This window comes from Lactuca serriola, chromosome 8, assembly GCF_051521515.1.
Source record: "Lactuca serriola cultivar US96UC23 chromosome 8, Lser_US96UC23_V15, whole genome shotgun sequence".
NCBI lineage: Eukaryota > Viridiplantae > Streptophyta > Magnoliopsida > Asterales > Asteraceae > Lactuca > Lactuca serriola.
This window is the reverse complement of record NC_136415.1, coordinates 20747956-20820044: the sequence shown is the minus strand read 5'-3', so window position 1 is coordinate 20820044 and position 72089 is coordinate 20747956.

Sequence of the window (72089 nt, the reverse complement as noted above, 5' to 3'; positions counted from 1 at the left end):
CAGAATGAGATTGGTAGCGAAGCTCGACTCATCATGGAACGAACCATATCCAACAAGGTTTGATTACGCCTCTTAGCTACACCATTCAAATGCGGTGTCTTGGGAGGTGTCAATTATGAGACAATCCCACATTCCCTAAGATAGTCTAGGAACTCTGAACTAATATACTCACCACCTCGATCGAATCGAAGCATCTTAATGTTCCTGCCCAACTGATTCTCGACTTCCTGTTTAAATTCCTTAAACATTTCGAAAGTCTCTGACTAATGCTATATTAAGTAGACATACCCATATCTACTATAATCATCAGTAAAAGTCAAATAATAACGATTAGCATCCCTTGTGGCATGTTTGAAGGGTCCACACACATCCGTGTGTACAAGATCCAAGAAACCTTAATCCCTCTCACAAGAACCTGTGAAGGGTGACTTTGTCATTTTTCCAAGTAAGCATGATTCTCAATTATCATCTGACCTTAGGTCAAATGACTCCAAGACTCCATTCTTTTGGAGTTGGCCTATGCGTTTCTTGCTTATATGTCCAAGACGACAATGCCATAATGATGCTTTATCCAAGTTATTATTATTAAGAGAATCAATACACAAAACATTATTTCCTAAGTTATCAACCACAGATACAGTTTCATACACACCATCACAAGGTAATGCTTTAAAATAAAGAATATTATTAATGAAAGCATTAATCGAACCAACTTCATTATCAAATGAAAAGGTAAAACCTTTTTTATACAGTGCATGAAAGGAAATAATATTTCTTGCCATTTCTGACGAATAACAACATTTATTCAAATCTAAACTAAACCCACTACTTAGCGATAAAGTATAAATTCCAATCTTGGTGACGGGTGAAGCTTTCCTGTTTCCCATGATCATGTTTATGCTTCCTTGCTCCACATTCTCAATTCTTCTTAGTCCCTGCACATCAAAACAGATATGAATACCAAAACCGGTATCAAGGACCCATTAGTTAGAATGGGGTGAGTTATTAGTTAAGATAGTGTAAATACCTACATGGTTGGGTTTGACTTTCCCATCCCTCACATCTTGCTGGTACTTTGGGCAGTTTCGCTTCCAATGTCCCTTTTCATGGCAATAGAAGCATTCAGCCTCTTTTGGGTCAGAAGAAGGAGTGATGAAACCTTTATTGGTTCCACTTGAAGAAGAGCCTTCAAGGGTCCTAGCCTTGGTCCCTTCGAAGAACTCTTTCTCTTCTTTCCTCGTCCTTTCCCGATTGCCAAGACAGGGGTGGAGTTGGTAGGAGTAGGAGTAGTAACAACCGCCTTACCCTTAAGACCACTTTCTGCGGTCTTTAAGAGTCCTTGAAGTTTGCTGAGAGTGACCTCTTCCTTGTTCATGTGGTATGTCATGCGGAATTGATCATAACATGAAGGTAAGGAGTGCAAAATGATATCTATTGCTAGCTCCTCGGGGAAGTTCACATTAAGCTTTAGCAAGCGGTCCACAAATCTTTGCATTTCTGCATGTGGCCCGTGATGGGTTCACCATCCTTCATTCGGGTTGTTATCATGGAGGAGATGATTTCATACCTCTCTTGTCTTGCACTTTGATGGGATATTTCCAACAAATCTTGGTGCATTTCAAATGGGTAGAAGCCCTCGTAGGAGTTTTGGAGGTCGACTGTCATAGTGGCCATCATGATGCATGCCACCTTGGTGGCATCCCTTTCATGTGCCCTAAAGTTGGCAATCTCTTGAGGAGTTGCAACTATCTCATCAATCTCCTTAAGCTCCTTGTCGAGGACATATTCTTTGTCCTCGTAATGGGTAATCATTCGGATGTTTCTGATCCATTCATTAAAGTTGGATCCATCAAAAGTGATTTTCTCACACAAGTTCATTAGAGAAAAGGAGCCATTAGGATTAGAGCCAGAAGCAGCAGTGTTTGCAGACATCTGAAGAAAAGAAAAGTTTAGTTTAGAAATAGAGATAGTCCTTAATAAAAACACCCAAATGTAGTATTAAGGCTAGGACCCAATCACAATATATTATACTTAGAAGAGGTATGTCGTAATCTAAGTAATAACATATTTAAAAGGTAGGTGAATGACGATTCACCAATTTCCACCAAAGAAGAAATATTAAAAATATTTAATTTGGTTCTTAGAAACTCCTAGATTCTTTTGAGATTCAATGAACTTTTCAAAGGCATGTTTCAATCTCGAGTGTGCCCTCCTAGTTTTGTGACTAGGATGCCGAGGATCACAAAATGAGGTGTGAAGTAACCATACAAATCACTTGGTACCCTTAATGTATTACCCCTCAATCGATGTGTCGATTAACCACAAACGCACCATCGATGCTATGATAAACATTAAGTCACCCTTTACCTACCTTGTTAAGTTCAAGTTAGTGTACCGGTTAACCACACATGCTCCACTAACGACTTAAACAAAGTGTAAAGTGTAATTTCATGGATTAGCACCTCATTCACATTTTTCCTAAAGTAACTAAGATTGGGAATTTAATAAAACATTTAGTTACTTTATAATTATCATTATACTTTTAACGAGAATTTATAAGTCATTGTCCTACCCGTTCGGCTAACGACCCTCCACCACTCAAGCAAGCGGTGGGTGAGAGTGGACACCCATTAAGTTGCCATTTTATAGGTAACAACCTTATACCCACCTTATAGACTGGCTTCGTGAATGAGGCGTACTAGCGGTAAGACAACTTTGATCTTATATATATATATATATATATATATATATATATATATATATATATATATATATATATATATATATATATATTAACTTATAATATTGTAAGTATAAGGGTTGAATTATAACTTTTAAAATTCTAAGGGTTGGAACTAAAGTTTTTAATATGACTTTACTTGTTCCAAAACTTGAGGGCAAGTTTTGTAGACTTTCAAAACTTTTCATTTCTTGTAATTATGAGTTAATTAGAGTATTAAAAATGAAGACTCTTCATTTTTATAACCCATGTGTTCTTTTAATGGTTTTAAAACAAAGTGACTTTTGGTTTTCCATAACTTGAGGACAAGTTATGGACTCCATTAAAACACATAATGATAATGAATTAATCTACCACATAGGTTACAACCAATTCCTATGATCATCTAAACATCATAAGATCAAGAACATGAATATGAACACTATCATGAATCAAGAATTACACTTAAAAACTTGTAATTTTGATGATTTGTCATTGTAAATGGATTAACATGAACATTACACCAACTAAAACAAGTTTTAAAACACCAAAACAGTTAAGGGTAATGTTCCTAGTCCATTTCTAGCAACAAAAATTGAAATTCTGAAAACTGCAGCCTCTACTCGTCGATTGCAACAACAGACCCGACGAGTAGCTTGCATTTGGTCCTGGACTCGTCGAGTCCCCCCATGGACTCGGCGAGTTCATATGGGCAGAAGGTAGAAAACTCAATTTTTTAAGAAGTTTGCACAAAAATCAAACAAGCAAGCCTAGGTTCTGATACCACTGATGGGTTTTGAGCATTCTAACACTCCCTAAGTGTAAATGCAACCCTAATAACCTTTGATCTATGTTTGTCTAATAATCATGCAAAGTTGGTTGTTTTCCAAGGTTATGAACCTATCTAGCATACATGGGGTACAATTTTCTTTGTATAAAAGATAGAACTACATACGTTGTTGTTGAAAGTGTTCCTTGAAACCTTGTGAGCCTAGCACCTCATGTGTGATGCCTCAAATGCTTCACACAACACCAAATGCAAATAATAAACTTGAGAGAACACTCTAACACATGCAAAATCGGCCAAGCCCTCTTGTTTCTTAGTGTAGTCGATTTTGGGGAGAGTTACATTGCTTATATAGTGTGTTGGATTAGGTAAACCGTAATGCTCCATGATTCTTTATTTCTTGATCCATGGGTTAACTCCATGGAGCATCCTATGGGTGGAACCCAACTTGATAATCCATGGAGCCTCTTAGCCCACTATATAAGATATGGAAGATTTACATAAGCTACCCATATATTTAATTAGTTATCATTTGATCACTTAATTAATTCTTGATCAAAACTAATTAAACAATATTATTAATATATTAGAACTTATAATATATTAATAAATCATATGTGTTATTTCTCTCATTTAGTTTATCCAATTGCATGGTACCATGCAACCCAAATGGACCATGCCGGGTCGGGTTAAGTACTTACCTAAATAGTTATGGACTTAGACACCTTATCCAACAGTTTTATCTTTAAAATTGATCATGTTTTCATGTGTGTTTTCTCATAGTATGTAACATCCCTCGCACACACCTATTTGAATTAGCCTTTAATAAAATATTTCAAAATAATGTCGAGTTTTATTTTTGAGGTAAAACGATTCCAAAGTTTGATTAAATAATTTGCAGAGTTCAAATGTGGATAACAGTCCCAATTAAAAATTTCCAAACATTTAGTGGTCTAATACAACAAATCATGAGAGAATGCTACAAAAAATATCAAAACAAAGGTTTAAGATAATACATACCAAAAGGTCTTATAAATATCCAAAGCTTATGAGTCTCCTAAACCTCTGAAAATATCTACTAACTTGCAACAATTTATCAACAAGTGGGTTAAGCTATGGGGAGCCAAGTGAGTACGACCCCAAAGTTAGACAACATGGACAGTGTATGAATGAAAATTACATTCATACACCAAGGTACAAACCGCAACAACTAAAGAACACAATCAACACCGAAAGTTAACTTAAGGGTAAAATATTTTATTTATCAAAGTACATTATCATTTATGACAAATCCCATATAAACTTCACAAGTGAATAAACAACATGGGGTAGATGTACCTCACGTAAAAGCTTCTCAATAATCAAACTCCAAACAAGATCGTATAGATCCAAATAATACTCCTACAAGTTGCAAAAACTTGGAAACGATCGTCCGTTCAACAAACAAGTACAAAACTTATCACTTTTCCACACACACACACACACACACACACACACACATATATATATATATATATATATATATATATATATATATATATATATATATATATAGGAAGAAACAATCTAAATGGATTATGTATGCACCTAACTATCCCAACCCATATCAATCTCAGGTCCAGCTCACAACAATCGTCAGATGCAAAGAACTCATGATAGATAACCAGTTTTTGTAGTCGCATCCGATAAAAAAATAATAATGGTCAAGTGTGAAGAACACATGAAAGTCAAAATTGTCGAGTCGCCCTTACACCCATTAACAAGGCACTATGGGTTATCCAACCTAGGCAACACGAAAGTAGTGAGCCTCGAGTTGTGCACATGAGGATTTCTATAAATCTACTCATAAAAAAACAATAAGCAACAACAACTTTCCATTTGGGTACCTGAGACTACAAAGTCACCCCATCCTAGCATAATATGCATGTATGCAACAAGTAGGATGCCAAAAATCATTTTCTAAAAATAAGCTTTTTAGCTTTATATCAATAAAAATAATTTCTAAAAAATATAATTTCATGAATTCACAAATAATCCTCATATGAGCAACTAGCAATCAAGTATATGCTAAATAGTTTCAAAACACAAAACCAATAAAATAGGATGTATGCTTCCGGTAACTTACAATATAACCAAAAGGGAAATTGTACCTATAATACTAAAGCTCAAAACATGTCCTTAATTCGAGAGGATGTACCCGAATAATAAACAATCATAATGAGAAAACATGTCCTTAATTCGAGAGGACATACCCGAATAATAAACAAACATAATGATAAACAAAATATATGTTTTCAAATAATATACATACCTATAACATAGCACAAAAAGGGAAAACACAAGTAGGATACTCATTTTGGGGACAAGTGTTCCAAGGTAAGTGTAGTCAACTTAAGTTCTAAGCTTGCAATACCACGCTCCTTGTTTACTTTAACTATGTCACTTCAAGCTCCAAACTTCCCAAATCAATCACCTAATATGATTACAAGGTGTCAAATGACTAAAATACCCTTCATTGGGTCAACTCCTCATTCTAAGCTCAAAATATCCCAAAAAAGTCCTAATGTACGTCACAGAAGCATAAGGGAACAAAATGAATGATTCATGCCCAAATCACAAGCATAAAACAAAACTGAAAACAAGGCAGGACAGTAACCGCTCTACGACAAGCTATGGTCCATATTGTGAAAACTGTAATATATGCAAAATTCTAATTTTTGTTTCTCATTTAGCCATCCTACTTTCAATAAAACTCCAAAACAATTCAAATGAATCAAGGACATCAAACATAGTTTATAACACTTCAAAAGAACATAAGAAGGATCTCCAATTGCTTCATATTCTTGAAATAACCATAAAATGTCTACATTTTAATAAAAATCATTTTAATCGTCAAAGAGGATAAAAAATCTAAAGTTAAAGGTGTTGCTTTAAAAAGGAAAATTCCTTTGACTTCATACTTACAGTAAACATACCAAAACTACTTCATAAGGGAAGAAGGATGTTACAAGAAAATAGAGCTTGGAATATAACTAAATTCCAAGTTCCACATCCTTAGAAATTTCACAAACCATTTAAACACTGATTAATGGCACTAGATGAACATGTTGCTTCCTGATTCCTCAAAGAATGCTTGAATACCCAAACTCGATAAGAGAGTATGTTCAAGGTGGGAATTCAAGCTTGGTATAAGGTTCCATAATCAACATAGTTGAAATCCCTAATTTAAAGCAAGGTTTTATTAAAAACTTCAAAATCTCACCATGAGACAAAGATTGTCAAATGGATCCTAGAGTAGAATATGATTACATAATTCAAGCATAACATCAAAATTGTATCATTGTTTGAAACCATAGATTTTGATCTAGAGGAGTTAGGGTTTGAAAATACCCAAAGCATCACATGGAAGCTAAACTTGAATCAAACATTAGAAATCTCACCATTAGTCTTGAATTAACAAATGGGTCATGTATTTAAAAGAACATAAACAATCTAATAAAAAATCAAAGCTCGATCATTGCTTGGAATCAAAAATCCGAATCAATGAACCCTAAAATTGAAAATACCCAAATTATCGTCATTAGAACTAGAACTTGATTCAAACATCATGGAATCTCACCATAAGCCAAAGGGTTGACAAATGGATCATTTATTGAAGGGAAATGTACTATCTAATCATAAGCTCAAGCTCATATCCTTGCTTGGTGCATCAAATTCAGATTTGAAGATCCATGGTTTTGGAAATCCATGAACTAGCATTAAATCTCACAAATCTCCCAACTATTTGTTAGTTGGAGTTTGTAGATGGATCAAGGAGTTAAACCACATCAATATTTTCACATTAATATCACAATTTAACCATAAAATTCGCATTTGAATTTCAGCAAGAACCCTAGAATGAATTAAAGGAAAAAGGGGAAAAATTACTTCTTTGATACAAAATGTTGAGAAGGATTTGAGCAAGGATTAATATAGCAACTTCAAACTTCAAAACTCCATGAGATTGGTGAAGAAATTATGATCAAAGAGGTAATGGAGAAAAAATCGTAAAGGGAAGGATTGGATGAAAATGGGAAGAAGGGTTGTTAAAAGCGAATGGCAGATCTAATCTACATGAAAAGCGTTGCGCAACGACCTAGGTTTGGCAAGGTGTACATATTTGGCCATTTATCTGAAATTCTTTTCAGAAATGGTCTCTAAGCTTACCTAAAATTTATACTAGCTCAAAATGGTCCTCCATATCTTAACTTGAAAAAAATAGATCCTATATGTTCATCTGGTCAAACCCTTAGGTCCAACACAAGTTTCCCCAACTTGTGACTTTTGGTCCCTAAACTTTAAAGTTTTCTTTTGATTCCCAAAATTTATCATAATTTATTTATGACTTAGCAATAATGTTTATTATAGTTATTAATCAAAATCATGTACCTTCATTTATTTATTTATTTCATTTCAAATTATGTTATTTTAAATTAAAGAAACTTTTTATTTTTTTATCAAAATGCCCAAAAGTTCTAGACTCAAAACAGGATATTACATGGGAAAACACATAGAATTGAGGAAAAATATTTCTGTTATTTTTTGATTGTGTGTTGTGTTTAATTTTTTTTTATCTTAATTGCATGATTAATAAAAATAAAATAGAAAACAAAAAATAAAATTGCTAAAAGTTAAAAAAGGATTTTTGCAAACAATAGTGGTATTTATAAAGTGTTTTATTGAATAAAATTTTAGAATGTAAAAGTTAAAATGTTTTAACTGAATAAAAACAAAAACCCATTTTTATAAAAATATACATCTCACGCTACCTATGAAAAATCACACATATAACTAATAGTCTTTTGGTGTGAGGAAGTGTCATAACCAAAGTGTCAGTTAGCCTTTAACCAAAATGATGTAATACGTGTACTAACTCGAGAACCTCGGGTTGGATATCATGTGGTTTTTGCATGGTTGATTAACCATCCAAACTTCTTATTTATGACATAATTGATATGTGCAAAGATGATCATGTAAAAGATTAAACATGCTATTGACCAGTAATCAATAAATCCCAACAAATATAAAAAATTTATAAATATTAAAATTTGCATGAGCATTGCCTACTTAAATAGCTTCTTGTAATTATGTCATATCTTTTCACAATTAGATGTGAAATATGGGACTTAACCTTAATTAAATATTTGAACTAGATAATTATTTTTTTAAGGATTATGAAAACTTACTAAACTCTAATTTGATAGATGTGTCCAAACACAAACTCAGCTACAAAATTCACCACTACAAATCCACTCAAATGATAAGTTGACCGAGCCGAACTATCTTTATTGGATTTGTGCGTTTAGAATGACTCTCAGGTGCAACAAAAGTGCCCTGATAAAGCCTTTCTTGAGGCTCCCCCGACTAATGTATCTTAGGCTACAAGAGAAGAATATGAAAACCGTCTAGATGAATCAAACGATGTATCATGTATAATGTTGGCGGCCATGGTCCCAAAACTCCAAAAGAACTTTAAGAACCTCTGTTGTTCAACATGGCTAATAAGCTCAAGTAGAGTTTGTAAATCAAGTTTATCATCTTTGGAAGAGTATTTTGGTACCCTTTAATGATTTTAAATAGGTGGTGATAGAAGTTCTTTGTTTCTGAAATATTAAGGTAGTTTAGCTTTTTGTTTGAGATTAATTTATTGAGAGTAGATGTTGTTATACCAGACTTTACCATTTAATGATATTAAATAGGCGGTGATTAGAAGTTCTTTGATTGTGAAATATTAAGAAAGTTTAGCTTTTTGTTTGAGATGAGTTTATGGAGAGTATATGTCCTTACTTTATATTTTGAATTTGATGTTCATATAGTATCCTTGATTGCAATGTTACACAATATGTATTTTTTGCGTTCACAAAAATCGTTCTTTTGAGTATCTATGATTTAGAAAAGCATATGCTTAATTTGAATTTGTTTTAAGCATCCAGTATGTTCATTTATGTATGATAGTTGACTTGAGTGACCACAGGAGTTGAGATCCTTATATTTGTAAAATATCCTATCCTAGGATTATGAGAGATATTCTAGATCACCCTCACATGCATGTATGTGCTAGCCATCCCTCATATGGATTAGTGCGATTGGTTACTAGTTCTAGATTGCAGAATGGACAAAAACGAGGGATATACTATTATGTGTTTAGTAGCCTTATTTTGTAGAATGAACAATATCTATTTTATTGATATAATTTTTCATAAACCTCAAAGTAACAAATAAATATGCCAGTTTTTTTAATATAAAAGATAATAAATTTATTATGTGCATTGTTACAAAATTAACATGCTATAAAACTATTATTTATTATCGGAGATGTAATAATAAAATAAATTATTTATTTAAATAGTAATAAATATTTAAAATTTAAATACAATCTAAAAAAAATTAACTATATGAAAAGTTAACCATTAAAAAAACATTAGGAATCTACCCTAATAAATGAAAATGATTTTGCCACATGTCATTCTCTTATAAAATTAGCCACATGTCATTTTGTCATAATTTGAGATATATTTATTTTCCACTTGTCATTACTTTAATTTTCATTTTCAATATATCATTAATTTGATTTCCATAAATTAAACCTACCATTAATTTCAAATTTTAAATTTTAAATTTCAAATGAATTTACGGTTTAAACCTTTATGTTTAACATTTTGTTATAATTAACCCGTGTACTACACAATAAATACGTAATTTTTATTTCTTTATTTTTTGCATGTTTTTTTCTCATAATTTTAACTTATTTCAATTTCAAATTCAAATAAAATTTCTATTTAATTGTTCGTACTTAACATTTTGTTTTAATCAACCCGTATAATATACGGGTCTCACAACTAGTAATAAATAAATAAATAAATCTACTCTAATAAATGAAAATGACTTTGTCACATGTCCTTCTCTCATAAGATTAGCCATATGTCATTTTGTCATAATTTGAAATATATTCATTTTCCACTTGTCATTATTTTAATTTTCATTTTCAATATATCATTAATTACTTTTCATAAATTAAACCTACCATAATGACTATCAAATTTTAAAATTTAAATTTCAAATTAAATTCCAAATAAATTTACAGTTAAAACCTTTATGTTTAATATTTTGTTATAATTAACACGTTTAGTACACCCTAAACACATAATTTTAATTAATTTATTCTTTGCATGTTTTTTTCTCATAATTTTCACTTATTTCAATTTCAAATTCAAATAAAATTTATATTTAATCGTTCGTACTTAACATTTTGTTTTAATCAACTCGTATATTATACGGGTCTCACAACTACTGATAAATAAAATGAGTGAAAAACTATTCTCTGCGGTAATACTTTAATAAAGAAATGTGGTATTTTTAATGTGTGTTATTTATTCTTAAAAATCTTCACAGATTTTATCATTTATTTAAAAATCAACTTCAAATGACAAGAATATTTACATTTACATAAATGAATAAATAAAGAAAGAAATAAAGGTGCCGTACGAGGTGGGGGGGAATCAAAATATCATATGAAACTGATGAAAGGTTTGTGGTTGGTGAGAATAAGTGAAAGAAAGATGTTGAGATAGTACCTTTTCGATGTTTTCCAATGTTCTTTGAAATTTTACTCTACATGCGAAAATAGTATATTTAAACTTATTAGACTGGATTTCTATTTTTATTTTTTAAAATTGAAATTAATTTATTTTTAAATTATATAACTAAAAAAATAAATAGAATTAATTAAAAAATGATTAATAAATACAAAAATAAATTAAAATACAAATATTTCGTTACTTAAAAAAAAATTACATAATAAAACCTAAAAAACATAATTAAAAATAATAAACCATTATTAAAAAGTACGACCTTCTGAATCGTCGTATTCGTTATCTGAATCACCGTTCGACTCTTCGACGAACAAATTCGAATCTTTATCTGATTCGTCAATCAAATCATCATGTCTATACCCGACCTTAAACTATATATGAGCTCTATAAATGTGTTCCATTAAATTCGCACGAAGCGAGTGTTGCATGTTGTGATCATGTACTTATCTTCAGTTTGTCATATACTATTGCGTATCAACAACTACTCGTTCGACGTTTGACCAAACTTCGTTTTTCGACGTAGCGGCATATTGCTCTTCCTTCATCTTCTAGAATCATATTATGCAATATGTTGCACACATACATTACCAGTTACAACCTTTTCACTTCATATGATTGTTCCCCGAGTTGTAGTACTTGTGAATGCCTATTGAGTACTCCAAATGTTCGCTCCACTTCCTTTCTAGCCGACTCTTGTCCCTACTTAAACTTTTTTTTATTCATCGTTCGAACTTGTGAATGATTTCATAAAACAAATTAGGTAGGATATATTTCATCAGTAAAATATTACCCGCTCTTATATGCTACCTCATTTGCTTCAAACAATACATCGTGTGACTTTCCAAGATAGATATCGTTAAATACCAACGAATGGTCGAGAACATTGATGTCGTTATTTGCACTAACTGGACCAAAGAACGTATGTCATATCCAAAAATAATGTGGTGCGATTGCTTCTAGAGCAATAGTCGTCTCTCTGTGATCGTCTCATATGTAGTGATCATGTCATGCGTTGGGGTACAATGCCCACTGCCAGTTGATGCAATTGATGCTACCTAGCTTATTTTAGAAGGTGTTGAGTCCATTTATGTTGCGTCTTGGGCCTTATGTTTTGGATTCGGATTGGGCCTGTCCATCCGTGATTGTCCAGATTAGCTAGTAGGGTTATTCTATATATATATATATGCATGCATGTATGCATTATTAAAAGTTGATTATCACGTTCATTATTTTGTAACCCTAGAACACCTCTACAGTTGAAGTTCTTAATCGAGCTCTTCTGAGGTGTTAAAGCATTAATCATACGACATATTCAAAGCCATACTTGTGTTCTTAATTACGTTCTTAATTATTAGCTTGATTAGAATCTATCGATCCTGATAGAACTTTGTTCTAACAATTGGTATCAGAGCAGGAGACTGTGTGATCAATACACATTCCTTCTGTATTCAGAATTCCTTAGGGTTTACGCTTTTATCGAATAAATAAGAAGTCATCTTCTTTGTTTCGACGGTAACTTAGTTTTAGATAAAACCCTAATCTCAAGTTTACAGGTTTGATTCTAGCAGATCACCATGTCTCACGATGAGTCGCAAACAAACCCAATCAACATCTCAAACAACATTGGATCTACAACTAGGATACCCATTCTCTACACTCAAGACTACGAAGTATGGGCACATCACTTCGAAGACTACATGGTTGGATCTGAAGATAATGACTATCTTATCTGGGAAGCTATCACACTTGGGCCGTTTGTTCACTCAGGAATGAACACTACTGTCAAATCCCAAAAGGAATATAACAAGCTGGTAGCAGATGCAGACAAGATGCCGCAGGACGAGAAAGACAAATTGCTATGTAATGTGAAGGCCATGAGGATGATCAAATTTGCCTTACAATCTGACACCTTTCGGTTGGTTGGTTCGTGCATGACGGCCAAAGAAATCTGGGATAGGTTGAAAGAACTCTATTCGACCAATGAAGATCTTGAACACTCCATTCAAACCTTGCTACTGTCAGAATTTGGAGTATTTGAACAGAAACCTGACAAAAAGCTCATACAAACTTTCGATCGGTTCAATCATCTCCTAAGTAAGATGATTAAGCATGGAATAGAGAGGAAATTGATTGAGCAAAAAGTAACTTTCATGAACGGGCTCAAACCAGAATGGATGGCGGTTGTTTCTACTGTAAAAGCGCATGAACAATTTAAGTCTTACTCGCTAGCGAAACTTGTGGGAATACTTAAGTCCCATGAAAGTGTAGTAACCAAAGAAGCGAAAGTGGTTTCTGGTGTGGGATCACTGGCTCTTGTCTCTAAAGGAAAAAGTATTGTGGAAGAAGAAGAAGAAGTTGATATGTCGGAGTGTGACCTTACAAGCGATGAGTATGCTATGATGGTCACCAATCCAAAGAAGTTTGCTAGGAGAAAATTTCCTGTCAATAAGAACCAAAACTGGTAGGGAAGTTACAGCTCTGAGAAGGTTAAGGATGAAGCGAAGATCACCTCTCAAAAGGATGAAGAAAAGAAGGAGAGCAAGCTTGCAGGAGACTTAGGATACGATTGCAATTACTGCCACTACAAGAACCACTTTGCCAAAGATTGCATGCTAAGGAAAATGGCTGAGAAAAGAAACAGAGAAGATGATGAGGCATACTATATGCGCAAGCTGGAAGAGTTCAAGAAAAAGAAATCAACTAACAGTTTTATGAATGCTTTGATTGTACAGGAGAATGCGGATGAAGACGAGTTCGGGGGCGTCAAAGTTTGGTGAACTGACTCTAAACACGAAGAGGTGAGAAAGCCCACTCATGGAAAGGCTTATATGGCAAAGGAAGTAGGTTCGGATGGAAAGTGCTTGATTGTCACAACTAGTTCATCAACTGAAAGTGCAAGAGAGGAACAAAACCTAACTGAAAATAAATGTTTTGCAGCAAAGCCAGTTAGTGAGCAGATCAACGACTGTGATCGTTTGATCAAAAAGGTACAATCTATCCTAGGATCTCGTAATGTTCCAATAACAGAATATGAAGAAGAATTAAATGAATTAAAACTTAAATGTTCTAATCTAAGCGATAATCTCGTGCAAACTCGGTTAACAAATTCTAACCTAACTGACCAAATCAGGAGGGTGACAAAGAAGAGTGAGGAGAGAAGAATGTGGATATAGCTAAAGGAACAGGAGTTAGTTAGGGCTAGGGATGAAAGTATTTAATTGCAAAGAGACAATCTAAAGTTTTTGAAACAAAGGAATGTTTTTTGTTTAATTGTTAAGCATTTATATACTAATATAGCTCAATTGCATTTAAGTTGTGAGATAGGAAAGAAAATTCATAAGATGATTTTGCCATTTCTTGAATTTAAGGAAGACGAGGTCATAGCAGAATGTGAATCATAAGTTTCATCAGAAGAAACATCCATGTCCTACAAAATTGGACTGGATAAAATTGAAACTTTCATTGATTCAAAGGAACACAAATGTATGCTAGAAGATATTTTAGATGAAAATGATAGGTTGAAAATTAAGTCAGACACTATTCACTCATTTGACCAATCCAATGCCAAATTAGCTTCTGATAATAAAATAGACTTAGAAAATACGTCTTAATTTGATGACGAAAGTGAGATGAGTGAGATATCTGTAGAAGACGTAGTTGATTGCTCTGAGTTTATGAAGAGCGAAACTAAGAAGGAGAAACCACTAATCTCAGAAAATTCAATTGAATTTGCTCGACTGGTAAAAGATAAGGAAAAGAAACTTAAAGAAAAGGCTATGGTTTATCAAAAAGTTTAGACTATGCCAAATCAGGTTTATGTAGTTACAGGGGTCACTCCTAAGCAGACGTTACAATTAAGAATCATGGTCGAAAATGATAATGTTGAAGGATGTGATGACTACTTCTGGTCAGCTCCTATTGATAATGCAGATGAAACTATAGGCTTGTCTGAGCAGACTTCTTGGAGGGTTAAAGGAAGATACGTTGCTGAACCCATAAATAAACCTTCGACTTTTGACAAACCAAGCACAAGTGGAACCAAAGAAATCCCTGAAGAACCAAAGGAAGAACAGAAAGTTCTGGTCAAAACAACCGAAACTCAAAAGGAGAAGCCAAAGGTCAGCCTCAACATCCACAAATCACAAAAGGAGCTAGCTGAACAGAAACGCCTAAGAAATCAAAGATATGCAAAGAATCTGAATAAGCGAAAAAGTTACTGGCAATCTCAAAATCCAAATCATGTCCCTTCTAAGAGAGCATCATCGGATAAAGGAAAGGAAAATTTCATTCCAAGTTCCTATTATTCCAAGTCTCAGAACCGAAAGTCAACTTTCGGTCCACAACCCAGTTTCGGTCCCAAACCCAGTTTCGGTCCCAAACCTAGTTTCGGTCCATCCAAGTCCCAAAGCAAGGCAAATTCTTTGAAGGACATCAAAGGAAAGGGAAAGCTAACTTCAGATTCTAAGTTCCACAATAAGAAACCATCAGCTAACCCTAGATCTCAAAAGAAAAACCAAATGCCAATACCATCTAACAAACCAACCAATGCACTTAAGTTTAAACAAGATAAAACTAAAATCAAAGTGTATACAATTAAAATAAAAGATCAAACTACTCTAGTAAAAAGAACATATTTGGTTGATATTTCCACTACAATTCTGTTTTCTGTGAAAAACTCACAAGGACCCAAGCGACTTTGGGTGCCTAAATCTGCTTCAATGTGCAGGTAATAAGTGACGAGTAGTTCGATGAGGAATAGTATATATATAGTGGCTGCTCGCGTCACATGACAGGAAGGAAGGAAGAGCTAAAGGAGTTTCGGTCCCTGAAAGATGGTGGGTGTGTGAAATATGGAAATAACTCCTATGGCACAATCAAGGGATACAGTATGATAACAAATGGAGATTTCTTGATTCGAAAAGTGGCATATGTGGAAGGATCGCAACATAACCTCATTAGTGTGTCACAATTAGTTGTGGGCATAGGTCTAAAAGTATCATTTGACGATGAGGGCTCTGAGATAATTGAGAAACAGTCTAAGAAGGTTCTGTTGAAATCTGAACGTAAGGGAGAGATTGTAACGCTTGTGTTTCTGAGCTTGCCATTAATGTTGATATAATAGTCTAGGTTAACCTTTGTAACCCGTTTTGAAATAATAAAAGTGTATTATTTGAGTATTATGTGATTTGTGCTTAATTGTGTGTCTTAATGTAACTGAGAATAAAAATAAGCGTCAAAATGAAATGTTAGATAAGCTCGATATCTATGGATAATGTTGTAGTAGTTGAAATGAGGTTTCCGAATATATAAAGAATGCCGAAATCCGAGTTATAACGAAGAAGTTATGACCTGTCGAAGTTTCGCGACAGAACCGGCAACGCTGAATGACGTAAAAAGTGAAATTTACGTTAGAGAGATATTTAGCCTTAGTGATCTACACAAAAGTCGTAGAGTTCGTTAAACCGAGAGCGTGCATAAAAAGAACGCCCAAATCTGACTTCGTATGAGGAAGTTATGATTTTTCTAAGTTTCGACTTAGCAGTATGCAGCCCGAATACTCGATTCGAGATCGAGTGATTGTTGGTTGAAACAATCTAAACGAGAATCGAAGATGTCGTTAATAATAGTAAAGCAATAAGAAGATAGACGAAAACGGACGTCGGATGAAGAAGTTATGAATTTATAACGGAGTTTTCTTGTCCCGACCTACTAAAAATAAATAATCAAAATAAAATTCAAAACTAGCCGACGGAGTCTAAACGAAAGTTGCAGAGCGTAGTCTCACCTACGCGTGCATATAAAGAACGTCGAAAACGGAGTTCGTATTAAGAAGATACGAATTTTCGAAGTTTATTAAATAATTAAAATTAAAATTTTATTATTAAATTCCGATATTATCCGAAGGAAGGGGGGAGTCATTGATCCGATCCGAACTACGCCCAGCGTAGTTTAGTACGCTCAGCGTACCCCGATGCATGCACCGCCTCGGACTCGAGTGATCTGATGACGCATGCAATGACGAACCGAGGCGTACGCCCCGCGTAAAGCTGTACGCCCAGCGTACTGCGAGGCCTCAACCTCTTATAAAAGGGTTGCGAGGGCAGCCGACTCCATTTGCCAAATTCTCTTCTTTTTTCCCGTTTTGCCTCGTTTTGCATGCTAGAAGTATCCCGAAGCCCCGGTATCAATCCCGAGCCCTGAAGCAAGTTCCGAAGCCCCGAAGATCCCGAGAAGTGCAATTCCCGAGCCGAAGCTCTGCTCGCGAGAAGCCCGGTTTTTGTGAAGATCTTCCAGATCTACTGAAGAATACTACTTCTGCAAGTCGTAGTGTTGTCCGATCATCTTCTGATCAAGTAAGTGTGTTGTTACCTTCTTCTAACACATAATTATGAAGTATTCTATACGAAATACGTGTTAGGTGTATATTTTGTTGTTATATGCGTGAATGTATATTCACTTTCTTCGATCTCATAGATCTGATTTATTCTCTATGAAATACGTGTTATATGGGTGTGCCTCATCTGTTTTGTGGAATATGTATTGATTGAACATGCTATATAGGTTTTAAACTATGTATAAAAATATATTTTTTTATCTACTAATATGTTGGGTAGAACATGGGTAGATAGTTGATGTGTGATAAACAGATGAGAGGCCTCGATGTTGTTGTTGTTGATCTAGTTATTCAGTGGAGTATTGGATAATGACCATGGACTCTTTCTAGACAGTCGTGTGGAACGCTAACAGGTTCATAACCTGTAGGTGTTGTGAACGATGTGTTCACCGGTGTACTCTATCCCCCTCATGGTTGCCTTTAGGATATCTATTGTTGAGGAAACCCTTAGCAGTAATGTTCATCCCGATGAAAATCCTAGATTAGGTCCCTTGAGATAGATGTTGTTTTAGGGACGTACAGTGAGGATAATGGGAATGGGTAATCGGGTTATTGTTGGTTGGTGAAATTAAATATAATTTATTTATTGTGGGTTGAAAACCCTATATGCTCACCAGGCTCCCAAGCCTGACCCACTCAGTTTTATTTATATTACAGGAAGTGGCGCAAGGGCATAAGATAGATGAATCATTGAGTTGTTTTGTTTACAAGTCTGTATATGTATATATTTGTTGAATGACTTGTAATGTTATCGTTTATGCTTTATGGTCTGTATCGGACCATGACATCCCGAGTTTTGATTATATAATGAAAATGCATCTCTTGATGAAATGCTTTGATGAATATTATTTTATCATAATTTGTTTTGGTAACAAATTCCGCAACTTTTTTAAATCAAAAGGATTTACTCTGAAATTATTTTAAAAAGCATAAATGAAATTGGTCTTTTCTGGCCGAGATTTTGGGGATGTCACAGTTGGTATCAGAGCATTAGTTTAAGCGAACTGGGAATTTGTAGGATTTCTAGACTTAAATTTAGAATGCTAAGTGAAGGTTGTTAGATGTGTGCCTGTTATATTTCAGACACGAGCACTAGTTTATTTTAGGAAAGTTCCCTAAATTGCTTTTATGTGATAAATGTTCTATGTTGCCATATATGATATTATTTGTTCGGATCTATGGTCTGTTGTCGACCGGATCTGGAAAACTTATGTGTGTTGGATTCTAAGCGTACGTCTACGGTATTAGAACTAACATGTAAACGTTTCGGAGTAATAAGGATGATTTGAATGTTTATCGTGATTGAGGATCTAATTTCACCTTATTTGGTGTGTAGATCAAAAATGGTGAGAACAAGGAGTGGCGTTGGAAACGCGGATGAAAACAGGAATCAACTGCCAGTGATTGAGCAAATACCTATTGTAGCAGCAACACCAGAACCAATAACAATGGCTGGGGTGCAAGCCATGATTCGGGCTATGTTAGCCGAACAAAGAGATGAAATGCGACAGATGTTGCATGATAATAGGGACGAACCTATCATACCTATTCAGGAACCCGAATTGATTCCCGAGCAATCGGAGGAAGGGAACAATAGTCGCATGGTGAGTCTAGTTATGACTCAAGGAGAACAAAGGAACGACCCGGAAAGGAGAAACAACAAGGACGGGCAAATGTACAAGAACTTCTTGGGCGCCAAGCCACCAAGTCTTTCTGAAGCCCAAAGCCTGTTGAGATTATGGACTGGATCTCCGAAATGGAGATGGTATTTGAAACCATATTTAATTAGTTCATTTTGATCACTTAATTAATTATAAATTAATTCTTGATCAATACTAATTAAATAATGTGATTATATTAATATATTAGAACTTATAATATATTAATATAAATCATAAATATACTATTCTCAAAATACTATCCATATAAATTGTGCCGGTGAAGTGCAACCCAAATGGACCATGCCGGGTCGGGTTAAGTACATACCAAATATAGTTATGGACTTAGACATTAATCCAACAGTAATATCCATCTCTTCCACATCTTTAGGGTGGATTTGGTCGAGATCAGCGAATGAGAGTTGTGGAGAGAGCTCTCCGGCAACAAAGGCATTGTAACAATTCACTAATCCAGTAGCTAGAGCCATATTTTCCTCCTTTTCACTTGTAGATGAACTTTGGGAACCAATTCTGTGAGATTGAACTGAAACACCTGTGGAAGAACCAACACTAGAACCGACTTGAGATATGTTTTGAGATTGAGGGACTTGAGTTTGTTGCATTTGAGGTAAGTTGTATGGTATGGCTTGATGGGTTGCATAAGGTTGAACTTGGGGAACATGAACTTGAGAATTTGGATGAGTGGTAAAGCTTGAGAAAGCAGTGTTGTTATTTTGAATTCCAAGATTAGCTGTAGAATACGAGTTGACATGGTTGATTTCTCTTTGTTTATCATCAAGATCGCAAGCTTTGATGATTTCCATTGTTTCGGCTAAGCTCAATCAGTTTAGGTCTTTTGTCTTTTTAATCACTGAGACATTCATGTCCCATGATTTTGGAAGAGAATTTAGTAGCTTTTTGTTGATTTCGGACCTAGTAACCATCACACCTGCGGAGCTCATTTCAGTGGTTAGTGTGATAAATCTTTGCAGTTGATTTTCCAATGTTTCTCCCAATAAGTAATTGAACATGTTGAATTTTTGTCGGAGCATGTCTTGTCGGCTTTGCTTCATGTCTTCATTTCCTTCGTAGACTTATATGAGCACTTCCCACAATGCTTTTGTTGAAGTGTATTCACAAAATCCTTGTGCAATATCAGGAGACAATTCCATGGTGAGAGTAGTGAGTGCCTTTTCTTGTTCTTCAACTCTTTCAAAGTCATCATCAGTGTAGTTTTCAATTTATTTATCAATTACAGTGCCATCTTCTAGAGTGAATGTAATCCAAATCAGTCCTCTTAAAATATGTCTCCATATTTTGAAATCTTTCATCTTGATATATTTTTCAATTAGATATTTCCATTCAGGAAATCCTTCGGCTGACATCAATCTGGGAATACGAGTAGTGGTTCCCATAATTGCATCCAAATCCTGATGAGCAATCATGCTTTGAGATTCCATTTTGACAAGCTTAGGTGACTGTTACTGCACACACAAGGTTTTACTTAGCCGCACACACAATCACAACTGCAACAGGACACTCAACTTCAACCACACACTCAACTTCAACCGTACACTCAACTTCAACCGCACATACAATAACAAAATAGTTGTAACCGCACACACTAACAGCAAACAAGGCTTAACCGCACACCCTTAACAACATACTCAGCCGCACACTTTCAATCATCAAACAATTTTTTAGAATGCAACAGTACGCTCCACCGCACACACTTGGCAGCAAACCTTCAAACTATGGACCGCACACCTTCAAACAGTTGACCGCACACTCCAAAACATTGAACAACTCACGATTTTCTCAGATTTTTGATGAAACTTGACTTCAAACAATTGAAAATTAAAAAAAAAAACAACAGTTCTTCGATCAATTTAAACAAATGTTCTTCAAAAGCTGTGGAATTTTGCAACCTCACACTCTAAAATACTTCAATTGATACCAAATTGGCTCTGATACCAATTGTTAGTCCGAATAATTATGGATCCAATTCAGTAATCAATGAAGTTAATTGCAATCAAAGTGAAATGTTGAAGGAGTAGAAGTAAGATCAAGCATGCACACATCTATTACTCATAAATGTCAAGTACACCTTGAGAAAGTACAATCACTGTAGTGTTCAGCCAAAAAAGTACAATCTGACACAAATTAGTTACTATATATAGTACCCCCACCAATACATGAGTGTGCAGCCATACACGTGTGTGCGGCCGCACACACTGTGTGAAACCGCACACACATGTATGGCTGCACACATACAAGTTCAAGACACTACACTGCTATACAACCACTGACACCCTGATTAGATCTATACAAAATTAATGCCTAGCTCAAACCACAAAGTTATGGACCTTCAATGGTTTATTAATATATTATAAGTTCTAATATATTAATTATATTATTTAATTAGTTTTGATCAAGAATTAATTTAGAATCAATTAAGTGATCAAAAGATAACTAATTAAATATATGGGTAGATTATGTAAATCTTCCATATCTTATATAGTGCGCTAAGAGGCTCCATGGATTATCAAGTTGGGTTCCACCCATAGGATGCTCCATGGAGTTAACCCATGGATCAAGAAATGAAGAGTCATGTTACATTAGGGTTTACCTAATGCAACAAACTATATAAGCAATGTGTTTCTCACAAAAATCGGCTAAACTAACAAAAAGAAGAGGGCTTGGCCGATTTTGCAAGTGTCAGAGTTTGTCTCTCAAGTTTTTTCATTGCACTTGGTGTTGTGTGAAGCATTTGAGGCATCACACTTGAGGTGCTAGGCTCACAAGGTTTTAAGGAACACTTTCAACAACAAGGTATGTAGTTCTATCTTTCGTTCAAAGAAAAAGTGTTCCCCATGTATGCTAGAAAGGAACATAACCTTGGAAATCAACTTTGCATGATAATTAGACAAACATAGATCCAAGGTTATTAGGGTTGCATGTACACTTAGGATGTGTTAGAACGGTCAAAACCCTTGGATAAGGTGTCTAAGTCCATAACTATTTCTGGTATGTACTTGAATCGACCCGGCATGGTCCATTTGGGTTGCATGGCATCATGCAATTGAATAAACTAAATGAGAGAAATAACACTTATGGTTTATTAATATATTATAAGTTATAATATATTAATAATATTATTTAATTAGTTTTGATGAAGAATTAATTTAGAATTAATTAAGTGATCAAAAGATAACTAATTAAATATATGGGTAGATTATGTAAATGTTCCATATCTTATATAGTGGGCTAAGAGGCTCCATGGATTATCAAGTTGGGTTCCACCCATAGGATGCTCCATGGAGTTAACCCATGGATCAAGAAATGAAGAGTCATGTTACATTAGGGTTTACCTAATGCAACACACTATATAAGCAATGTGTTTCTCCCTAAAATCGGCTACACTAACAAAAAGAAGAGGAATTGGCCGATTTTGCAAGTGTTAGAGTTTTCTCTCAAGTTTGTTCATTGCATTTGGTGTTGTGTGAAGCATTTGAGGCATCACACTTGAGGTGCTAGGCTCACAAGGTTTTAAGGAACACTTTCAACAACAAGGTATGTAGTTCTATCTTTCGTTTAAAGAAAAAGTGTTCCCCGTGTATGTTAGATAGGAACATAACCTTGCAAATAAACTTTGCATGATAATTAGACAAACATATATCCAAGGTTATTAGGGTTGCATGTACACTTAGGATGTGTTAGAATTCTCAAAACCCTTTAGTGGTATTAGAGCCTAGGCTTGTTTGTTGATTATTTGTGCAAACTGCTTGAAAAAATCGATTTTCTGCTTTCTGCTCGTATGAACTCACCGAGTCCATGGGGGGACTCGACGAATCCATGACCAAATGCAAGTTACTCGTCGAGTTTCTTCTTACACTTGACGAGTAGAGGCTGCAATTTTCAGAATTTCGACTTTAGTTGCTGGAAATGGACTAGAAACATTACCCTAAATTGTTTTGATACTTGAAAACATGTTTTAGATGGTGTAATGTTTATGCTAATCCAACAGTCTCCTTTATAGCTGGTACAACTCCAAGGTCTCCAATGAAGTTCTTCAGCCATATTGCCTCCTTTACTGCTTCGCTCGTTGCTATATACTCTGATTCACAAGTGGAATCAGCCACTGTCTCCTGCTTGGAACTCTTCCAAGTGATCGCTCCTCCGTTTAGGGTAAAGACCCAACCCGACTGAGAGCGGAAATTATCCCTATCAGGATGGAAGCCAACATCACTATACCCTACAACTCTCAAGTCATCACTCCCACCGAGGGTAAGAACCCAGTCCTTAGTCCTCCGTAGGTACTTGAGGATATTCTTTAGTACAGTCCAGTGTGCCTTGCGAGGGTTCCCCTGATACCTACTAACCATGCTCAAGGCAAAGGCTGCATCAGGTCGAGTACACGTCATAGCATACATGATCGATCCTACATCCGAAGCATAAGGCACTTGCCTCATTTCTGCTATCTCAGCCTCGGTACTAGGGCTTTGTGTCTTACTCAATCTGGCATTACTCTGGATCGGTAGATCTCCTTTCTTGGAGTTTTGCATGCTGAATCTCTTTAGCTTCTTGTCCAAATAGGTACTTTGACTAAGTCCAATTAGTCTTTTACTCCGGTTTCTCAAAATCCTTATCCCTAGAATATAGGCAGCTTCTCCTAGGTCCTTCATAGAGAAACACTTCCCAAGCCAGGACTTGACTTCCTGTAGAGTTGGGATGTCATTTCCTATGAGTAGTATGTCATCCACATAGAATACCAAAAAGCTAACTATACTCCCACTAGCCATGACATACACACAAGATTCATCTTCACTCCTAGAAAAGCCAAATTCCTTGACTTTCTCATCAAAGCAAAGATTCCATCTGCGAGGTGCTTGCTTTAATCCATAAATGGATTTCTCAAGGTTAGACGCTCTATTAGGGTACTCTGTGCTGACAAAAGCATTTGGCTGACTCATGTAAACATCTCCAGTCAACTTTCCATTAAGGAAAGAGGTTTTGACATCCATTTGCTATATTTCATAGTCATGAAATGCAGCTATGGCTAACATAACCCTAATAGACTTAATCTTGGCTACTGGAGAAAATGTCTCATCATAATCCAATTCTGGAGTTTGAGAGAAGCCCTTTGCATCCAGTCGTGACTTATAAGTGTGTACATTACCATCCATGTCGGTCTTCTTCTTTAAGATCCATTTGTACCCTACAGTCTTACGACCTGGTACATTCTCAACCAAGTTCCAAACTTGATTGTCATATATGGATTGTATCTCGCTATCCATTGCCTCTTTCCATTTAGCAGACTCGGGGCCTGCCATGGTTTCCGCATAACTGTTAGGTTCATCCAGGCCTACTAGTGTCTCATCACTAATAAGTGTATCACCTTCTACAGTAATATGGAACCCATAGTAATGCTCAGGTGCATTCCTAACTCTTGTGGATCGCCTCAGAGGTACAGACTCGTCGATTGGTTCAACAGAAGCTTCCTCCTCAAGTTGAGGGCTAGGGTTTAAAGTTCCTTCACCACTTGACTCTTGAATTTCTTCAAGGTCAATTTGCCTCCCACTGTCTCCTTGGCTTATAAATTCTCTCTCATGAAAGACTCCTCTTCTTGCTACAAAGACCACATTATCACTAGGTCTGTAGAAGAGGTAACCAAAGGATATCTGTGGGTAGCCGATGAAAATACACCTCTCGCTTCGGGGTTCAAGCTTATCATGAGTCTCACGTCTCACGAAAGCTTCACAACCCCAAATCTTGATGTGGTTTAGTTTGGGTACTTTACCAGTCCACATCTCGTGAGGAGTTTTGGCAACTTTCTTTGTAGGGACTAGATTAAGGATATGGGCGGCAGTCTCTAAGGAATACCCCCAGAATGAGATTGGTAGTGAAGCTCGACTCATCATGGAACGAACCATATCCAACAAGGTTCGATTATGCCTCTCAGCCACACCATTCAACTGCGGTGTCCTGGGAGGTGTCAATTGTAAGACAATCCCACATTCCCTAAGGTAGTCGAGGAACTCTAAACTAAGATACTCACCACCTCGATCGGATCAAAGCATCTTAATGTTCCTGCCCAATTGATTCTCGACTTCCTGTTTAAATTCCTTAAACCTTTCGAAAGTCTCTGACTTATGCTTGATTAAGTAGACATATCCATATCTACTGTAATCATCAGTAAAGGTCAAATAATAACGATTAGCATCCCTTGTGGCATGTTTTAAGGGGCCACACACATCCGTCTGTACAAGATCCAACAAACCTTCACCCCTCTCACAAGAACCTGTGAAGGGTGACTTTGTTATTTTTCCAAGTAAGCATGATTCGCAACTATCATCTGACTTTAGGTCAAATGACTCCAAGACTCCATCCTTTTGGAGTTGGCCTATGTGATTCTTGCTTATATGTCCAGGACGACAATGCCATAATGATGCTTTATCCAAGTTATTATTATTAACATAATCAATACACAATACATTATTTCCTAAGTTGTCAACCACAGATACAGTTTCATACACACCATCTCAAGGTAATCCTTTAAAATAATGAACATTATAAAAGAAAGCATTAATCGAACCAACTTCGTTATCAAATGAAAAGGTGAAACCTTGTTTATACAATGCATGAAGGGAAATAATATTTCTAGCCATTTCTAGCGAATAACAACATTTATTCAAATCTAAACTAAACCCACTACTTAGCGACAAAGTATAAACTCCAATCTTGGTGACAGGTGAAGCTTTCATGTTTCCCATGATCAAGTTTATTCTTCCTTGCTCCACATTCTCACTTCTTCTTAGTCCCTGCACATCAGAACATATATGAATACCACAACTAGTATCAAGGACCAATGAGTTAGAATGGGGTGAGTTATTAGATAAGATAGTGTAAATTCCTGCATGGTTGGGTTTGACTTTCCCACCCTTCACATCTTGCTGGTACTTTGGAGAGTTTTGCTTCCAATGTGCCTTTTCATGGAAATAGAAGCATTCAGCCTCTTTTGGGTCAGAAGAAGGAGTGATGAAACCTTTCTTGGTTCCACTTGAAGAAGAGCCATCAAGGGTCCTAGCCTTGGTATCCTTCAAAGAACTGTTTCTCTTCATCGCTCGTCCTTTCCCGATTTCCAAGACAGGGGCGGAGTTGGTAGGAGTAGGAGTAGTTACAACCGTCTTACCCTTAAGACTACTTTCGCGGTTTTTAAGAGTCCTTGAAGTTTGCTGAGGGTGACCTCTTCCTTGTTCATGTGATATGTCATACGGAATTGATCATAGCACGATGGTAAGGAGTGCAAAATGACCTCTATTGCAAGCTCCTTGGGGAAGTTCACATTGACCTTCAGCAAACGGTCCATAAATTGTTTTCTACATGTGGCCCGTGATGGTTCTCCATCCTTCATTCGAGTTGTTATCATGGAGGAGAAGATTTCATACCTCTCTTGTCTTGCAATTTGATGGTTTATTTCCATCAAATCTTGGTGCATTTCAAAAGGGTAGAAGTCCTCATAGGACTTTTGGAGGTCGGCTGTCATAGTAGCCATCATGATGCATGCCACCTTGGTGGCATCCCTTTCATGTGCCCTAAAGTCAGCGATCTCTTGAGGAGTAGCAACTGTCTCATTAATCTCCTTAAGCTCCTTATCGAGGACATATTCTTTGTCCTCGTAGCGGGTAATCATTCGGATGTTTCTGATCCATTCGTTAAAGTTGGACCCATCAAAAGTGACTTTCCCACACAAGTTCATTAGAGAAAAGGAGCCATTAGGATTAGAGCCAGCAGTGTTTGCAGACATCTGAAAGGAAGAAAAGTTTAGTTTAGATATAGAGACAATCCTTAATAATGTTGGATTAATGTCTAAGTCCATAATTATAATTGGTAAGATTTGACCTGACTCGACATGGTCCATTTGGGTTGCATGGCATCATGCATTTGGATAGACTATAATGAGAGAAATAACACTTAAGGTTGGTTAATATATTATAAGTTCTAATATATTAATAAGATTATTTAATTAGTATTGATCAAGAATTAATCTAGAATTAATTAAGTGATCAAAAGAAGACTAATTAAATATATGGGTTAATTATGTAAACCATCCATACTTGTATAGTGGGCTAATGCTCCATGGATTAACAAGTTGGGATAAAACCCATATGATGCTCCAAAGGATGCTCCATGGTGTATTTGAACCCATGGATCCAAGGAAATGGAAAGCCATGACAATTAGGGTTTACCCTAATTGTAACACTATATAAAGATCATACTCTTGGAAAAAAATTGGCCACTATGTAAGATAGAGAAGGGCTAGCCGATTTTAGAAGTGTTCAAGTTTCTCTCAAGTTATTCCAAGTGCATTTGGTGTTGTGTGAACCATTTGAGGTGTCACTGTAACATCCCGAAATATCAAGAGTAAGAGTTGAAGGGCTAAAGGAGTAAAATGGGAAAGAGTGACTCGGCGAGTCCATGGGTAGACTCGGCTAGTAGAGTCGCGACTTGGTCGCATGTTAAGTGGCCGACTCGGCGAGTCAGTAAGGTCGACTCGGCGAGTAGGCGCTGAGTGTAGAAAACCCTAATTCTCGGGGTTGAGCCCTATATAAAGAACATAACATTCATTCCCCCAGCCTCTTTACTCATCCTCAAGTCCAGAAACCCTAACCTTCGTGTGTGAGTGGGTCAAGTTGCATTTGGAAGCTTGGAGAAGCAATTGTTAAGGAAATCTTGAAGGGTAGGAGGCTTAGAGCAAGGGACTTTGCTTGGATTCGAGTTTCATTACTGTTGGGGCGTTCTTTTGAGGTATTATCTCGTTCTTGGGCTGTTACTCATATAGATTCATCATTTTGGGGTTTATGGGAGCTCATGTTGGTATGTTTTGGAGTTTGGAGGTTAGATCTGAGGTTGCTACCTCAGATCTGGAGTGGTGATGGTCCAAATATGCATAAAGTCCCTGTGTTTGAGTGTTTAGTGAAGCCATCATGTCCCAAACCCTAGCCCTAAAGTGTAAAAGGCCTAGATCTCTTTAGATTCACATAAATTTTGCCACTTTACGTGATGGATGGGTTGTAGGAGGCTAGATCTATGTTTTGGATCAATTGCATGGCCTGGAATGCTTCTGTATGGATTCAGACCGATGGTACTCGGCGAGTCACATGGGTAGACTCGACGAGTTGCTTCAAGATGAGCTGGAACTCGACGAGTTGGAAGAACAACTCGGCGAGTTGGATGAAGATGGCCTGGAACTCGACGAGTTGGAAGAACAACTCGGCGAGTAGGTTGAAGATAGCCTTAGACTCGACGAGTCTGTTCTTGGACTCGGCGAGTCTTGTCGAAGAGTCCCAATCTTTTCTAGTTGAGCCGTGAATCGATGAGTCAAGGGGATGACTCAGTGAGTTGTATGTGAGTGGACTCATAGTTGTTGAACTCGGCGAGTCTCGGGGTGACTCGGCGAGTTGAGTCGCGGATTGGGGAAGTTCGAAGCATGGGGACTCGGCGAGTCATTGGGTTGACTCGGCGAGTAGAGTCAGTCAGGGGTTGACTTTGACCTTGTATTTGACCAAGGGTTAACCAGTGTTTTCTAGGGGCGTTTTGGTAATTGATGGATATTGTTTTGAGTTCAGTGCCTTGGTGGTTGTCCAGTGGTGGAGATCGTATCAGTGATCGGAGCAGCTTGGGTTATCTGTTCAGTCAGCAGTTTCGAGGTGAGTTATCCTCACTATATCAACAGGGTCTAAGGCACCAAGGCCGGCCCTTATCGGATTGAGATCCGGGTAGTTGTTGTTATGTTATTGCTTTGATATGTTGCATCCTGGTAGCTAGGATGGTATATGTTAGAGACCTGATTGAGATCGGTATCTTGAGAGATAGGGTGATGCTATGCTAGTGACCTGTTAGGTCGGTATCCTGGTTAGGATGATGATATGTTATGTGATCTGTTTGATCTGCTTGTTGACTGTGAATTTCTATATGATTGTATGTATATGTGCACATGGTTGTATGGACTGGAGTTGGGTTGAGGCGGGTCCTGCTTTGTGCTGTAGGCCAAGATACCCAGGGCGGACCAGTTGTCCCGAAGGCCCAACAAGCGGTCCGGATAGGTTGTAGGCCCCAAGAGGGCGGATCAGACGTGCCGAGGCTCGGAGAGTGGACCAGGCCGACTAAAGGCCCGGTGCGGGCGGACCAGTCATATTGTAGACTCAGAGAGTGGACCAGGTGGATTGAAGGCCCAGTGCGGGCGGACCAATCACACTGCAGACTCGATGTATGTGGTTAGATTCGGAGAGTGGACCAGGTGGATTGAAGGCCCGGTGCGGGCGGACCAATCACACTGTAGACTCGGGGTATATAGCTAGACTCGGAGGGTGGACCAGGTGGACTGTTGGCCGGTGCGGCAGACTAGTCCCACAGTAGACCCGAAGTGCATGGCTGTTCTGTGATCGGATATGTTATGGCATGTTATGCGTGTATGGTATAAGTGGTTGGTATTTTGGGGATATCTCACTAAGCTTTCAGGCTTACAGTTGTGGTTTTATGTTTTCAGGTTCTTCAGGAGACCGTGGCAAGGCAAAGGCGTGATCGTACCGCTCCTCGTATTTATGTTGTGATGAGATTCTGGGAATACTTAAAATAAATTGTAATGAAAACCTTTTTGTAATGACTTTAATGGAATCGAGTTCTTTTCGAAAATTTTAAATTGGTTGAAATTTTTGGTCGTTACAGTCACACTTGGGGCACTAGGCACTCAAGCTTCATGAGGACATTCTACACCAAATAGGTGTGTATTCTATCTTGTTATATTCATTGTTTTATATTCTAGATTAGGATAATACCTTGGATGTTCATATTTGCATGTATAATAGAGAAAACATAGATCCAAGGTATTTAGGGTTGCATGTACACTTAGGAGTGTTAGAATGCTCAAAATCCAACAGTGGTATCAGAGCCTAGGCTTGTTTTCTTGTTATACTTGCAAAAGTAGCTGAAAAATCGAGTTTTAATGTTGTCTGCCCAGCAGACTCGCCGAGTCCATGAATGGACTCGTCGAGTCCAAGGCAAAATGCATCCAACTCGCTGAGTTGGAGCCCCAGACAGCATAAATTCGACTTTTTTGGTTGGAATTGGACTAGGAACATTACCCTAAGCTATTTTTGGACTTATAAACTTATTTTTAATGTGGTAATGTTCATACTAATCCAATTTCAAAGATAATTGTCAATAGATTCATGTTTTGTATTAGTTTAAGTGTTATGTTAGTTACATGAAAAAGTTTGATTCCAATTATCATGTTCATATGAGTTGTTTAGATTAATAGAAAAGTTGTGTGAAATAGTTGTTTTCAATCCATTTTAATCTAAGAGTTGATTCCAAAGTTTGTTTTTGTAACTTGTCCTCAAGTTATATGAAAAGTCACATTTAAGAATCATAAAACTCATAAAAGTTGGCAAAGATTACAAAATGAAGAGTCTAGTTCTAATTAAATGGTTTTATGACTCCATAACTTGTCCTCATGTTATGGAAAAGTTACATTCTTTTTAGTTTAAAGTCTTCCATAACTTGTCCTCATGTTATGGAACTTGAAGAGTCTTTTAATTAAAACTACTTTAAACTCATAAGTTATGGAATTAATTAGTTTTGACTAGTTTCAAAACTTGCCCTCAAGTTTTGGAATTTGAAAAGTTTTCTCTTATGAATACTTTAATTCCAAGTTAGCCCTTAGAATTTTAAATGTTAAAATTCAACCCTTATACTTTATAATATTATAAGTTAATAATATATATATATATATATATATATATATATATATATATATATATATATGTGTGTGTGTGTGTGTGTGTGTATAAGAGTAAAAGTCAGTCTTACCGTTAGTAGGCCTCATTCACGAAGCCGGTCTATAAGGGGGGTATAAGGTTACTGCCTATAAAATGGCAGTTTAATGGGTGTCCACTCTCACTCACCGCTTCCTTGATTAGTGGAGGGTCGTTAGCCGAACGGGTAGGACAAAGACTATAAGTTCTCCCTTCATTAAAAGTATTAATGATAAATACTAAGTAACTAAACACTTATAATTCCCAATCTTAGTTACTTAGGAAAATATGAATAGGTGCTAACCCATGAAATTACACTTTGCACTTTGCTTAAGTCGGTTGGTGGAGCGTGTGCGGTTTACCGGCACACTGGCTTGATTTAACAAGGTAGGCAAAGAGTTTCTTAAAGTTTAATCATGTCACACCCCAAAACCACGAACGGTAGAAACGTTCAGGGATGGAAGACGTCATGTACAATATCACAACAGTGTAAAATAGTAAACAAGCAACAACATCATCCATTGCATTATAAGTAAAGTTTTAATACATGTGTTCTTTCATTGTAATAAGACACCAAAAATATATAATGAAAATAAAAGACGAGACTTGTCTGCTCCGTCTTCTCAAAACCTGGCCACCGTACCTGTCTACTGATGACCTGAGAATACAAGTTATTTTGAAAGAGAGTATCAGCTTTAAAGCTGGTGAATTCATAAGTATTTAAGTGTCATTTTCTTGCTTTGAAAAGCTGTTTTAAAAGTCATGTAAACCTTTAAATGAAAATGTTGATATAAGTATGAAAAGCCCTAGAAAATCCCTTATTTTCTATCAGTATGTAAAGTAGTCTTCAACCAAGACCCGAATGTTTTTTAAGTAAAATGATAGTTTTTCCTTCTATTGACTAGTACTAAAGTACTTAGTCTAACTCATCGTTTATGTGAAAGTATCACAAAATAAAGAAAACAGGAAAATATACTCGTGTAAGTGTTGTCACTGGGTACTAGGACTAACACAACATCGCAATAAGCGAAATAGATAACCTAATGAACATCCGAAGATTGTCCAGAAAAAGTATTAATGTAAGTGTTATCACTGGGTACTGGGAGTAACACAACATCGCAATAAGCGAAAGGTATAACCTAATGAACATCCAAAGATTGTCCACTTGTCCTCTGTAGCAGCAGCAGGTGGGTGGAGGGGTTAGCCCCTGATATCGATCTACCTAATATAAATAGTAACCTTAGAACTCCGTAGATGGTCATCGACCACTGGTGCTAATCAGTGGGGTTCGGAATGGTTAGTCCCGCCGAGATATCCCATTGAACCGGGATAGGAAAGATAATTTACACAGAAAGTACTAATAAATCATCCTCGTAGTTCTAAGTACATGTATCCAGGTAAGTGAATACAGGATAATGCACCTATGTAACAGTGTTCATGTATGGTAAGTATATGTAAACATATTCATGTATTAGATAAGCATATGTATATGTACTCATGTATCAGGTAATGTACCGGTATAATGTTAGGTGCATTTTATGTACCCATTTTGTAGCTTTATTCCATAAAAGTGCATAGCATTTAGGTTTAAACTCATGCATTTTGCATATTTTTCGGGATTTTTCATGAGGCAATTTCATTCACATACTTTTGTGATATTTCAAGGACTTTTGGAGGTAGGATATTGTTGGAGGAGGTAAATAAGAGTTGTAGACAAAATTTCGGGACTTGCGGAGCATCGAGGAGCAAGATATCACAAAAAATGAAGATTTTGGCTTTACAGAGATTTACACGGCCGTGTAAATGCAAGCCTTGCGTTTACGCGGGCCGTGTAAACGTAGATTTCTGCGCAATATATTTTTGCATTTACACGGGCCGTGTAAATGACAGTGTTAATTTACGCGGGCCGTGTAAACGTAAACGTGGGTTTTAAAGCAGTTTTTCACCATTCTTTAAGGGGGGAACCGATTTTTTCTTGAGGGGGTCGACTTTTGGAGTGGAGAAGGCGAATTTCTTGAGGATTTTGAAGTTGATTAACACTTGGGAACATTTGATTTCATTTTGTAAGAACTTTAATTTCATTTTCTAGATTTGTGATCTTGTTCTAGTCATGAGTGGCTAGAACCCTAGATTCTCCAACTTTATGTCTTGACTTCTAGTTGTGATTTCAATCATATGACTTGATGTTTGCTTTCAATTTTCTATCTAGTGAATTTGATTTTGTCTCAATCGAATGTTTGATTCTAATTGTGATTCTTATTGGCCATTTGAATTAGGGTTAGATCATTCAAGTTATCTAATTGCAAAATTCGTAATTGTTTTGTAAATTAGACTAGGTAACAAGCACTAATCTGATTTCTATTGAATGAAATTAGTGTAAATCTTTTCACACATTCTTACGCTCCCGAGCTTGTTAGGAGTATTGAGTGTTGTTGGGAACATTCACATAAAGCTTAAAGCAACCTTTCAATCCAATTCTAAGAGCTTGTTTAGATTAGGTTAGTAAGGTTAGGATTAATCAAAGAGCTTGTTTTGGTTAATTATTGTGGTGAATGGGAAGTGTTAGAGCTTGTTAACACTTTCAAGTACCAACTTAGATAGAATTAAACAAATATCTTGTCATCCATGGAATCACATTGCTAATTTGTCTTGCATAGAGTTGGAGTTCTCACAAATCCTGAATTTGTTTCATTTAATTGATCATTTACTTATTGCTTTATTCTTTTGTTTAAATCATTGCATACCAACCCCCCCATTTATGTGACCCTTATTGTACCTTCCGCAAAAAGGTATAAACATTTGTTCCGTGTCTCTGTGGATCGACCCTACTTACGTTGCATTACATTTCTAGTACAAAGTAGTAGTGTTTAAGGAGTCATTAGTACCCTTTATTTGTTGGGTTTGACACGCCCAAACAAATTGGCGCCGTTGCCGGGGACACGGTGTTACTAATTGTTTATGCCTAGATTTTTGTGAGCAGGTGCTTTCAAAAAAAAAAAGTCAGGTAGAAGATAAGTTTTCAATTGAAGGAAGTGGTGAGAAGGTTAATGTGTTGTAAAGGCCCACCTACTTAAAACAAAGCACATTTAGGGGCCAAGTCGAGCCAACGACTTAAAACAAGGGCAGCTAACCGGGAGGCAACCCGGGGTTATTTTTGTCCTTCCTTTAAAACTTTTTAGTGTTTGGTAATTTTTTTTAATGTCCCAAATGGTTTTAACTTATTTTTTATGCCTAGAAAATGAATCTCCGGCTCCAAAAATACTTCACGGGTAGCTTGAGGAGGATGAAGAGGAGGTTCACACCACAATTGCGAGGCTCCATGAACGATTCGTTAAATTCTTTTCATATCTTTAATCGTTCATATTTTACTTAAAATTCAATTGGTGTGCATTTGTAACTGTTTTGAACTCATTCTCAACCCAACTACCATCCTCTACCATCCTACTCTCAATAGGCCGACTATACCTCTCTCCAAGCATCGAGGACGATGCTTATTTTAAGCTTGGGGAGGGGCATCCATCCATGCATAAATCCCGTTGCATGTAGTTTTGTACATATTGCATTAATTTTCATTTCATTTTCTTTTTCATTTTTTTTCTGCATGGAAAATTTTTCAAAAACCAAAAAGATTTTCTTTCTATTCTAATTTTTATTATTTTCTTTGCAATTTGTTTGCATCTAAATTTCTGCATTGCATTCATTGCATAAAAAAAGATCCAATCCTAAGCAACCGAATCTTTTCAAAACAGCTGAGCTGGTAAATGAGTCATGTGCCTTGAAATTGGCTTGCTCTTTTTATTGAAAAATCTAAAAGCAAGTTAATCACACACGAACATACCTCCCGAAGCTACTCGTGCAAAACAGAAAATGAGAAGATTGTCAACATTGGAGCATAACAACATGTATGAGTCGATTCTTTGGGACATATGATCGGTCTTATGAGTAGTAATGCTCAACTGAACTTAAAATGCCAAATTCATAAATTCATAAAAAGAATATAAAATCTCAATGTCCTGAGCTTTCCAACGCTCTAAAAAGTCCTTTCTACTCATTCCTTTTTATATACCCTGCTTGGGGACATAATTTCCAACTATACCTACGGGTCTTTGCATGCTAACTTTAGTCCCCCGAAAAATGTCTAGAAGCCCTTCACGGTAATAGACCGTGAGATGTCCCACAAAAGAAAAGTCAAGGACGATAATATAAAGAAATAGGCCAAACAAATAAATTAACTGGAGTGTTATGTATTATCTTAGTTAGTGAATATGTCTTAATAATAAAAATAATAAAATAAAATATAAAAAATACAAAAAAAAAAACAAAAAATGTTATTAAGTTAATCTGTGACCTTTGGAACTCGAATAAGTAAACTCCGAGGGGTGTTCTACACCTAATCGCCTAAAGCAAAATTGTTTGGGACTGATTGGGTTGAAATTTCGCTACACGGGTTCCATAGAAAGTCATGAACTTAATAACCAAATAAAGCTAATTTGTGGCCTTTGAGGTTCGGGCAAGTAAACCCGAGGGATCCTTTTAAATCTAGCACACTAAGGTCATTTGATCTGGATGTGTTGGTTGAAAGCCCATTACACAGATTTCAAAGAAAGCCATGAGCTTTATTTGTAGGAAAATGTAATTAGGAAGTTTGTGTATATTTGTGTTTATAGTTTTATTGAATAATATATTTAGGAAAAATGATTGGCTGCCAAAAGATTCCTTTGGACTTGGATTTGAACTTATGACATTGGGACTGAATGTTAATTACTATGACTGGAGTAAGTGGTTTGAAGTTTGTAACCAATCTGGGTAAATTTTAGGGAATTTTTAGAAGATATTTTTTAGAAAAAGACTGTTGTTAATCAACAAATATCTGGAGTCGGTCATTGTTATATTTTGTGAAACAAAGATGATTGAGCATGTTTTGTCACATAAAATTTCATGAGAGTAAGACCATAATTTGTTCCATGATTTAACTTCATGCTATTAAGAGGAAACAAGTGTTGTGATCTTTGATTCTGTTGAGTTGCATTAGGGAGTGGCCAAAAGTCTTGTTTTTGCTGTTATATAATATTTTGAGACTTATGCCAAGTTGACTCAAGGCACGACATGTACATTCTCAACTATGCTACAAAAATGAGGTTAATTGGGTTGGATCCTTTACATATTTGTTTTGGTTATTGCATTAAGTTTCAAAAGTTTTGAATTTCATTTTCTTTTCTTTTCTTTTATTTTATTTTCTCCGGTTTAAAGTTGTCTTGTTCTTTCTTGAGGACAAGAAAGGTTCAAGCTTGGGGAGATTTGTTAGGTGCATTTTATGTACCCATTTTGTAGCTTTATTCCATAAAAGTGCATAGCATTTAGGTTTAAACTCATGCATTTTGCATATATTTCGGGATTTTTCATGAGGCAATTTCATTCACATACTTTTGTGATATTTCAAGGACTTTTGGAGGTAGGATATTGTTGGAGGAGGTAAATAAGAGTTGTAGACAAAATTTCGGGACTTGCGGAGCACCGAGGAGCAAGATATAAAAAAAATGAAGATTTTGGCTTTACAGAGATTTACACGGCCGTATAAATGCAAGCCTTGTGTTTACGCGGGCCGTGTAAACGTAGATTTCTGCGCAATATATTTTTGCATTTACACGGGCCGTGTAAATGACAGTGTTAATTTACACGGGTCGTGTAAACGTAAACGTGGGTTTTAAAGCAGTTTTTCACCATTCTTAAAGGGGGGAACCGAGTTTTTCTTGAGGGGGTCGACTTTTGGAGTGGAGAAGGCGAATTTCTTGAGGATTTTGAAGTTGATTAACACTTGGGAACATTTGATTTCATTTTGTAAAACTTTAATTTCATTTTCTAGATTTGTGATCTTGTTCTAGTCATGAGTGGCTAGAACCCTAGATTCTCCAACTTTATGTCTTGACTTCTAGTTGTGATTTCAATCATATGACTTGATGTTTGCTTTCAATTTTCTATCTAGTAAATTTGATTTTGTCTCAATCGAATGTTTGATTCTAATTGTGATTCTTATTGTCCATTTGAATTAGGGTTAGATCATTCAAGTTATCTAATTGCAAAATCCGTAATTGTTTTGTAAATTAGACTAGGTAACAAGCACTAATCTGATTTCTATTGAATGAAATTAGTGTAAATATTTTCACACATTCTTACACTCCCGAGCTTGTGAGGAGTATTGAGTGTTGTTGGGAACATTCACATAAAGCTTAAAGCAACCTTTCAATCCAATTCTAAGAGCTTGTTTAGATTAGGTTAGTAAGGTTAGGATTAATCAAAGAGCTTGTTTTGGTTAATTATTGTGGTGAATGGGAAGTGTTAGAGCTTGTTAACACTTTCAAGTACCAACTTAGATAGAATTAAACAAATATCTTGTCATCTATGGAATCACATTGCCAATTTGTCTTGCATAGAGTTGGAGTTCTCACAAATCCTGAATTTGTTTCATTTAATTGATCATTTACTTATTGCTTTATTCTTTTGTTTAAATCATTGCATAGCAACCCCCCATTTATGTGACCATTATTGTACCTTCCACAAAAAGGTATAAACATTTGTCCCGTGTCTCTGTGGACCGACCATACTTACCTTGCATTACATTTCTAGTACAAAGTAGTAGTGTTTAAGGAGTCATTAGTACCCTTTATTTGTTGGGGTTGACACGCCCAAACATATAGACTCATGAATGAACTGACTCTTGTGTGATTCCTTGTAATAGGAATAATGTTTCATATCTTCAAATTATCCCTATGATAATTTACTGAAATGTAACTGGTTGATCAAGTAGATTTATACACTCTTACTACTCAAGGGTGTGGGAAACTAAATGAAAGATGTAAACTATAACATCAATACATATATAAGAATATAAGTGTATATGCATAGTTTAGTTCAAGAATGTAAAATGGTTTCGTAAGACATCCAAGGGTTTTGAACAAATATAAAAGTGACTTGATGTCATTTTGATAAACATTTCAAAAGTAATACATTTGATAACAAAGTATTTTAAAGATAGGAAAACCATTTCATGTATCACATTTTGTAGTATGTGAAATCTGTTAAATGAAACACAGTTATAAAATACATATAGGTGATTTAATAACATGTTGTTTACTACTTGTATTCCCCCCCCCCATTAAAGCATTTAAAATCATTTAAAACACTGATTAGGGGTATGAACTCACCTGTAGACGGTGGCTTGGATGAACTGAACGGTGTAGGATTTTTAGGAGTCAAGTGAGGACTTGTACACACACTACGATCCTAATGAACATATAATCACACATATATGCACTCAATTAGTCTGAAATTACTAATTGATAAAGTTAAAACATCCTAGAACGTAGTAAACACTTTATATAAGTGTTTTAAGCCCTAAGGATTGCATCTAAGCTATTGTGGGACAAGGCACTTGGGTTTAGGGTTCCAAAGGACCCTATACATGAGTTTACTCTCCATATATCCTCACACATGGAGTTTACGGTTGTAAACACTTGATTTTACGGCCGTAAACTCCCAAGCTTGGTGGTATTTTGTGTTTTGAAGTTGTAAATGATCCCTAGAATTATTCCAACTTGGTGGTTTAATTCTTGGAAGGGTTTAAGGCATAGAAACACTCCTTTGAGGAGTTTACGGCCCTAAGGCCATTCCCTTTAGAGTTTGCGGCCGTAAACTCTTAAGGATGGGTGTTTTTTATGCTTTCAAGTCTCATACACATGTAGTATAGGTCTTAAACTTTTATCCCAAGCATATGAAGGCATTAGGCACACTTTGGTGCCCTTCTTTGATGTTCACGGCCCAAGAACCTTATTAGGGCCGTGAACTCACTTTGAGGGGTGATTTTGATGTGTTTTGGTCCTTGATTTAAGTGGGAACAATTCCTAGTAATTGTCTAAGGCTTTAGGTGCCTTAAAAGCACCCTTTGATCCAAGTTATTGGAGTTCACGGTCCAAGATCATCTTGGGCCATGAACACCCATGTTTTTTTGCTTCTTGGTTGTTTTCTTGTCCCTAACACACATATATATGAGTCTAAGGTAGTAGCATAACACAAGGGAAAGTCTAGGAATTGTTTCGGGAGTTTACCGCCCAAGAACACCTTGGGGAGTAAACTCCTAAATCTAGTGATTTAGCCATCTAAATCATGTTATAAATACATAATAAGCTTTCTAACACTACTAGAAAGAGTTACTCACGTTTTGGTATAAAAACCCGAAGATCCGTGAGAGAGAAAATGGCTTTTCTCTAGTTGGAAATGCGAATAATGAACGAATTTGGTTCAGAATTCTATTTATAGTCCTGAGATATTTTTGGCAGAAAATATTTTTATTCCAGAAATGATTTCTAATATAATAGAGTGTTGGAATAACAGTGTTGCACTAAACCCTAGTGTATCCACTCTCCTGTTTTTTATGCTTTCAAGTCTCATACACATGCACTAAACCCTATTGTTTGTACAGAATGGAAATTTCGAGTTGTCACATCATCCCCCCGTTAGAAGGAATTTCGTCCTAAAATTACAATTTAAACAATTAAGAAGTTACACATAACTAAGCGAAAAGATGAGGGTATTTAAGTTTCATCTGATCCTCTCGTTCCCAAGTGAATTCAGGTCCACGCTTTGTGTTCCAGCACACCTTCACTATCGGGATACGGCTCTGCTTTGTTTGCTTGACCTCTCGGTCCATGATCTCTACTGGTTCCTCCACGAAGTTGAGGCTCTCGTTGATCTCGATCTCGTCGAGTGGAATAACAAGAGTCTCGTCGGACAAACACTTTTTCAAGTTCGAGACGTGGAAGGTAGGATGTACGTTACTGAGTTCTTACAGTAGATTGAGTTTGTAAGCTACAGGGCCGATTCTCGCAAGAATCTCGAAACGCCCTATGTATCTTGGATTGAGCTTCCCACGCTTTCCAAAGCGTATCAAGCCCTTCCAGGCTGAGACCTTTAGTAGGACTCGGTCGCCCACCTGGAATTCCAACGGTTTCCTTCGCTTGTCAGCGTAGCTTTTTTGTCGGTCTCTAGAGGCTTTTAATCGTTCACGAATTTGAACAATCTTCTCTGTCGTTCCCGAATGATCTCCGGACCCGTGATAGTGCTTTCTGGAATTTGTCCCTTAGCTAACTAGGTATCACCCACCTCAGCCCAGCACAGAGGGGATCTGCACTTTCGGCCATAGAGGGCCTCGAATGGAGCTGCCTTTATGCTCGTGTGATAACTGTTTTTGTAGGAAAATTCGACGAGGGGTAGATGGGTATCCCAAGCTTTTCCAAAGTCAATCACACAGGCACGCAACATATCTTCTAAGGTTTGGATAGTTCTCTCACTTTGCCCGTTGGTCTGTGGATGGTAGGCTGTACTCATGTCCAGCCTAGTTCCTAGAGAACTTTGTAATGACTGCTAGAACCTCAAAGTGAATCTACTATCTCTGTCCGAGATGATAGATAAAGGAACACCGTTCAGCCTTACAATTTCCCTAATGTAAGTTCTGGTAAGTTTCTCCATCTTGTCTGTTTCTTTGATCGGCAGGAAGTGTGCAGACTTGGTTAGTCTATCGACGATGACCCATATGGAATCAATTCCACCTGTCGTCTTGGGCAACTTGGTTATGAAGTCCATAGTGATCCGCTCCCACTTCCATTCTGGTATCTCCGGTTGCTGTAGGAGACCGGAGGGTTTCTGGTATTCAACCTTGACCTTTACGCAAGTAAGGCATTTACTCACGAAGGTAGCAATATCTGCTTTCATGTTAGGCCACCAGGATAACTTTTTAAGATCCAGATACATCTTATCTGAACCCGGGTGGACGGAATAACGAGTGTTGTGAGCTTCCGTCATGACCAAGTCTCTGAAGCCACCGTGTTTCGGTGTCCAGATCCGATCCATGAGGTACAAGGCTCCACCACCCTTGACTCCCAAGTTCTTATCCATTCCTCTAAGGGATTCACCAGCCACATTTTCAAGTTTCAAAGCGTCAAGCTGAGCCTCCTTTATTTGCATGGACAAGTGTGAATGCTTAGTTAGAGTCAAAGATTTGACCCTTCGACCAGAATATTCTTTCCGACTTAGGGCGTCGGCTACTACATTGGCTTTACCCGGATGATAACGAATATCGCACTCGTAATCACTGAGTAGCTCGACCCACCATCGTTGTCTCATGTTGAGCTCTTTTTGGTCGAAAATGTGTTGTAGACTCTTATGGTCTGTAAAGATCGTGCTTTTTGTACCATAAAGGTAATGTTGCCAGATCTTCAGAGCAAACACAACTGCTCCTAGCTCAAGATCGTGGGTGGTATAGTTAACCTCATGTGTCTTCAGCTGTCTCGAGGCATAGGCTATGACTTTACCTCGCTGCATTAGAACACATCCGAGCCCTTGATTTGATGCGTCGCAATACACCACGAAGTCTTCTATCCCTTTGGGGAGGGACAGTATTGGTGCGGTACATTAGGCTCGTTTGAGCGTTTGGAACGCTCTTTCTTGTTTCTCTTCCCAGTCAAAGCCTACGCCCTTCTAGTTCAGGGTTGTAAGAGGTTTTGCTATGCGGGAGAAGTTCTGAATGAACCTGCGATAGTAGCCAGCCATACCTAGAAATTGGCGAATTTCTGTAGGTGTCTTCGGTGCTGACCAGTTCTCGATGGCCTTAATTTTGGAAGGGTCCACGTGTATTCCCTCTTCACTAACAACATGGCCCAAAAATTCGACTCGCCGAATCCAAAATTCTCACTTGGAGAACTTCGCGTAGAGCTTCTCCGACCGCAATGTTTCTAAGATTTTACAGAGATGTTGACTATGCTCCTCCTTACTTCGACAGTAGATGAGTATGTCATCAATGAAGACGATGACGAACTGATCCAAGTAAGGACGACACACCCTATTCATCAGATCCATGAATATTGCGGGCGCGTTAGTTAATCCGAACGACATCACTACAAATTCGTAGTGCCCATAACGAGTTCGGAAGGCTATCTTGGGAACATCCTCCTCTAACACTCGTAGTTGGTGATATTCGGATCGTAGATCTATCTTCGAGAAGTAGTTGGCTCCTTGAAGTTGATCAAATAAATCGTCAATGCGGGGCAAAGGATAACGATTTTTGATGGTAAGTTTTTTGAGTTCTCTATAGTCGATGTACATGAGAAACAATCCATCCTTCTTCTTAACGAACAAGACCGATGCTCCCCATGGTGAGAAGCTTGGTCGAATGAATCCCTTCTTGAGAAGTTCGTTAAGTTGAATGGAAAGTTCTTGCATCTCGGCCGGTGCCAGACGATAAGGAGATTTGGCTACTAGGGTAGCTCCTGGCACTAAGTCGATTCTGAACTCGACTTGGCGTTGCGGTGGTAAACCGGGAAGTTCTTTTGGGAAGATGTTGGGAAAGTCGCGTACTTCTGGGATATCCTGAATGTTTTTCGTTTCTTGACTTGTATCAACGACGTGTGCGAGGAATGCATGGTGCTACTTTCACAAGCACTTCTGGGCTTGAATGCAGAAAATGATGCGAAGGCTCGTACTAGGTTTGTCGCCATAGATAACTAAGGTTTCGTTGTTAGGAAGGTTAAGACGAACTGCATTTTCAAAGCACAGGATGTCGGCACGAAGAAGACTCAACCAATCCATGCCGATGATAACGTCGAAACATTTAATTGGGACTGGCATGAGATCTATCTTGAAAGTATGTCCATCTAAAGTTAAGTTACAACCTACGTATATGCAGTTAGTACTCTCTGTTTTCCCGTTAGCCATTTCTACCGTGAATAAACTATCTAACGCACATGGTTTTTGTTTAAGCAGGTGTGCAAATTTGCGACTTATGAAACTTTTCTCTGCTCCACTGTCGAAAAGTATGCAAGTATATGAGTTATCGAGGAGAAACGTACCAGTAACTATCGTAGGATCAGCTACTGCTTCCTCGTGGCCTAGGGCCATAACTCTTCCTACTCCGTCGGCCATCCCCGCTTTAGGGAAGTTCCTCTTGTAGTGGCCCACCTCGCCACAACCGTAGCAAGTTTGGCCCATACCAGCGTTAGGAACCTGGGCGGCCTGAGTTGTTGGAGCCTGGTAGAAACGGGCTGTGTGCCTCTTCCCGTTGTAGTTAGAGCACTGCAACTCCTTGCAAGGTCCGCGGTGGTGGAAGCTGCATTTGTTGCACTTTGGGAGAGATTCAACATAAGTTTTTGCTGGTAAGGGGTTCGCAGGGAAAACGGGAGTAACTGTGGCAGCATTGATTGCCACAAGTTGTTGTCTCTTGGAGGATTCTTGCGAAGCCCCTCTTTTCGTCTTAGACCACCCTTTCTTGTTGTTGTTGTCCTTTGGTGGTACGGATGCAGGGATTGTTGGGTTCTGAGATTTCCGGTGATCGATGAGAGATTGTGCCAGTTCCTTGGCGCTATCGAAGGTAATAGGCCTGGAAGCCATCACACTTGACTGGATCTGGGGCGACAGTCCCCAGATGTATCTCTCTATATTTTTGCTCTCAAGAGCAACCATATCAGGACATAAGTTTGCCAGATCACAGAACCTGTTTGTGTAGGTTGTGATGTCGGATCCAACCATTTGTAGACCCCAGAATTCCTGTTCGAGTTTCTGTACTTCACCTCGAGGACAGTACTCTTTCATCAGCATGTCCTTTAACTTTTCCCAGCTGATGTGATACGCCACCACCAAAGTCAGATAGTTAACATGGGCGTTCCACCATGTTAGTTCTCTGTCAGAGAAGGTACAAGCTGCAAACTTGACCTTGTTTCCCTCTTGGCAAGCACATATTTCAAAGACGGATTCCATCTTTTCAATCCATTGTCTCAACACCATAACACCCCCAGTTCCATTGAAACTGCGGGGTTTGGCATTCGTGAAGTCCTTGTAGGTGCATCCCCGAGGGTGTCCATGGCTTTCGTCGTGGTTCGAGGGAGGTGCACCTGTTCCTGATCCACTAGGGGCAGGAGCGTTGATTGCTGACACAGCAGCTGCAACTGCTGCTGTGAAAGCTGCTTGGAACATATTGGAATCGAAAGGATTAGGGGATTGAAGAGGTTCAGGTGGTGGTATAGGTGTTTCGTTGTTTGGGTTACGCCTTGTATTTCTGCGTGGCGGCATCTTTAACTATACGTTTAAAAGATGACGACATGGATAAGAATAAATGAATGATGAATGTGTCTCATGGACTAACGCCCCATATTCCAACAACAGAATGAATAAAATGACTAAATGAAATTCACATCATATGGATAATAAATTCCATAAGATTATATATCTGCCAATAATACTGGAATTACAGATGTAACAAGTTCTGGAAAAATGGCCTAGAATTAGGCCTTACATCAACCAAGATGGAAAATTTTGACAGAATTAATACTAGATCAAGACCTAACAGGTCTAAGATTTATAAAGACAGGAAATTAGACCAAAGTTTTACATAAACTAGGTTATATCCCAAAAGATGAGTTGACGAGATTCTATCGGCGACGAGAACTGCTAGCATGAGTTCTGGATCCCGATAGTAGACGTTCCATGTCCCTCATACGCCTGTCAGCTCTCACTTGCTGAGCTCGAAGTTCCCTAACTTCAGCTTGAGTTTCAGCAAGTTCCCTCTGTAGATTTGCATTGCGGACAAGAGTCCTTTCATGAGCAGACTCTAGTTGGCGAATGTGGACAGTGTTAACGCCAGAGTTGGCTTCAATCTCCACGACCCGGTCAATAGTTGCTTGACCCAGTATCGTGTTTCTAGAAATTCTGCAAACCATGATGGGTAGGACCCTGTCAACAGAACCTCCCTCAGTGAGGTTGTAGAAACTTCGATCCCCATTGTAGGGAATGGGCTGACCTTGTTCCTGATTCCATCTAGTCAAGTTAGTGGCCCACAGAGGTGTGGGTCCGTGAAACGCGGGACAGGGGTTCAGGTTTGGGTTTTGAGCAGCTGGGGGTAGGTTGTTGACTTTAGGCTCCGAGTCAGAACTATCGGAAAAACCCTCAGCATGGTGATCATCCAAAGGGATTGGGTGATCATCTTCTGGTTCTGCCTCTAGCCAACCAACATTGCCTTGGTTTGGGAAGTACGGATCGCCTTGGTGAAATCCAGCCATTAAAATCTACGCGAGAAAAGGGATATAAGAAATAGCTAAATAGACGAACCGACTAAGATAATTACAGTAAGACCAAATACCCCTATGGTATTTCTTTATGGTTGTGTTGGTACGTTTTTAGACTTGTTGCCATATCACAACCATTCTTGGGGATATGCTAATCACTCCTCGGACCAGCATAGTTGACCAACATACTTTAATCCCATGTATTTATAGTTAGTATATCTTTAATGGGTTGATATACTATATTCACTATAAACAATGCTCTGATACCAATTTGTCACACCCCAAAACCACGAACGGCGGAAACGTTCAGGGGTGGAGGACGTCATGTATAGTATTACAACAGTGTAAAATAGTAAACAAGCAACAACATCATCCATTGAATTATAAGCAAAGTGTTAATACATGTGTTCTTTCATTGTAATAAGACACCAAAAATATATAATCAAAATAAAAGACGAGACTTGTCTGCTCCGTCTTCTTAAAACCTGGCCACCGTACCTATCTACTGATGACCTGAGAATATAAGTTATTTTGAAAGAGAGTATCAGCTTTAAAGCTGGTGAATTCATAAGTATTTAAGTGTCATTGTCTTGTTTTGAAAAGCTGTTTTAAAAGTCATGTTAACCTTTAAATGAAAATGTTGATATAAGTATGAAAAGCCCTAGAAAATCCCTTATTTTCTATCAGTATGTAAAGTAGTCTTCAACCAAGACTCGAATGTTTTGTAAGTAAAATGATAGTTTTTCCTTCTATTGACTAGTACTAAAGTACTTAGTCTAACTCATCGTTTATGTGAAAGTATCACAAAATAAAGTAAACAGGAAAATATACTCGTGTAAGTGTTGTCACTGGGTACTAGGACTAACACAACATCGCAATAAGCGAAATAGATAACCTAATGAACATCCGAAGATTGTCCAGAAAAAGTATTAATGTAAGTGTTATCACTGGGTACTAGGAGTAACACAACATCGCAATAAGCAAAAGGTATAACCTAATGAACATCCGAAGATTGTCCACTTGTCCTCTGTAGCAGCAGCAGGTGGGTGTAGGGGTTAGCCCCTGATATCGATCTACCTAATATAAATAGTAACCTTAGACCTTCGTAGATGGTCATCAACCACTGGTGCTAATCAGTGGGGTTCGGAATGGTTAGTCCTGCCGAGATATCCCATTGAACCGGGATAGGAAAGATAATTTACATAGAAAGTACTAATAAATCATCCTCGGAGTTCTAAGTACATGTATCCAGGTAAGTGAATACAGGATAATGCACCTATGTAACAGTGTTCTTGTATGGTAAGTATATGTAAACATATTCATGTATCAGATAAGCATATGTATATGTACTCATGTATCAGGTAATGTACTGGTATAGACTCATGAATGAACTGACTCTTATGTGATTCCTTGCAATAGGAATAATGTTTCATATCTTCAAATTATCCCTATGATAATTTACTGAAATGTAATTGGTTGATCAAGTAGGTTTATACACTCTTACTACTCAAGGGTGTGGGAAACTAAATGAACGATGTAAACTGTAACATCAATACATATATAAGAATATAAGTGTATATGCATAGTTTAGTTCAAGAATGTAAAATGGTTTCATAAGACATCCAAGGGTTTTGAACAAATATAAAAGTGACTTGATGTCATTTTGATAAACATTTCAAAAGTAATACATTTGATAACAAAGTATTTTAAAGATAGGAAAACCATTTCATGTATCACATTTTGTAGTATGTGAAATCTGTTAAATGAAAACATAGTTATAAAATACATATAGGTGATTTAATAACATGTTGTTTTCTACTTGTAGCCCCCCTAATTAAAGCATTTAAAATCATTCAAAACATTGATGAGGGGTATGAACTCACCTGTAGACGGTGGCTTGGATGAACTGAACGGTGTAGGATTGTTAGGTGTCAAGTGAGGACTTTTACACACCTTACGATCCTAATGAACATATAATCACACATATATGCACTCAATTAGTCTTAAATTACTAATTGATAAATTTAAAACATCCTAGAATATAGTAAACACTTTATATAAGTGTTTTAAGCCCTAAGGATTGCATCTAAGCTATTGTGGGACAAGGCACTTGGGTTTAGGTTTCCAAAGGTCCCTATACATGAGTTTACTCTCCATATATCCTCACACATGGAGTTTACAGTTGTAAACTCTTGAGTTTACGGCTGTAAACTCCCAAGCTTGGTGGTATTTTGTGTTTTGAAGTTCTAAATGATCCCTAGAATTTTTCCAACTTGGTGGTTTAATTCTTGGAAGGGTTTAAGGCATAGAAACACTCCTTTGAGGAGTTTATGGTTTTAAGGCCATTTCCTTTAGAGTTTGCGGCCGTAAACTCTTAAGGATGGGTGTTTTTGATGCTTTCAAGTCTCATACACATGTAGTATAGGTCTTAAACTTTTATCCCAAGCATACGAAGGCGTTAGGCACACTTTGGTTCCCTTCTTTGATGTTCACGGACCAAGAACCTTATTAGGGCCATGAACTCACTTTGAGGGCTGATTTTGATGTGTTTTTGTCCTTGATTTAAGTGGGAACAATTCCTAGTAATTGTCTAAGGCTTTAGGTGCCTTAAAAGCACCCTTTGATCCAAGTTATTGGAGTTCACGGTCCAAGATCATCTTGGGCCGTGAACACCCATGTTTTTGTGTTTCTTGGTTGTTTTCTTGTCCCTAACACACATATATATGAGTCTAAGGTAGTAGCATAACACAAGGGAAAGTCTAGGCATTGTTTCGGGAGTTTAACGCCCAAGAACACCTTGGGGAGTAAACTCCTAAATCTAGTGATTTAGCCATCTAAATCATGTTATAAATACATAATAAGCTTTCTAACACTACTAGAAAGAGTAACTCATGTTTTGGTATAAAAACCCGAAGATCCGTGAGAGAGAAAATGGCTTTTCTCTAGTTGGAAATGCGAATAATGAACGAATTTGGTTCAGAATTCTATTTATAGTCCTGAGATATTTTTGGCAGAAAATATTTTTATTCCAGAAATGATTTCTAATATAACAGAGTGTTGGAATAACAGTGTTGCACTAAACCCTAGTGCATCCACTCTCCTGATATCTCCTGAAGTGTAAACCCTGAATTAGTGAAACTTACACGAAAAAGTCTAAAAATTAACTGACTGCTATAACTTCTATTGAAGTGATATTGTTTGTACAGAAATGAAATTTTGGGTTGTCACAAATCATAGGCCGGTGGAGCGTGTGTGGTTTACCGGCACATCGGTTGGGTGATAAACATTTAAGAGTACCAAGTAATTTGCATGGTTACTTCACACCTTGTTTTGTGATCCTCAGCATCCCAGTCACAAAACCTGAAGGGCACACTCGAGATTGAAACATGCCATTGAAAGTTCAATGAATCTCAAGGATCTAGGAGTTTCAAATCCAATTAAAAACCTAATAAATTATTTCTTTTTTCATGGTGGAAATTGGTGAATCGTCATTCACCTACCTTCAACTATTTTATAACTTGGATTACGACATCCCTCTTCCAGTTGTAAATAGGTTGTTGGGTCCTAGCCTTAATATTTCATATTAGGTGTTATATTAAGGACTTTTAAATCAACTAAACTTGAATATCTCCCAAAAGATATCTAAGTTCAGACATCTATGATCTTCCCAAATCTCTTGGAACTTCACTTTCTCCACCTCCTCCAATTATTCTCCCTAACCCACAAGTTCAAGGTCACTCAAACCCTATTGGCAAGGCAAGGTATAGGTGTGATCACATCTTGGATATGAAGTCACATATTGACAATCCGGGAGAGTTGGGTGTCATAGTTTTGAGAAAGTTGGATGTTCAATCACTTTCTAAGTCACATAGTGAGTTCCTTTGGGACTCCTATGAAACAGGCTATGACAAGACCCTTAATGATCTTATCTATTTGCTTGGTACTACTGAGTCAGGAATTATTTGGAAGGCTAGTAAAGCAAATATCATTAGGAGATCAACTTTCCAAAACTTTATGGATAGGGACAATAATGACACAGGAAATCCAGAAAAGCATTCTATTCCCAATGGAAAGGGATTGGCCATAGTCAACTTGGTTGACCAAATGGTAAAGAGAAATGCTAAGTCTGTGATAGTCCCATGTACCATTATCAAAGAGCCCATATGTTAAATTGCCAAAGGAAGGGGTTTTGGTTACGAAGCTGCCAAACTTACCTAAGGATGGTAAAGTCAATGAGTTTGACTTTACTTTAGGTAAAGTCCATTGTCTAACTCTGTTAAGCTCCAATTTGGAGATTCTTATTACATAATGTGACTAAGTCACATGATGATGTTATAAGAATAAAAAAAAAGAGAAAGCTTAAGGAAAGTATATGCTGCCTCTGATCGCAAAGATGGACTTCAATCGCATCAGAATTTTGAAGCTGTTACTCAGGAGTAATGACACATTGCTTAGGAATATATAACAACAAGCTTTTTGCACAAAGTTTTTAAAATAAAAGGAAATTTTTGATTTTATTTATTTTAAGTATCCTTACAATGGCATTTGTGAAAGAAATTGTTGTTTATATGATTCCATGGATGGCAATAATGGAAAATGGTTTTGATTCTTTCATTTGTGGTAGTGTCTAAATTTACCAAATAAAGAAAATTTCTCATCACCCAAGTTTCAATTGGACCATAAACTTGGAATCATGCAAGTTGTATAGTATGATGAATGAGAACTTTCAAGCATTGGAAAAATTAAGACTAATTACTTGTTCATATGGATGTGTGAGTCAAGTAAAGGACTAAAGGATCGAGTACACATTAATGTGCACTTGTCAAAGTCCACCAAAAAAGATGGATAAGAGTATTCGTCATGATTTACTAAGGTTTAGTAAATATGGTTATACTTATAAGACTAAGTATAATTTTGAAGCATTGGAAAATTTTCGATGCATGGCAGAACGAATAAGAAGAATCAAATTAGGTAGAAGGATAAAAGTTTCTCAAATCTGAAAAGATAGGAGAGTACTTTAGTATCATGTTATATGATCATCTTAATGATTAAGAGACCTTATCACAATTCATCCTCTAAGTGCATTTTGATAGCTAAGAAGAGGAGTTATAAATTATTGAAGTGGTCAAATCAAGAAGATGAGTCATACTTCGTTCCAAAACAATTCTTAGAGTCATACTCTAAGACAATAACTTGAGTGACATATCTTAAAGAAAGGTTTAAAAACACGTGTCAAATGTAAGAGTAAAAGTTTCCTACTCTTGTACATTTGAAGTTGGTAAGTTGTGATGTTTTGGATAAAACAAAGACCAACTTAGGCCAATTGTGTGAAGTATTTGTCTTGATAAAGAATCCACACTTTCCCTTGAATATTTGACAAGAGAGTCTTATATGTCAAGATGACAGTGGGAGTCTTAAAGGTCTTGAAAGTCTCAAGAACTAATCAATAATAAAACTTGAGGTTCTTCACTAGCACACGACTTGAGGTTTATAACCTATCGTGTTGACATATTCTGTGCCCATTCCAGTTAAAGTTGGCTTTGCATATGAGTTCTTAGAGTTCTTAATTGGTTGCATAACAACTTGGAAGCAATGGCAGGCCCTGTACTGCCAGGTGGCAAGAAGTTAAAATTGCATAAGTTCAGTCCATATGTGTTTGGATTTGTCATTATCCGTGTCTTGTGACTAAGGTTTTGACAAATTCATATGGGTAGGAACTCATACACCATAAAAATCTAAGTGTCATAATGTTTCTCTACAATTCATGAAAATGATGGTGGGGAAACACTTTCACTAAGTAGATTTTTAAGTAGATAGTAATCTTTGCATTCTCAACGTCGTTATTAGTGTACACTAACATGGACTTATGAGAAATAGCAAAGTTCTAACCAATTGAGACTATGATTACGACATTCCTTTTCATAGTTCTGAAATTGTTTAGACACACCTATGAGCTATCTAAGATAAGGTGTATGATTTTGATAAAGTCTTATCAAAGCAATCTAGTATCAGAAATCTGAACTTTGTTAAAAAGTCAATAGCTGATTTCTGAGTACATGTCAAAGCTAGTGGGAGCATAAGTGTTATGCTAATAATCATCATGTTAGTGGGAGCATGATAATTATGATAAGTATTGCAAGTTAGCAATGTTAATTATAGAAAACAAAAGTTTCAATTTGTGAGGTTGCAGGGGTTGAAAAAGTTGTTTTGCCATAATTAAGGGAGAGGAAATTATACTTCATTTCAATTATGAAAAGCTTAGATTAACTTTATAATCATGCTAAAGAGCTTATATTGAGATTTTAATCACCTTTAGTCAAGAATATATATATATATATATATATATATATATATATATATATATATATATATATATATATATATATATATATGAATTTCATGTTGGATTCGTTCAACTTAAGAAAATTCTATATATTGCGTTCTCAAAATTCGATTATGATTACGGCATCCCTTTTCATAGTAAAATTTTGAGAATATGGCAAACAAAAATTATTATGGCAAAAGACTGGTCTAGAACCATGTCTTTATGTGAAACATCATGAATCGTGTCCCATTTACTTTGGGTACAAGATCGATTATTTGTGCTATAATATTTATTCTTTCTGAATTTTCCAAATGACTTGGGGAATTAAGGAGGAAAATGTCTAGAATTGGATATGACTAAAGTGATTAAGCAATTGTCGAGGACAATCTAAGGTTTACCAAAGATTGGTTGCTCAAGGACAGTTGGAAGTATCGTGTGAATTTTGGAAGGGCCATATTGACATAGTCTGAAAAGAGGCAACTCTTGTTCAGAAGTAGTAGTCAAAATGGGAATATAGAGTTGTCTCTATAGATAGTAGCAATTGGTGTAAGATTAGAAAGAACTTACTGCAAGAAGCATGTTCAAAGCAATGCATACTTTGAACATAAGGCTTTATGTCCATGAAGTAGGTCTTCATTGGAATACCCTGTAATGGTTGTTGACAAGTCTTTGTGACTTTGTACACATTCATTGCAAGAGGGTAGTGCATTTAAGTTTAAAGCCTAACAAAGATTTCGATTTGGGAGTGTGAAATTAGAATCATTGAAATTTTGGTCAATTGGTTTATTTCACAAAGTAAGGATCATAGATAAACATAGAGTGCATACTTGGTGTATGGCAAAGCTATTGTTTAGGAAAACATACTGTACATGCTTGGAGAATGGGATACCTAGTGTTTTAATTCAAGTATAAATTTGATAAAATTGAAACAATGAATAATGAGAAATCAGTATGGTGATAAATAGAAATGGTCTATTTATATTCATAGGGTTTGATACCATATTTGATTCATTTATTCTTGTGTTTCACTTTGCATGTTTTGACTTCCATAATAACTGGGTTATTCTTCCGAAATGACTAAGTTATTCAAAACCATCCATAGTCAATCATATGTTGGAAGTAGATATGAATCAAGACTGTCATGGGTCGGCTTGTAGAGGTCCAAGTTGGTGGACAAAGTTGTGCTACAACGCTCATGAGTGCTCATAAGTTCTGAGTATTGGATTCGACCCACGATCATTTGAATCACTTCATGGATTTTATCATGAGTGATCATGAGACGATAATATCTTATATTCTTCAAACCTAGAGATATGAGTTGTTACTATGAGTTGGTTATACATTGATTGCACGAAACCGCATTGGTAACTCGATGTTATAAAACGTGTCGTTGTGTATAATTCAACAAGTAGCAGAACAAGCCATATGAGTCGAAGTTTATCCATTCCTTTTACCTTCGGGATAAAAGCGATATCTGTGGGCCCCTTGATGATTTAATGATGATACATGTGAGTACTTGGCAAAGCCAGGACTGAATTGATTTGTTCAATCAGTCAGTCATCATGAATCGGAAATCGGGAAACAACAAATGGACAGAGAGAATGATTTATAATCCATGTCTCAGTCCATATGATATCTAGAATGGAGGAATACATGATCCATTATCTAATGGACAAGTCATTGACAAAGGTCAGAGATCATCGGCAAGGTCAGAGTTCGACGGAAGCTTTTGAGAGCTACGATTGCCAGTTGGTTCATGAAGTTATATGCAAAAATAGTTTTAGACTTATCCAAGTGGGAGACTGTTGGATTAATGTCTAAGTCCATAACTATAATTGGTAAGAATAGACCCGACTCGGCATGGTCCATTTGGGTTGCATGGCATCATGCATTTGGATAGACTATAATGAGAGAAATAACACTTAAGGTTGGTTAATATATTATAAGTTCTAATATATTAATAAGATTATTTAATTAGTTTTGATCAAGAATTAATCTAGAATTAATTAAGTGATCAAAAGAAGACCAATTAAATATATGGGTTGATTGTGTAAATCATCCATACTTGTATAGTGGGCTAATGCTCCATGGATTATCAAGTTGGGCTAAAACCCATATGATGCTCCAAAGGATGTACCATGGTGTATTTGAACCCATGGATCCAAGGAAATGGAAAGCCATGACATTTAGGGTTTACCCTAATTGTAACACTATATAAAGATCATACTCTTGGAAAAAAATCGGCCACTATGTAAGATAGAGAAGGGTAGCCGATTTTAGAAGTGATCAAGTTTCTCTCAAGTTATTCCAAGTGCATTTGGTTTTGTGTGAACCATTTGAGGTGTCACACTTGGGGCACTAGGAACTCAAGCTTCATGAGGACATTCTACACCAAAGAGGTATGTATTCTATCTTGTTATATTCATTGTTTTATATGCTAGATTAGGATAATACCTTGGATGTTCATATTTGCATGTATAATAGAGAAAACATAGATCCAAGGTATTTAGGGTTGCATGTACACTTAGGAGTGTTAGAATGCTCAAAACCCAACAAATAAAACACCCAAATGTAATACTAAGGCTAGGACCCAATCACAATATATTATACTTAGAAGAGGTATGGCGTAATCTAAGCAATAACATATTTGAAAGGTAGGTGAATGATGATTCACCAATTTTCACCATGAAAAACGAAATATTGATATTAGGTTTTTAAGTGGTTCTTAGAAATTCCTAGATTCTTTGAGATTCATTGAACTTTTCAATGGCATGTTTCAATCTCGAGTGTGCCCTCCAAGTTTCATGACTGGGATGCCGAGGATCACAAAAAGAAGTGTGAAGTAACCATCCAAATCACTTGGTACCCTTAAAGTATTACCCCTCAATTGATGTGTCAGTTAACCACACACGCTCCATCGATACTATGATAAACATTAAGTCACCCTTTACCTACCTTGTTATGTTCAAGTTAGTGTGCCGGTTAACCACACACGCTCCACTAACGACTTAAACAAAGTGTAAAGTGTAATTTCATGGATTATCACCTTATTCACATTTTTCCTAAAGTAACTTAGATTGTGAATTTTAATAAAAGCATTTAGTTACTTTAATATATTCATCATACTTTTAATGAGAATTTATAAGTGTTTGTCCTACCCGTTCGGCTAACGACCCTCCACCGATCAAGGAAGCGGTGGGTGAGAGTGGACACCCATTAAGTTGCCATTTTATAGGCAACAACCTTATACCCCCTTATAGACCAGCTTCGTGAATGAGGCGTACTAGCGGTAAGATGACTTGATCTTATACATATATATATATATATATATATATATATATATATATATATATATATATATATATATATATATATATATATATATATATAATTAACTTATAATATTATAAAGTATAAGGGTTGAATTTTAACTTTTAAAATTCTAAGGGTTGGAACAAAAGTTTTAATCAAGACTTTACTTGTTCCAAAACTTGAGGGCAAGTTTTGTAAACTTTCGAAACTTTTCATTTCTTATAACTTATGAGTTAATAGAGTATTGAAAATGAAGACTCTTCATTTTTTATAACTCATGTGGTATTTTTTAATGGCTTTTAACAAAGTGACTTTTGGTTTTCCATAACTTGATGACAAGTTATGGACTCCATTAAAACACATAATGTTCATGAATTAATCTACCACATAGGTTACAAACAATTCCTATGATCATCTAAACATCATAGGAACAAGAACATGAATATGAACACTTTTAAGAATCAAAAATTACACTTAAAAAATTGTAATTTTGATAATTGTCATTGTAAATGGATTATCATAAACATTACACCATCTAAAACATGTTTTCAAGTACCAAAACAATTTAGGGTAATGTTTCTAGTCCATTTCCAGCAACTAAAGTCGAAATTCTGAAAACTGCAGCCTCTACTCGTCGAGTGCAAGAACAAACTCGACGAGTAGCTTGCATTTGGTTATGGACTCGTCGAGTCCCCCTATGGACTCGGCGAGTTCATATGAGCAGAAAGCAGAAAATCGATTTTTTCAAGCAGTTTTCACAAATAATCAACAAAGAAGCCTAGGCTCTGATACCACTGAAGGGTTTAGAGCATTCTAACACATCCTAAGTGTACATGCAACCCTGATAACCTTGGATCTATGTTTGTCTAATTATCATGCAAAGTTGATTTCCAAGGTTATGTTCCTATCTAGCATACATGGGGAACACTTTCTCTTTGAACGAAAAATAGAACTACATACCTTGTTGTTGAAAGTGTTCCTTAAAACCTTGTGAGCCTAGCACCTCAAGTGTGATGCCTTAAATGCTTCACACAACACCAAATGAAATGAACAAACTTGAGAGAAAACTCTAATACTTGCAAAATCGGCCAAGCCCTCTTCTTTTTGTTAGTGTCACCGATTTTGGGGAGAAACACATTGCTTATGTAGTGTGTTGCATTAGGTAAACCCTAATGTAACATGACTCTTCATTTCTTGATCCATGAGTTAACTCCATGGAGCATCCTATGGGTGGAACCCAACTTGATAATCCATGGAGCCTCTTAGCCCACTATATAAGATATGGAAGATTTACATAATCTACCCTTATATTTAATTAGTTATCTTTTGATCACTTAATTAATTTTAAATTAAATCTTGATCAAAACTACTTAAATAATATTATTAATATATTAGAACTTATAATATATTAATAAACCATAAGTGTTAACGTCGATTGAGAAATCTGCTAAAGCTATTGATGAGTCTACTTCTTCTTGTAAAAATACAACTACAGATGTTTCTGAGATTGTTCATACAGCTCAGATTTTTCTTGACTCATTGAAAAATCATGCTGATACGAGTGCAGCGAAAATACAAGCCTCTTTGGATTGATTTTCTAAGTCCCTTCAGGAAGAAAGCACCAAGTTTGAAGCTGTGAGATCATCTATCCAAACCGAGAACACTTCCTTTTTAAGCTCAGTGAATTCTCGATTTGCCTCTCTTCAAGCTGACATGGCAACCGAAAGTGCTCTAAAGGCAGATCTTGCCAAACAAGCGTCTATAATTGAAGTCCAGAAGGTACAGTTAGCACAAGCAGAGAAAGAAATTTCTTTATTAAAGACAGAACGGGCTGTATTTCGAAGTTGTGCAGGCGACGTAAAGGACATGTTGACCAATCTCCTTGGTGCTCATGATCCCATCCTAACTCTCTCCATCAGAAATCATCTTACCACCAAACTTATTCCTGGCCTTGCCATGCTCCATGAAATGAAGGGTGTTTCTGAGAGGTTCGTACCTCCGAAACAAGGGGGAGAAGGTGTTCGTGTTGATCAGCCGAAAGTGGTTATAAAGACAAAAAGTGATCAATCGAGAGTGACTGTGAAAACTGAAACAAAAACTATTCACCCAGAAGTCAAAGTCACAACCGAACTGAAAGATAATGTAGCTTCAGGTTGTGGTCCACATGAAAAGGAAAAGGAAACTGCTGATGAAAGTGATAGTGATGTTGGTGAAACTATTGCTGAATCTCTCCAAAGAAAGAAGCGGGAACGAGAGCTGAATGAAAGATTGAAAGTTGTAAAAGAAGCAGAGGAGAGGGAAAGGAGAAACAAGGAAGAAGAAGAAGCCTTGAATTGTCAAAAGGCCTTGTTTCCCTTATGGACGAAAGAAGTACTTGTCAATCAAGCTATAGAGTTTCCATCAGTCTATTGGTTGGAACCTGTTGCTTCATTTGACTGTGATAATTCAAAGGAGCCGCAGTTTGATATGCCAATTACATGGAAGGTGTTCGCGTTCCATTGTTTTGATTCAACTGCTGAGGTTCCTTTTCCTCATCCGAAGGTTGACCGAGAGCTTATTGACTTCTATCTGAAGTTAGGCCAACCGCAGTACTTGACTTGGAGTGCACAGAAGATCATTACAGTCAAGGTTCTCAAACCCTCACCTGCTAAGAGATTTACCAATGTCAATTTCAAGATCACTCGTGGTACAGCAAACACAGTGTTTATTATCTCTCTTGTTGACCTTCCTAATTTAAATCCCCATGATTGGATTTTGCTATAAAACATTCTTCTCACAAATCCGACGGAATATGAGCTGATTATGGAACACTTAAAGAGAATGTTGGCCTCCTATATCTATGAAGTTGCAACTATGGATCAGGAGATAGCAAAGGTTATGAACAAGAAGCCAACAGTCAAGCCTACACCAAAGCTAGGGGATGTGAACAGGATGAAGATGGGCCAAATTGATTCAACACATCTCACTGTGATGTTTACTAAAGGTGAAGCTCATAGATTTTTGTTTGCTCTGGTAGATAAGCACTTATTTTCTACTGATTTCTTGGAGCACATCCTCAACATAATACATCGGTGCAAGCAGAATTCAAAGGCTGACAAGAAGAATTTTACAGACATGCTTCGGTGGTACATTACAGTTCGGTATCATCTTTTGGCCATCATACCGAGGGTGTTCAAGACTGTGAAGAAGTCTTCTGTTGCTAAATAGAATTGAGGTTTCGGCTCCAAAGACGCAAAGGGGGAGATTGTTGAGCCTGTTTGTGTTGCGTCTTGGGCCTTATGTTTTAGATCTGGATTGGGCATGTCCATCCGTGATTGTCTAGATTAGCTAGTAGGGATATTCTATATATATGCATGCATGTATCCATTATTAAAAGTTGATTATCGCGTTCATTATTTTGTAACCCTAGAACACCTCTACAGTTGAAGTTCTTAATCAAGCTCTTCTGAGGTGTTGAAGCATTAATCATACGACATATTCAAAGCCATACTCGTGTTCTTAATTACGTTCTTAATTATTAGCTTGCTTAGAATCTATCGATCCTGATAGAACTTTTTTCTAAAAAAAGGTATAATCTTAACCAAGTTGTACAATATGTCTCAAGGGTTCCTTACATATAAAGAGCGCCGAAATCTGAGTTATAAAGAAGAAGTTATGACCCGTCGAAGTTTCGTGGCAAAACCTACACGTCACCGGGAGACATAAATAGTGAATTTACGATGGAGGACTTTTTAGCCTTAGTGATCTAAACGAAAGTTTTAGCATACGTTAAAACGAGAATATGCAAAAAAAGAACGCCCAAATCTGACTCCGTATGAGGGAGTTATGATTTTTCTAAGATTTGGCACAGCAGTACACGACCCGAAACTCGAATTTTAGTTCGAGCGGTTTTTGGCTTACACGACCTAAATGAGAGTTGAAGATCTCATTGATAGGAACTCAACGGTAAAAGATAGACGAAAAAGGAGTTCGTATGAAGGAGTTACGAATTCTATGCGGTCATTTAACAGTCTAATCTCCTTCTACTGTTAATTTTAAGATTGGTCGGGAATTACCCGACGGGGTCTAAATGAAAGTTGTAGATCTTGTTTTTATCTACGCATGGAAAAAAAGAACGTCGAAAACGGAACTCGTATGCGAAAGTTACGGGGTTTAGAAGTCGGCAGGATGCTGCTGTAAAAGGGGTGACATGGCTGAATATGGGTCAAGGCTTTCTCCCCAAGAAAAGCCATCAGGTGATGACACGTGGCACCAACTCGGCGAGTCCATCAGGATTTCACCCTATAAATAGAGGTGTCGGGTTCCCTCATTTTCTCACCCCTCAACCCTCTTCTTTCTCTCTCTACCCCCCCCCCAAACCACCCGAAAAGCTTAGGGAACCTCCCTAACACCCGAAGGAAGCCCCAAGGCTCCTGGAGTCCCGAGAAAAGAGCCTTTCGGCTCGGAAACGTTGCTCCAGCAAAGCCTAGTTTTCGAGAAAACCCGTTATAAGTGTGCTACGCCTAACCTATCTTTAGTATATCTTATGTTTCAATATAGTAATGATATTAGGACCTTAAAATAATTATTTGGGCTATTATTATGAGTTATATAGGGTGTTGTTTAACGCTTATATAACAGTAATAATAGCTAGGCTATTAATTAGTCTCGGTGAATATTAGACTAAACCCTAGTGAACGATACTAGGTTTTGCTGACGGATAATTGTGTTAAGAGTAACGAAGTGTTGTCCAAGCGCCAAGTCACCACCTTTCAGGTGAGTGCATAGTTACTTTCATCTTACACATAGATATGAAGTATTTTATATAAATTACGTGCTATGTGTGCATATTATTTGAATACTTGCTATCTATGATGGACGAACGTTTTTATACATGTTTTAAATGATTTAAACTGTATACGTATTTTATCCATACAAACATGTTGTGTATGACATGGGTAGATGAATGATGAGAGATAAAAGATGATGTGAGTAAACATTGGCAGCTATAGACTTAATGCCTAATAAATAACATTGGCAGCTATGGACATAGTGCCTATTGGACAAACACTGGTAGCTATGGACTTAGTACCTGTTAGGAATTGGTACCTATGGACTTAGTACCTATTAGATAAAAACTGGCAGCTATGGATTTAGTACCGAATGAATAAACTATAGCAGCTATGAAATTGGTGCTTTACGAACGAGCATTGGCAGATATGGATTTAGTGCCAGTCCTATAACCCTGGAAGCAAGGGACTTCAGAATAAACGAATGCAAGATAGATGACTCTTAGGATAGATCCTTAAGAGTAAAAAAGATAATGGGGATGGGTAATTGGGTTGATTGTTTGATTGTTTAAACATAAGAATTATATTATTGTGGGTTGAAAACCCTATGTACTCACCAGGTTTCCCAAGAGGGATTGATCGAGAGACCGAGTGGGTCAGGTTGAGAAACCTGTGGGTTGAAAACCCTAGTGTAGTACGTTGGGCGTACATTGGTGTATGCTTATTGTACTAAGAGGGATTGATCGAGAGACCGAGGCATCGTACGCTGGGCGTACCAGGATTACGTTGGGCGTACGAAGAATTAATGAAACCCTAGTTTTGAGATGTTGCACCCTATTTAAGCTTATTAAGACTCTAGGGCTGACCTCTTTACCAGCCTCCATACCTCCTAAACCCTAAATTTCGACTCTTAGCCTCCATTTTTGTATCTTTGGGCTCTTGAGAAGAAGGTGGTGCTTATTTTGCTCATTTTGAAGAGACTGAAGAAGATTGAAGGTGCATTGCTCAGTGTGAAGCTTAGAGATGCAAAATCGTCACTTATTTTGCATGTATTTTGAGGTATCAAGTTCATACATTGTCTTCTCCTTGCTTAGATCTCTTCATATTATGGTTTTATGCTTCTTTGTCCCCTTTTGGTTGGTCTTGAGGGGTGGAGACCGTTTTAGAAGCTAAGTTTTGTAGATCTGGATGTTTAGAGGGTTCATTAAGCTTAAAGGTGCAAGATTTATGGTGTTCATGGTCGCATGCATGGATTAAGTCATCTATTAAGTCCTTTTGAGCATTAAGATCTTCATTAAGCCATGCATGCACTTAAAGTTGGAAACTTTATGTGATTAACCACCTGAAGGAAGTCAAATCTTAGCTTGGGTCGTGGTCTTAAAATGTAATGCCTGTGTTTCTAGGCTAGGCATTAATATTAATGTAATAGTCTAGGTTAACCTTTGTAACTCGTTTTGAAGTAATAGAAATGTATTATTTGAGTATTATGTGTTTATTGCTTAATTGTGTGATTTAAATAAATTAATGATAAAAGTAAGCGATAAAGTAAAATATTATATAAACCCTATATCTATGAAGGAAGTTGTAGTGGTCATGACAAGGGTTCCAGATATATAAATAATGCCTAAATTCGAGTTATAACGAAGAAGTTATGACCTGTCGAAGTTTCGTGACAGAACCGGTACGACACTGCATGACGTAAATAGTGAATTTAAGATAGAGCGATATTTAGCCTTAGTGATCTAAACAAAAGTCGTAGAATACGTTAAACCGAGAGTGTGCATAAAAAGAACGTCTAAATCTAACTTCGTATAAGGAAGTGAAGATTTTTCGAAGTTTCGACTTAGCGGTATGCAGCCCAAAGTTTGAATATGAGATCGAGTGATTTCTAACCGAAACAATCTAAACGAGAATCGAAGATCCCGTCGATAGTAGTCTAACGGTAAAAAGACAGACGAAAACGAACGTCAGATGAAGGAGTTGTGAATTTCTAACGGAGTTTTCCTGTCCCGGCCTACTAAAAATAATATAATAAAAAATAAATTCAAAATTAACCGAGGGAGTCTTAACGAGAGTTGTAGAGCATAATCTCACGTACGCGTGGATGTAAATAACGTCAAAAATGGAGCTCGTATGCGAAAGATATGAATTTCTTATTTTCGGGGCGCAAACCCAGACACTGTGTCAGAGTTCACAATGTGAACTCAGTATTAATGTCTTCAGGAGCCTGACAAACCCAAGTTGCGATGACGCACCTGATGACTACTGAACTCACAACGTGGATTTTGAGATTCACAAAATGTATTTTGAGATTGACGACGTGAATCCAGAAAAATGACCCTATAAATAGAAACTAAAGGGCAGCCGACCATGGTTGCTAATTCCTTCATTCTCTCACTCTCGATACCCTCTCTAGCCCTCTTAAAGCACCCCCGAAGCCCCGGTATCATCCCGACACCCGAAATAAGTCCTGAGAATCTGAAGATCCCGAGAAGAAAAGAGTTTCCGAGCCGAAGATCTGCCCGCGACAAGCCCGGTGTGTGAAGATACCCCGAATTCATCGAAGAATTACTACTTGAAGAGTCGTAGTGTTGTCTGAGCATCGTCTTAACAAGTGAGTGCATAGTCTCTTTCATAAACACGATTTTAATACAAGTATTGTTTCAATGTATCAAGTATACGTTTTGAGAGAGTGTATAATCCCTTTCTTCTAACACATAGGTATGAAGTATCTTCTATAGAATACGTGCTATGTATATATATATGTATATTATCTGTGTATTTGGAGTGAGTATTGAATGAATATTTTATACAGGTTTTAAGTTGTATATAAATGTATAAGTATATTGTAATCTACTAAAATGTTAGGTAAAAATGGGTAGATAGTTGACGTTTGATAAAATGATGAGAGGCCTAGATGTTATTGTGATTCAGTCATCTGGCGGAGTTTAGATGACGACCACGGACTTTTCTAGACAGTCTAGTGAAAAAATGGCAGGCTCACTGTCACACCCCCGAAAACCGAAGGCGGAAACATTTCCGGGGTTGACTCCACGTTGAGTATCAAATCCAATGTACATAGTAAGTAAAATAAATCAACCATTACATTACATAATTGAAAGTTTTACATTTGTTTCAAAAGTAAAAGTTATACATGTGATACATAGTATATATAAACAACACGAAACGAGTCTTCTGAGAACTCCGTCTTCGCACAAAAGGATCTTCGGGTACCTGTCTAACACGGACCTGAGAATACAAGCGGTTTGAAAATAAGCATAAACCTGGTGAGTTCATAAGCGGTTTTGTTTTTCTGAAAATGTATGAGTTCCTTTGTTTTCCTGAAAAAGTGGTTATCCAAGAAAATCCCATATTTTCTTATGTAAAGTTAGTTTCCAAATCCGAAAGTAAAGTAAACGATGTACAATGAAAACATAATTGTGCTTGTGAATTACAGTTCAGTTATTTAACTTGTTACACTTTTCTAGTTACGTACTACGGTTACTCAGGAAAACCCCATGTTCTCCTAACTGTGTGTGGGTGAACTATTACCAATTCTGATTATGTTCAGTGTTCTCCCCAGGAAAACCCCATGTTCTCCTGACTATGTGTGTGTGAACTATTACCGATTCTTATTATGTTCAGTGTCCTTCCCAGGAAAACCCCATGTTTCCCTGAATGTGCGCCTGTCATCCTTGAACGTACATTAGTTTTATTACGTACATAAAACAAAAAAATACTCGTAAAGTGTTAATAATCCTGATTTCGAGTCCTTAACCATACTCAGAATAGATATGACTCGTACCAGGTCCAATATCCTTTTTATGACTTTCGTCACCCTTGAACCTTTCGGTTTGGCTATAGCTAGCAGCCAGGTGTGGGATTGTCAGTCCCGTATAGATCTATACACTCAATCCACGCTCTCCTACGTTCGGAGATTCTGGTTACAGGGTTAGCCCTCCACTATCTCGTGCCAAGGAAGTGTTACAAGGACGTGTCTCCAATCTTTAAGATTACTCTTTACTTTTCGACTAGGAAAGTAGTATCTACGACAAGCTAAGTTCTAACGTACCTGTCCTTTACACTCGAGCCTAGGTGTTTTATTAAGGACATTACACTCGAGCCTAAGTGTTATCTAATGATGATTGTCCTTTACACTCGATCCTAGGTGTATTATTAAGGACGTTACAAATGATATATGTGTTATCTTATGGTGATTGTCCTTTACACTCGATCCTAGGTGTATTATTAAGGACATTACAATTGATTTCTGTATTATGATGGTATTTATCTATCACACTCGTGCCTAGGTGTATTGTTAAGGACATGCAGATGTTTTATGTTTTCTAATGGTGTCTGTCTTTTACACTCGAACCTTAGTGTTTTATTACAAACATTACAATGGTTTATGTGTTCTATCTGTTTAAAGATGAACAATCAAATATAAGGTATACAATACATCAATGTATAATAAGAATTGAAAATTGGGTTAAAACAAATAACTCTGCAAGTTAAAACGGTTTGTTAAAAGCTTTTCAATTCTTAAAAATGTACAATTATGAAACCATTTAACTGAAATCATGTGTTTAAGTACAAAATATTCTTGTACTTTTGCTTGTATTCCCGCCTGAAAACATTGAAAAACCATTGAAAAAGGGTAGGGGTATGAACTCACCGGACGCGGAAATGTGTCGATTTCGGATGCTAAACGTCGAATCGAGGCTTGATAACACGCGAGGTTCCTATGTAATATGAAATGGCATACAAATATATCTAATTAGATTTACAAACTCTAATTAGATAGGAAGTTACACTCCAACGAACGAAAACACCTCAAAACGGGTGTTTGGAGTGACCCGGGTGACATCTACGGACGGGATGTGAAGCGAGGGACTTGGGATTTGAGTTTACTCCCCAAGAGTAAACTTCCTAATGAGTTTTTAGCCTCTAAACACATAACCACATGAGTTCACGGCCGTGAACTCATGTCCGGGTGTTTTATGGTGCTTAATGGGTCATAAATGGCCAATATCACTTGGGAATGCTTGGAATAATTTTTCTTAAGGCTTGAAATTAATTTAAAACATCAAATAACACACTTAAGGGAGTTTACGGCCTTGGCATGGAGTCTATGGCCATAAACTCTCATATTCCTTTGAATAAGTGTTTTTAAGGTCCCAAAGTTAATCACATGTGATTGCTAAAATCCTTACAAGCCTTGAAATAATTTTGGGGCACAAAATGACATGCTTTTAGGAGTTTACGGCCGTGGAGCATGTTCTATGGCCGTAAACTCTCAAATGAAGAGTTTTGTTATGTTTAAGGTCCCTAAACTATTTTTGGTTGGTTCTATGATTTATTCCAAGGCTTTTGGTGGTGTTGGATGGCTTTCTAACACCTTGAAAATGAGTTTACATCCATGATTGAGGAGTTTACGGCCCACTCACATGCCTTGGCCGTAAACTCATACAAATCCCCCAAAATTCAAGTTTGAAGTGTTTTAAGTCCATTACCAAATTTCTAAAAGTCATATCTAGGTCTACTTTGAGTCATGGAAGGGTTTAAGGGCTTAAAAACCCTTTAAATATGGGTTTATGGCCTAAGCACCTTCCTGGGCCGTAAACTCATATAAAAGGCTCTAAATCATGGTTTGAGGCATTCTAATTCCATTTCATAAAGTCATCTAGCCATATTCAAGGTCTAATTGTGGTTTGGAAGGGTTTTGTTGCTCCAAAAACCCCCCATTAATATGAGTTTACGGCCTAGGACTGTTCTAGGGCCGTAAACTCATGATAATGGTCCTAATCCATGGTTTAAACTCGAATTTGAAGGCTAGAGAGGTTGCATAACAAATTAGGGAAGGTACCTTGGTGATTTGAAGCCTTAAACTTGAGATTTTGACCCTTAAATCTAGTTTGAGGAGAGAGGTTGGAGTGATAGTTGTAAAATGAAGCAAAAGCTTCAAAATGAAGACTTGGATCACTTTAAATAGTGTCCATGTTCGGGACACGGTAGAATTCTACCCGATACCGGCGTTAGACGGGGCTTTTGGTCGCACCCGACCAATTTGTCGTAACCCGATATGGTTGATTCTAGAAATGTTCCGATTATTAATATGAGGCGTTAGAATGAGTTCTAAGGGTATTAAGACACTCATTAAGTCATAAAATAAAAGCCATATTAATGACTTAATAAAATGTCGGAATCGGAAACGAAATCGGAAACTGCGATTGGATGATCAGAACGAGTCGCGAAAAGGGTTACATTTAGGGATATGGATTTCGGGTTGTTACATTATCCCCCCGTTAGAGGGAATTTCGTCCCGAAATTCAAAGATTCAAACACAGATCACGAAGTGAAAATAGATATGAGGATTAATCTACTGCTTCGGGTCTTTAAGCTCCTAAGTGGAATCGGGTCTCCGCTTGACATTCTAGCGAACCCTCACTGTCAGGATGTGGCTTTGTTACGTATGGTTAACCTCTCAATCTACGATCTCAATTGATTCGTACACGAAAGTTCAGATTTTCAATTTTTTTGATCTCCTCAAAGGAATTACTAGGGTTTCGTCAGGTCGGCAAGCCTTACGAATAAACATGCGGAATATCAGATGGTTGCTACTGAGTCCTAAAGATAGCTCGGAGAGGGCTATGGAATCAATTCCTAACGAGGATCTCGAAGAGTCTAAGGTTCCACAAGTTAAGTTTTCCGCACTTCACAAGGCGTACTATGTCTTTCCAGGGTAAAACCTCCAACAAGTGGGTACATTTTCACATGGCAGAGTAAATAAGGCTCCGATGGTTCTAAAGGAAACTTCTACATGAGTCTACGATTATAGCCGACGGAACCCAAGAATCGACAGGTTTCCATGGGTGTTCCCGGTGTCGACTAATTCTTTATTGCCTTAGCTTTTGGAAAGGTTTACGAGTATGACTGCTTTGCTTATCTACATGACCAAGAAAATGGTTCGACCGAAGGGCGCCACTACTACCTCGTAGTGATCGTATCATGCCCTGATTGCTGACTTGCACACATCGTTCTTACTGAGGTTTGGCTACGATGAAATTCCCGGGATTAGGTCGATGCGAGACTGGACTACGCGTTCAGAAAGAATTCTTTGGAAACAGTATCGGGGAAAGAATCATAGACTTCTCGTTTCTCGATGATTACTCGGACGAGGGATACACGGGAAAACTTTTTAAGCTTTGATGCACGAAGATCATGAGAGTCGGGTCGGAGGAAAGTTAGAATGAACGGCTTTCTCGAAACTAGGGAAGACAGCATGAATGAGGCTTGGTCAGTACATGCTAAGGGTGACATCAAAGCATTTCATAAAAAGTTTGCCAATAGATCGAATGGAAAAGAATAATTGCTCGGATTGAGAATACAATCTACGGATACGACACAAGCGTTCTCGTTCTCATGTGATAACTATCTCGAAGATATACATTTTCGGTTACTCGTAAACGACGGGGTTAGAAAATTTTCAAATGGATGGTTAACGAATTTCTTTCGGTGCTAGAATCGAAAAGAATCACAGGCATATAAATTTAACAAGGGGAAATATACCTGTGGCAACGGTGGGATCGGTGGCTGTCTCCTTTTGTCCTATCGCTAGAACTCTTTCGGTGTTGCCAGGTGTTACAGCCTTGGGACAGTTTCGCTTAAGATGCCCAACTTCTCCACAACCATAGCAGGCCCGACCAATGCCTGCTCCGGAAGTCTGACTCGTTGATTGGGTTGGTGTCTTACGGTTTTTCGCCATGTGACCCTTTATGCCACATTTGTTACAAATTATCTCGATACATGGACCGGAAGGAAGATGATGATAGTTGCACTTGCCACAACTAGGAAGGGTTCCAGTATACCTATTAGCAGGTTTTCGGGTTGAGGATCCATCAACAGAAACAGTTGCAGGGGAAGTGACACCGTGAACTGCCACCGTTTGCTGTCTCTTCGAAGACTCGTGCGATGCCTGACTTTTCTCTTTCTTCCCAAGTTTTCTTTTCTCCCCACTCCTCACTGTCGGCTCAGGAGTGGTAGTTGCCTCCTCAAGGTCCTCACTATGATCGATTAGGATCTGTGCTAAGCGTTTGGCGCTGTCATATGTATCTGGCCTTGCGACTATGACGTTTCCTTTCGTTGGCTGGGTCAGCCCCCAGATGAATCTTTCTATCTTCTTACTCTCCGGGGTAACCATTCCCGGGCAGAGTAGTGCCAAGTCGTCGAACCTGGAAGTACTCAGCCAGCAGAAGTTCCTTCATGGCTTCCCAACCCATGGCGTTGGCTACAGGTAAGGTTAGGGATTTGACTCGGCCATTCCACCAAGTCAAGGCTTTGTCGATAAAGGTGCAGGCGGCAAACTTCACCTTGTCTGAATCTGAACAGGAGCAAATTTCAAAGATGGATTCGATCTTCTCGAACCATCGGGTGAGGGAAATGACACCTCCAGTGCCATCAAAGGACGTGGGTTTGGCGTTCATGAAATCCTTATAGGAACCCTCTTTCCGGCGTCCCTAACTGCTTTCTTGGTTTTGGGTTTGGGTATCACCTCCCGAACCACCGGAACCGTCGGAGTTTCGTTGAGACATGGCAGTTGCTACCGCGGCTGTAACAGCTGCCTGGAATACTACTGGATCAATTTGGGGAGGAGGTGGTGGCGGAGGGTTGTTGGTCTTGGAGCTGGGTCTCTTTCTTCGAGGCATCTTGATCTAATAAGATCAAGGAAGAGAGGATGATAAGTCCTCTGAATTGAATCAAGAGATATGACAGATATATGCTGAATAAGCGATAAAGCAGGATAGAGTTATCAGGGCAAGAAAATTATCGCTAAGAGAATGATCAAAGAACAATTTATGAACGAGGATTTCTACCAAGGATTGGCTCGAGAAATACTCCCATAGTATTTCATGATTTGTTACGACGCTGGTTCGATGTTTGTGGTATTAGGGTAAGTTTTAGGCATGCCGCATACCACAGTCACTCCCAAGCACATGTTGGCCATGTCTCGAATGAATATAGTTGGCCAGGCTATATTGATCCTAGACACAACTACATAACTGCCCAGGTTTAACTATAGCGTACAATACCCATTTACTTATGTTCTGTTCTACTTGTAGTTACGGATCTCGACGGGTCGGTATACTTATATACTTTTGAAAATACTTATATTTTGAAGGATACTTTTAGTTCAGAGCACATAGGCCCCTTAATGTTTATAGTTTTATACCATGTAAGGTTTGGTATACTTCATTCACTATAAACAAGGGCTCTGATACCAATCTGTCACACCCCAAAAACCGAAGGCGGAAACATTTTCGGGGTTGACTCCACGTTGAGTATCAAATCCAATGTACATAGTAAGTAAAGTAAATCAACCATTACATTACATAATTGAAAGTTTTACATTTGTTTCAAAAGTAAAAGTTATACATGTGATACATAGTATATATAAACAACACGAAACGAGTCTTCTGAGAACTCCGTCTTCGCACAAAAGGATCTTCGGGTACCTGTCTAACACGGACCTGAGAATACAAGCGGTTTGAAAATAAGCATAAACCTGGTGAGTTCATAAGCGGTTTTGTTTTTCTGAAAATGTATGAGTTCCTTTGTTTTCCTGAAAAAGTGGTTATCCAAGAAAATCCCATATTTTCTTATGTAAAGTTAGTTTCCAAATCCGAAAGTAAAGTAAACGATGTACAATGAAAACATGATTGTTCTTGTGAATTATAGTTCAGTTATTTAACTTGTTACACTTTTCTAGTTACGTACTACGATTACTCAGGAAAACCCCATGTTCTCCTAACTATGTGTGGGTGAACTATTACCAATTCTGATTATGTTCAGTGTTCTCCCCAGGAAAACCCCATGTTCTCCTGACTGTGTGTGTGTGTGAACTATTACTGATTCTGATTATGTTCAGTGTCCTTCCCAGGAAAACCCCATGTTTCCCTGAATGTGTGCCTGTCATCCTTGAACGTACATTAGTTTTATTACATACATAAAACAAAAAAAATACTCGTAAAGTGTTAATAATCCTGATTGCGAGTCCTTAACCATACTCAGACTAGATATGACTCGTACCAGGGCCAATATCCTTTTTATGACTTTCGTCACCTTTGAACCTTTCGGTTCGGCTGTAGCTAGCAGCCAGGTGTGGGATTGTCAGTCCTGTATAGATCTATACACTCAAGCCACGCTCTCCTACGTTCGGAGATTCTGGTTACAGGGTTAGTCCTCCACTATCTCGTGCCAAGGAAGTGTTACAAGCACGTGTCTCCAATCTTTAAGATTACTCTTTACTTTTCGACTAGGAAAGTAGTATCTACGACTAGCTAAGTTCTAACGTACCTATCCTTTACACTCGAGCCTAGGTGTTTTATTAAGGACATTACACTCGAGCCTAGGTGTTATCTAATGATGATTGTCCTTTACACTCGATCCTAGGTGTATTATTAAGGACGTTACAAATGATATATGTGTTATCTTATGGTGATTGTCCTTTACACTCGATCCTAGGTGTATTATTAAGGACATTACAATTGATTTGTGTATTATGATTTATCTATCACACTCGAGCCTAGGTGTATTGTTAAGGACATACAGATGTTTTATGTTTTCTAATGGTGTCTGTCTTTTACACTCGAACCTTAGTGTTTTATTACAGACATTACAATGGTTTATGTGTTCTATCAGTTTAAATATGAACAATCAAATATAAGGTATACAATACATCAATGTATAATAAGAATTGAAAATTGGGTTAAAACAAATAGCTTTGCAAGTTAAAACGGTTTGTTAAAAGGTTTTCAATTCTTAAAAATGTACAGTTATGAAACCATTTAACTGAAATCATGTGTTTAAGTACAAGATATTCTTGTACTTTTTCTTGTATTCTCCCCTGAAAACATTGAAAAACCATTGAAAAAGGGTAGGGGTATGAACTCACCGGACGCGGAAAATGTGTCGATTTCGGATGCTAAACGTCGAATCGAGGCTTGATAACACGCGATGTTCCTATGTAATATGAAATGGCATACAAATATAACTAATTAGATTTACAAACTCTAATTAGATAGGAAGTTACACTCCAACGAACGAAAACACCTCAAACGGGCCTAGGACTGTTCTAGGGCCGTAAACTCCTGATAATGGTCCTAATCCATGGTTTAAACTCAAATTTGAAGGCTAGAGAGGTTGCATAACAAATTAGGGAAGGTACCTTGATGATTTGAAGCCTTAAACTTGAGATTTTGACCCTTAAATCTAGTTTGAGGAGAGAGGTTGGAGTGATATTTGTAAAATGAAGCAAAAGCTTCAAAATGAAGACTTGGATCACTTTAAATAGTGTCCAAGTTCGGGACACGGTAGAATTCTACCCGATACCGGCGTTAGACGGGGCTTTTGGTCGCACCCGACCAATTTGTCGTAACCCGATATGGTTGATTCTAGAAGTGTTCCGATGATTAATATGCCGTAACCCGACCAATTTGCCGTAACACTCATTAAGTCATAAAATAAAATCCATATTAATGACTTAATAAAATGTCGGAATCGGAAACGAAATCGGAAACGACGATTGGATGATCAGAACGAGTCGCGAAAAGGGTTACATTTAGGGATATGGATTTCGGGTTGTTACACTCGCGACCGGTAGGTGTTAATGAACTTGGGTGTTCATTTGCTATACTCCATCCCCCACATGGTTGCCTTATTTGATATATATTGCTGAGGAAACCCCGAAGCTTGTGTTGTCACACTGATGAAAATCCTCAGGCTAGGTCCCTTGTGATAGTTGTTTTAGGGACGTAAAGTGAGGATAACGGGAATGAGTAATTGGGTTATTGTTGGTTGACGAAATTAATATAATTATTTATTGTGGGTTGAAAACCCTATATGCTCACCAGGCTCCCAAACCTGACCCAATTAGTTTTCTTTGTATTACAGATAGTGGCGCGAGAGCATAAGTTGGACGACTTATCAAGATACTATGATTATAGTGTAGGGCTGACAAGCACCTTTACACCACAGCTTGCTTGGAACACGTCTTATCAATCATCAAGCGGTGTAAGGAGAATTCGGCTGATGATATCAATTACTTCAATGATATGATCAATTGGTACATTCGGTTTAGACAGACCATCCTCTCCATAACCAAGTGTCTGTTTAACACCGTGAAGAAGAAGGTACCAGCTTCAGCTGCCGGCCCAAGTAAGAAGTGAAGGTCTCGCTCCAAATTGACGCAAAGGGGGAGATTGTAGGGCTGAAGTTTTATTTTGATGTTGCGTCTTTTGGGCTCGTTAGTTTAGCCTTGTATTCTCCGGTTTGGGCCAGTCCAACCGTGAGCCTTTTATGCATTGTATATAAGTTAAATGCTTGCATGCATATTAGGTAAAGATTGCTGAGATTATCGAAATAGCGATTAATACAGAGTACAATTTTTTTCTTTAATCGTTTTTGTAATCTTCTAATCCTCTACAGTTGATGTTCTTAATCGAGCTCTTCTGAGGATTTTATTTAATCATTCGACACGATTGATTCAAGCTGTTTTGTTCTTATTATTGCGTTCTT